The following is a 69,127-nucleotide window of genomic DNA, read 5'->3' on the forward strand; positions in this document are numbered from 1 at the left end:
AATCGAGTTTGGAAGAATAATAGAATCATGTAATTAGATTATTCTCGAGTTTAGGCAGCAAGTACTGGAATATGTTTGAAGGCAATCCAAAGAGAGATAAATGAGTAAAATGACACATTCTAGAGAGAGGTCCTAACATTAACCGGTTTGAAGGGTTTCTGAATGGGTAGAAGAAAACGATATGAACCCAGAGTTGATGATGCTGAAAGTCCAAATTCTGGAACACGGGAGGCTAGGAAAATTTTTCACAGCTCAGGCTACCCAAAGAAGGTTTTCATTAAACTTAATCTGAGTAAGGTCTGTTTCATCATTAACTTCCCCCCTTTTTCCCCCAAACACTAAATATCCTTTCTTTCCTATCAGCCAGTCTTTTTTGTGTGAAGGAGCTGATCTGTATGACAATCAGTAAGCAGCAGCAGCAGCAGCAGCAGCACTTCAGCAAAAGTAAGACCATCCAGAATGCTTATCAGCAAATAAACTTAAAGAATCATTGATTACATTTACGAGAAAAATAACTTTAAATCTTTGCAACTGAAACATAATATATTCGTATTCTAAAGGGGTCAGTACATCAGTTCTTCTTTGTGGGACGTTTAGGAACAATAGATACAGAGTTATTATTTGCAAAGCTTTGAGATGCTCTCAAGTGACATTCAGAAAATTGTATAACAGTGTACATGAATAAATTTCTTGTCATATATCAGTACTCAATTTCTGTGGTTGTGCCATTCTACTTGATTACTCATAACCTTAACTCACAAACTGAACTCCATTATTCATGTTGATTTTGGGCCACTGGTTTTTGAGGGACCTGCTCGCTCTACCATGACATCATAGAGTTGTTTTCCGTTCTGTTCATCACGAAAAAAAAAAAAAAGAATCATATCAACATTTAAATCTAAATTTGATCTGCACAAAGGAAAATTTCTCATTTATTATGACTTGGGCAAAAGGGATTCCTGGGATAAAAATGCAAAGATAACATATGCAGAAAACTGAAAACAAGATCTTCCTGACACTTTTCTTACTTCAGCACACATTTTTTCTAATCAGTCAAAAGACAAAAACCAAGTGAAATTGGAGATTGTTACTTACAAATATTATAGGGAAGAAGTGAATTTGCCCTTCAGGCTTGGTTTGTGTTTCTTTGAAGTACACCAAGATAGGGAAATTAGGCCACCAGAACTCCCAATTTACGAATGAGGAGTACCTGCAACATGTCTCAGTGGTTAACTTGTCAGCTATTGATTTCATTGATTGTTAGTGTAGATGTACTTACTTCCAACGATTCTTTCCGCCCACAAACACATTTTCTCCAGACTCTTGAAGCTCAGAACCCACTTTCACCTCCTACAATCAGGAAAAAGTAGAATATTGATGTTTAATGCACTGTAACAGATGAAGGAGAGAACCACAATATTTTGAGGAGCTAAGTGCAGACTAACCAGAGCTTCATCATCAAAGACAAATCTGACCCTTGTAGCCTGGAATTTGAGGAATTGAACACAGTTAACTGCTGAAGTCAATGTTTATACATTGCAATACAATCTTTCAGAAGAATTAAAAGATTCGATATGCTAGGCTTCCAAATTACACTGACACACTAGGAAGAAATCGATGATCAACAGTGCCTTCATATTCACCTATGAAAGGTAATAATCCTTATAATACCTGAACTAGGAGGAGTAAACCAAGAAGACCAACTGGTACTGCTGCTACTAGATTGTCCGTATAAACTAAAGCACCTGTTGCACCTGTTACCATAGAAGAATCAAAAGCAAAGAAACTCAGAAAACAAATGATGGCAGGCAGAAAATACATGTATAAGTGGTTAGCTAGCAAATGTTTTCGTAGTCTCAATCAAAACAGAAAGAACATGTTATCACAAGAAATTCTAATGCTCCAAATATGATATGCATCAAAGTGTACTAAGGGAAAGGTTATAATGCTACTATAATATTATCAAATGTACAAGTATTTAGTATATAGGAGCACAGACAAAGCAATACATCAATGAAATGCAAGGAAAATGCAAAATAACCCACCAAGTAGAACGATAGGGATCCGATAATCTGGTTCTGGTACCACAGTTTCCCTCTTGGTCTTAGCTTTCACTTTCCTTCCAAACTGCAAAATGTCACCTTATTTTCATTACTTGGCTGATTTATGTATTAGCACAATTGCACAAATTCCATTCCTATAATTGATGCTATTAGTAGGGCCTAAACAAGCACCCGTCAAGTTCCATCCTAAAACCAATTGGCAATAGCAGGAGTCGCCCACTAAACATATACAGATCGAGTTGAATAAAATGATGCATCAAAATATAACAATATGGAAAGACAATAGATTTTGTACCAATGAAGTAATGGAGATACTCTTATTTTTGTAGCTCTGAGTAATTCCTTTGTGAACAAGACTTGGTTTTCTAACCAATTCCCCAAACATTGAACTATTGAATTTACATATAGCTCTTCCACTTACTTCTCTATCTGCATAAAACAACACATAATCAAAACCCCATGTTAAACTCTCAAAATATGGTCAAAAGATTTCCAAATTTGATGTCATTCCAAATTGTCAATTGGGAAATGAAATCAAGCAAAACCAATGTTTTTTTATCCACAATTCAAAGTTTTGATTACATAAAACATTACAGAGTTAATCAAAGATGACATTTTTAAAGCCGTATAAACATCTACCTTACAAAAATTAAAATTATAAAGTAATAACATTAAAGAAATTATGTATTATAAACAGAAAAGAAGGAAAAATGACATACTCTGAGAAGGTAGGAAAAGTGGACTGGCCAAGAAGAGAGCACTGGCCATTTTCTCTCTTCTTTGGCTTCTGATGAAACTGAAGTTTACTCTCTTTGATATTTGTGCCCAAAAAATGAATGGAAGGTTGTTGTTTTGCTGATAAAAAACAGTTAGCTTGAGGGATAGGAATTTACACATTTACCCTCAGTGTTACTTCATAATATCAATAAAGCAAGCTTAAATTTTTCAGATTACTCAAGTTTGATGAGCATTACTGTTTGGGCTAAGTCCATTGTCCTAAGCCCACTGACCTGGAATTACAAAAATACCCCTCCATTATCCAGCCCATCATTAGTCAGAGCAAAGTACGGATTTACCCCTAATCTATCCAACTAAGTATAACTCATGCCACCTGAAAGTACAACTATAAATAGCTCTCCAATCATTAAGGAAAGGGACTTTTCCCTCTCTCTTTCTCTCTACTTTCTCTCTCTAAAAAGAACTTTCGCTGACTTTAGCATCGAAGAGGCGTTCCCGGGTCACACCCCCGGGGCAGCTAACCCTCTTTGTTTTGCAGGCCTAGCTCTCGGACAGCAAGGCATAGCTGAGGGAAATTCGGACACTCATCGGGCAAAGCTCTAGGACATCTTGATCTCATTACCCTAAGACTCCCAGGAGCATCTCTGTTTTCCAAAAACAATTGCTATGGTAAAACTCCATAAACACCCAGGTAAGGTTTTGTCTGTAAAATTTATTGAATTTTATGGTAATTTGTCTTAAAATAAATGAAATTTTACATTAAACCACCTTTTATAACACTTTTTTTTGCAAGAAACCACCTTATAAAAAATTTTTCGCCAAAACACACCTTAATCGTAAATCCTCACTATCCCGTGTCCCCCTAAAACCACTAATCGCCACTAAATACTTAGAAATGCAAGAATTTTTATTTGCTTGTATGATGTAATTATCTGGCAAGTTAATTACATTGAAGACACTAATATAAGTGAAGTAGCATAAGTAGAAAATAAATTTTGGATCAAATCTAAGGGGGGCCAAGCTCAGCCTTGCCCCTTAAAAGATCCGCCACAGTATAGACTTTTTTTTTTACTTTTTTCTAACCCAAAAAGAAAAGAAGTCAAGGGGCTTTTCATGGAGCCCACAAGACCCAAGGAGATTATTTTTGTGCTTGAAATTGTCCAATTTTCCATGCTGCTTCATCTCCATAAGCATAAAGCATTCCATATTCTAAGGTACCTTTTATATACCTTACTATTCTCTTTGTTGTACACCAATGTGATTCTTTTGGCATTTCCATGTATGATCATGTGTATACTGACAAGTCCAACTCCATATACAATGTCAGGCCCTGTGATATTTAAGTACCTTAGGCTTCCAACTAGGCTCTTGTATAAAGTGGGATTATTGATTTTCCTTCTCCAGCTTTGTCATCTTTATTCCTGTTGCGACGGGAGTGCTCACGGGTTTTCATGAGTCCATTTTAACTTTCTTAGGTATTTCTTTTGCAAATTTCTTTTACGAGATGAAAATTCCATCTTCACATTGCTTTACCTCAATGCCTAGAAACATGTTCATTAGCCCACAATAAGTTATCTCAAATTCTTTGAACATAGCTTCTTTGAAATCTTTGAACATTCTTTCGTTGTTCCCGGTGAACAGTAGATCATCAACATATAAGCTGAGTGTAAGAATATCATTACCATTCTTCAGCACGTAGACATCATGTTCGTATGGACACTTGATAAAACCATTCTGGATCAAGTATCCGTCTATATGTGGATAATAGCCTTCAATTTTGGAATTTTTTTGACTTTTTCTCGCTCAAAAATAAAAATTTCCGAGATGTTTATCATGGTCCCAAATATCCTCCGGGAGTCCAATTAGGTGGGTGGAACCATCCAATTTGCCTTAAATTAGCGAATTTACCCGTTCACAACTTGCACCGATTTCATGAACTCAAGCCTACCACAGACATTTATGACAACGTATAATGGTCATATATGGTTCCAAACAACATTATATGACCCTGAGTTGTATCCCATAGAGCCTTAAGACTTTTCACCACGGGGTCCCGTAACCTCCGAAATATCTCAAAAAGCGTGGATAATAGCCTTCAATTTTGGAATTTTTTGACTTTTTTTCGATCAAAAATAAAAATTGCCGAGATTTTTATCATGATCCCAAAGATCCTCCGGGAGTCCAATTAGGTGGGTGGAACCATCCAATTCGCCTTAAAATAGTCAATTTACCCGTTCACAACTTGCACCGATTTCATGAACTCAAGCCTACCACGGACATTTATGACAACGTATAATGGTCATATATGGTTCCAAACAACATTATATGACCCTGAGTTGTATCCCTTAGAGCATCAAGAATTTTCGCCACCGGGCCCCGTAACCTCCGGAATTTCTCACAAAGCATGGATAATAGCCTTCAATTTTGGAACTTTTTGACCTTTCTTCGCCCGGAAATAAAAATTGCCGAGATGTTTACCATGGTCCCTAATACCCTCCTGGAATCCATTTAGGTGGGTGGAACCATCCAATTTGCCTTAAAACAATCAACTTACCCGTTTACATCTTGCACCGATTTCATGAACTCAAGCCTACCACGGACATTTATGACAACGTATAATGGTCATTTGTTATTCCAAACGGCATTATATGACCCAGAGATGTATCCCATAGGGCCTCAAGACTTTTCGCTACCGGGCCCATAACCTCCGAAATTCTTCAAAAAACGTGGATAATAGTCTTCAATTTTTGAATTTTTGACCTTTTTCGCTCCGAAATAAAAATTGCCAAGATGTTTACTATGGTCTCTAATACCATTCAGGAGTTTAATTAGATGGGTGGAACCATCCAAATATCCAATTTTGCCTTAAAACGGTCAATTTACTCGTTCACAACTTGCACCGATTTTGTGAAATCAAGTCTACCACGAACATTTATGACAGCGTATAATGGTCATATATGGTTCCAAATGGCATTATATGACCCTCGAGAATTTCTCCACCGGGCCTCGTAACCTCCGAAATTCCTCAAAAAGCGTGGATAATAACCTTCAATTTTGGAATTTTTCGACCTTTCTTCGCCCGGAAATAAAAATTGCCGAGATGTTTACCATGGTACCCAATATCCTTCAGGAATCCAATAAGGTGGGTGAAACCATCCAATTTGCCTTAAAACGGTCAATTTACGCGTTCACTACTTGCACCAATTTCGTGAACTCAAGCCTACCACGGACATTTATGACAACCTATAATTGTCATAAGTGGTTCCAAATGACATTATATGACCCTAAGTGGCTTCAAGACTTTTTACCACCGGGCCCCGTAACCTCCGAAATTTCTCAAAAAGCGTAGATAAATAGCTTGCAATTTCGGAATTTTTTGACCTTTTTTCGGCCGGAAATAGAAATTGCGGAGATGTTTACCATGGTCCCTAATACTCTTCGGGAGTCCAATAAGGTAGGTGAAACCATCCAATTTGCCTTAAAACAATCAATTTACCTGTTTCACAACTTGCACTGATTTCATGAACTGAATGCTACCACGGACATTTATGCAACTTATAATGGTCATATATTGTTCCAAATGGCATTATATTACCCTGAGATGTATCTCCTAGGGCCTCAAGACTTTTTGCCACCGGGCCTCGTAACCTTCGAAACTTCCTCAAAAAGCATGGATTATAACCTTCAATTTTGGAATTTTTTGACCTTTTTCGCCTGAAAATAAAAATTGTCTAGATTTTTACTATGGTTCCTTATACCCTTCAGGTGTCAAACTAAGTAGGTGGAACCATCCAATTTGCCTTAAAACGGTCAAATTATCTGTTCACAACTTGTATCGATTTCGTGAACTCAAGCCTACAACGGACATTTATGACAACGTATAATAGTCATATATGGTTCCAAACGGCATTATATGACCCTGAGATGTATCCCCTAGGGCCTCAAGACTTTTCGCCATCGGGCCCGTAACCTCTGAAATTCTTCAAAAAGCGTGGATAATTCTTCAATTTTGGAAATTTTTTGACCTTTTTTCGCTCGGAAATAAAAATTGTCGGGAAGTTTACCATGGTCCCTAATACCATTCAGGATTTTAATTAGGTGGGTGGAACCATCCAATTTGCCTTAAAACGGTCAATTTACTCGTTCACAACTTGCACCAATTTCGTGAATTCAAGTTTACCACAGACATTTATGACAACGTATAATGGTCATATATGGTTCCAAATGACATTATATGACCTTGGGATGTATCTCCTAGGGCCTCAAGACTTTTCGCCATCGAGCCCCGTAACCTCCGAAATTCCTCAAAAAGTGTGGATAATAATCTTCAATTTTGGAACTTTTTGACCTTTTTTTGACCGGAAATAAAATTTGTCGAGATGTTTACCATGGTCCCTAATACCCTCCGAGAGTCCAATTAGGTGGGTGGAACCATCCAATTTGCCTTAAAACAATCAATTTACCCGTTCACAACTTGCACGACCGATTTCATGAACTCAAGCCTACCACGGACATTTATGACAACGTATAATGATCATATATGGTTCCAAATGACATTATATGACCCTGTGATGAAGCAACATTATATGGCTAGTGACCGACTAGTAGTTATATGGTTCCAAACAATATTATATGAGCCCGAGATGTCTCCCCTACCATCATTTAAGATGTTGACACTATGTCCTAAAATCTCTGAAAGTGTTTGATTCCATTAATAACCTTCAATTTCTAGGTCTAGAGAACACTTTTGGACTTAATAGGGTTAGGCATTAAGATGCTTCTCGTAACCTTATGCCCTTATTATGTAACATGAGATGTTCAATTTATGATTGAAATTGAACCATGTCTAACAGTCTTGACTATCATAACATAATTCTAAATAACCACATATTTTTCACTAAACTCATTCGCGAGACCTTACAGATCTATTGAAAGGTAGAATTACATTACTATAATATAGTCATATACATATATAAGTCTTATATTACTATAGTACTAATACTATCTAACCTTTTTTTTTATTATTATTTATATTATTATTATTATATTACTATATTGGGTTGGCTGGAGGGAACGACGAGGCCCTCAGACCTGCGGATGTGTTACTTTATTCATGGGATCGTGGTCGCAATGTCTGTGTTGATTTGACAGGGTCTTCTCCTTTGACACAGTCAGGGCTATCTGACTTTACTCCTGGGCGGGTTGTGGCTGATGCTGCTCATCGGAAGCGGGTTAAGTATGAAGCTCGATGTCAGGCGATTGGATATGGTTTCATTCCCTTCTCCTTTTCTTCGCTTGGGGAATTAGAGAAGGAGGCTATTGCGTTACTGAAGCGGATTCAGAGGTTCTCGACGACGCAAGACATTGGGGCTCGTGCTGCAGCTCATATCTTCACTAGGGTAGGATTTGCTATAGCTAGAGGAGTGGGGGCCCAGATTGTATCTCGACTTCCCACTAATTTATTGTAGGTTGTATGACTTTTGTTTTTGAGATATAATAATAATAATAATAATAATAATAATAATAATAAGGTTTAACATAATAATAATAATAATATTATTATTATTATTATTATTATTATTATTATTATTATTATTATTTTTATAGAGAATACTACAAGTCTACAAGTATCTAAGTATCTATCCCCTTTGAAAAGGAAAATTGAGAAAGACAACAAAAAAAAAATAAAAAGGTGAATAACTGAATATCTAGATATTTGAGGTGATCTTGAAATACAGATACTACCTTACCTTATCTTAGCTCCTTTATTTTCCCTCGCAACCACCAAACTAATCTACAATTCTACACTGAACACTCTCTCTTTCTCTCTCTTCTTTCTCTCTCTACAATTCAATGGCGCAATCTCTATGTTTCACTCCCTTAACTGCTGTTAGCAGCAACCCATCAAAACCAGGTTCATAATTCATCTATAAAATATTAAAATTTATTAAAATTGCTGAATTTTGTCATAAAATTGAGTACTTTTTATTAACATTTCTTTTTGTTTTATTACTGTTGTTGCAGGGGTTTTGATTGGCAATTCTAGTATTGTAACGTTTGTTAAAGGACAACCCCAATTGGGTACTGAGAGATTTCAGTCTCTTGAGGTTAAGGTGAGATACCCTCTTCAATAATTTGGAAGTTCACTTCATTTTCAGTCATGGGTCAATTTGAGTATTCGGCATATGGCAAAATCGTGTATATTACGGGTGTATTGTATACAACATGTTCTATTACGCGTATCACTTACATGTTAGTTTGGCAATGGATTGACTTATGTGTGATTAATTAGATTTAACGGGTGTATTGTATACAACAGGCTTTTTTGCCAAATTAATTGAAAGTCAATTTCACATAGGGTTGAATTGTATGTGATTTTGGGTGACATAACTTGTATGTTGTATGCAATATACTAGCTTGTTAATTGGAGATAGTTGTTGTGTATTAAGTTAAAATTAATGTGTTTATAGTATATTAGTTGTTTGTTTAAGAACTTCATTATGCAAGTTTTGCTAATTGTGGAATTGGTAATCAAATTAACACTAATTTGGGTGAAGAGAATGCCAACCGCAAATCCAATGAACAAGAAAACTTCAATTTTGTTTAAAGATTATCTTTTTCCTTAATTTGGGAATTTGAAGCAGTCTTTATCTAATCCTATCCAAAAATCTTGCTAAAATGTGTTAATTATTGCACAATACTCTAAGATGAAGCCATTTATAATGAAAGTCACTTTATGAAATTAATCTACTAATATTTCACTTTTGCCTTATGTTCTGTTCTTTCATTCATCCAAACGAATGTCTTTACTCCTAGGATCAACCAAAAAGTTTGTAATGATTTGAGCAGCTGTCAATTTTTTATTATTTATTTTTTAATTTAAGGATGGCATTTTGTCTAGGAATAATAGAAAAGCTAGGCAGTCTCAACTCTTGAGAATCATATGTATTTTGAGCTTGTAAAGATTGGTAGATCTTAGTTTCTTTTTCGCTTCATAAATACTCCGTATGTAATTATATGCTTAGTATTAACCATTTTTTCTGGGTTGAACAGGCAGCAGATCAAAAGTCTTACAGAGGCAGTGCAGGTACCAAGGTGAATAGCATAGTGTGTGCTGCATGTGATGGAAATGGTATGTTGAATATATTCTTACTAACCGGACTTATTTTGCTGTTTTTATTCATCTTCAAATTTTAGCATTGTGTAGCATCCACCCTTTGTGATTATCATTTGGCTACTCTTATATCCCATATTAGGAACCCATATTATTTGCTAAAGATTAATTGCTGAATTATTTGTACCAGCCTATCTCGGAATTTATTCTTTTTGTTTTTTGGCCGGAGAAAAGATAGAAACAAGGCTTATACTCCCTTCTTGGCAATATTAGCATCCTCTCCTGTGTTTTAAGTTCTGCTCTAAAAATTGGCTGTAACCTGTTTTGCTAATTCCATTGAGGGAATGCTAAATATGATCCCTAACGGAGACATTGTAGGCAGTCAAATCCGAAAATCTGTGTTGCTCTAGTCCTGAACTGAGAGGATATAGAGTGTTCATTTGGTGGGGGAGAAAGGCTGATAAACCATTGCTCATTGTGATGTTGAACATTTGTGGATAGCTATCAAAACTACAGCTTTTTTGTTACCTGCTTCTATTCAATGCATGTCCTTTGAAATGATGGGACTAATAACCTTCTAACATCAACCATTTTTCTTTAAACTGCCAGGTGCTAAGGTATGTTCACAGTGCGAAGGAGCTGGTGTGAACTCCCAAGATCATTTTAATGGACAGTTCAAGGCTGGTGGATTATGCTGGCTTTGCAGGTATGCTATCAACCCATATTACAATGTGTAGACATGATTATGCATTGGAGTAATTGCCAATACTTTTCACCCAAAAACTTAAGCAAATCTTTCCTCATTTCCAGAGGTAAAAAGGAGATTCTGTGTGGAGACTGCAATGGAGCTGGCTTTATCGGTGGATTCATGAGTACCTTCGACGAAGGAGGTCTTTGAAAGGATTAAGCCTACACATTTGAAGCAGGGGTATAGAATCACTACAGATCCCTAGATAGTATTTTCATCGTATATCTTTTGATAGTTGCTTGATCTTTCTTTACTAAGTTAGTATTCCGTTGTAACTCTGTATGTTGTAGCAAAGTACAACAGTTTTGCAAATTGTTAGCACGTTATTAATTAATGTTTTTTCACTATACTAGTGTCGCGCTTTAATGCAAAGTACAAATGTTTAGCTTGTTAATGCAAGAACATTAAAGTTCATTTGATCAATGATCATAAACGTTACTTGGTTTGGCAAAAAATTAATTAAAATTTACGCGTCAGGTAGGGGTCGAACCTACGACCTTCTGCTTAGGAAACAGACGCTCTATCCACTGAGCTACAGACGCTGATGTTGGTTATATAATCAGAAGAAATTATACTGATCTAGAATAAAAAAAAATGATTAAAAAAAGCAGTAAAATTTTCATAAAAATAAATATATTTTTTTAATCGCGTCAGGTAGGGGTCGAACCTACGACCTTCTGCTTAGGAAACAGACGCTCTATCCACTGAGCTACAGACGCTTATGTTGAGAGAAATGAACAACTGAAAAATGTAATACCAAACAATGAAAATCTATGGATATCATTTACTCCACTGAAGGTAATCCTCAATGTTAAGTTAACTAACCTTTGGAATTGTACAATCATTGAAGGGCCATTTTTCATGAGTTTTGAGAAAGGTCGCGAGTCACCACGTTATTTTCGCGATAGTACTGCTATAGAACTTACCAGTATCTCATTCTTTATAGTTAGTGGTGATATTTGTCACCTTCAAATTTACATCAACATTGTCAATGTGTAGTTTAAGATAGCGGATCAAGTTTTCATTTTGAGCTATGATTTGTCGTCAAATAGTAGCATCCTCGTGTTTCAATTGGTATCCGAAAAGGTTCGAAATTGCTAGATGTTTGAGTCTAGTAAATTTAGTCCACACATTGTTTGGTTCAGTGAGGATTAGCCAGGCTAATTTTGCTACACTTGGTAGATATTAACACAGAGTACCCATTATACATGTTCAACAAGTACAAAATACATAAGCTCCAAAAATAACCTTCTCCAAGACACATCTTAGAATTATTTACAAAGTTTTATAGCAGCAAAGTAGACAAATATAGAAAGAACAAGGTGTCAAAATCTAGAGTAGAACCACTTGTAACCTAGTAGGCTGAAAGGAAAAAATAAATACAAAGCACAAACCACATTATCCTATTTTGTGGTTTAATTACTAGCAGCATAAGGCAATAAAAGAACGCCCTTCTGCTCTAATACTCAATTCTAAAGTTTCAAAACAAGCACCATTCGAGCACGAAAAACAGCAGGGCTACAATGATCATGATAAGGGTGCTTAACTGAGGTTTATTATACCCTCGAGAGGATGATCCTGCAGTCACCAAGAATAATAGTGGGTCAGATCATGTAAAACTATAGCTCAAATTATGGTGACTGTAAGCTAAGCTGAATGTGGGATTACTGGATTCATGAAGGACATAATAAACGAGCATAACCAAACCTCATTGGCCTGGCTCATATTATCCGAGTGCCTTGATTTTCAGAGCATCAAATGTTTAAGCGCTCAGCCAAGAGGTTTGGCTGTACTCTCTTCTGAAGACCTATACTCTGATGTTATCAAATCAGAACATATATATTCCAACATGGTAAATATAGGAAAATGACTAAAATGCGGTAGCTAATGTGCTTCATTATGAGGCAATCCTGAATCCAGTAACTGAAATCTGTTGCCTGTCTCATGGGGATGGGATCATAACCAATGTTCCTCTTACATTATACAGAAATTTACTTACCTATCTAACAAGCTAAGAGAGGAAATCCTCTTTCCTCTCGCTATTCAATAATTTGCCCCGAAATTTCCTTGAAAAGGAAGGTGAGAGCATAAAAACAATTGAGAAATAAAATGACAAGAATGCTCTCTTCCTTAAACCCTTCCATTTCAATGGGGTAGTAGGGACAAGATAGTAGGGAAGGAAATGGTAAGATGCTCTCTTTCTTGCTCCTATTTGGATATTTTGGCCAGTTAAAGACAGGTGAAACCTAAATCTCAAGTGATAACATGATACGAGGGATCAGAAACATGGGCCACTGTCTTTGTTGCCTCTCTACTCTCCTCTTCCTTAATGCTCAATTTTCTCTATATGCAAACAAAACCATAGCTTCTCGAGGAATTTGAAGTTTGGGTCTTTCCGCAGAGGCCAGCCATGCCAATTCAAAGGCTTTCTTTGTGGGGCACCATAGTTCATTCTAACAACGAATTGTGCTAAGTAACCACACGTTGCACCTCAGAGACCAAATCTCTACAACCTACCTCTCGACTAACCAGAAACAGAATTTTGAAACCTTAGCAATGCAAGTTGATGAGACAAGATTTACTTTTTTTTTTTTTCGCACTCCAGAAGAAAAGAGATCATAACACCAAAACACTAGGGAGAAAAATAATTTCTCATGCAATTCCTACACATTATCTTTTGTCCAAATACCTCACAGCTCAAAAGAATAGGACCATAATGAATCCGTATAACAGCACAGATAACAATAGATGCTTATAGGCAATACTAAAAGGTATGGTCTAAAGCAAAGCAGAATACAGAAGCTATCAATTACTGTAACAAAGATCAGATAAGAAGCTTAAAAAAGAAGCTAAGTTGGACATCACGTATCACAGGAAAAGTAATCAAACTAAATCTAGCATGAACCAACACCATTTAGCACGAGTATATACAACAAAACTACAAGTCATCTAATAAAGTCTAATTTTACCACAAGTATAAGCTTTGTGTGGTAGAGTCGACATAGAGATAAGAAGTCCGTGGCATCAGTACTACAAATTATGCTAGCTAGGCATGAATACAGAAGAGTCGCTGATCAATATGTAAACAAACAAATAAAAAACAAATCCAAGATGAAATCTCAATCTGAGCATATCACAATATAAAAATCTTAAGAGCAGCATTATGTTCACTGATCAAAGGTGCAGAATAATAATCTCAAATACACAACTGTCAAAAAACATAATAGTACTAGAAAGATAATTAAGCAAGATTTTGATTTTATTGTATATCATGACAGCTCAATTACTCATCATCTCTGGATCTACATTAACGAAGAGGCAGACGCACCATTGCAATAGTTGAACCCGAACCAAACATCGTTTGGTATCCATGTGTTGTATTTGAAAGTCACAGTCCTTATGTAAGGGCTGGAAATTTGCACATTCTGTACCTTCCAGCCATCACGTCCCCTCCGGTATAAGTACACATAGCATACATCATATGTACATGGTCCACTTACATCATATGTATCCGTGGAGCACGCCTCGAAAGCACGAGCCGATGGATTATCAATCCTCGGCACATACACCTATTATTTTACCAGAATGTACCAATCAGTAATACATATAGTATACCCACTAACCACATTTCAATGTTTCTGTCATGGGTTTATCTGATTTCGTCAGTTTTCATCTTATTCTACTTATCTACTCCAAATTTTCTCAAATTTAAGGTATTCCTTATTCATTCGTCATCAATCAATTATACTAAAATCTGCAAAATACCCACTAAACAAAATCTGATTTTCTCCTCTTTCCAATTGCAGGGTATCAATCTAATTATTACCAAATACCAATCACTAATGAAGTCAACAACTAAAAGGGCAAAACCCCATTATCCCAAATTTGACTTTGCATAATTAGGTGGGCATTTAATCCAAAAAAACAAATAAAAATCAACAATTTATCATAAAAATTGAACAAATGTAACATAAAAAATTAGAGTAAAATACCTGATTTCCATAAGCATCACCAAAAGAAAGACTAATTTGATCTCTTGTGTATGATACAGAACTGCAGCTTGTTGTAATTCGAACTCTAAAAGTGCAGGTTGAAGCAGTAGTCTAAAATTCAGATAATAAAGAACGATTAAATAATTAATCACAAAAATAATGCACCCAAAAAAGCTAAAATCTTGTAAAAGTGATTAGATCATACTTTAATCAAAAAAATTAAAATTAAAAAATAAACATTATTAAATATAGTAATTCATCACCTGATTAGGCTTAATCCTGAGAGAAAAAAGAGGGAGGGTTGATTCAGTAGCAGGAATGGGTGAAGATGATGAAGCGTGGATGAAGATGATGGAAAAAATGGCCAAGAAAATGTGAAGTCTGACCATTTTTTCTAGGGAAAAAAAAAAAAGGAATATACTTTTTTTTGGTAAATTTTTCAGGAAATTCGTGGGAGAAAACTGGGATTTTATTGTGAATTAAAAGCAGGAAGACAGTTCTTATTTATACAGACGCATAACAGATGTTAGCAGTCAGCTTCAGCTACACGTTTTTGTGATAAATCCCACATAAATCCTGAGTCAAGTACCATTTTTATTTTATTTTTTTATTATTAATCAAGGTTTCAAGGGGTGAATTATTATATAACTACAAAAAATTCAAAAAAAATGGCATATACTTGTATTCTTTCTAAGATCATTCAGGGTACGTTCTCTTTAGCTTAATTTCATTCAGTTTTATTCGGTTTAGTTCAGTTCAGCTCCTAATTTCCTTCTCTCATAAAATATTCAGTTCAGCTCTATTCAATTCATTTTAGTTCAGCTCTATTCAGTTTTAGTTCAGTTCAGTTCAGTTTAGTTCAACTTCAATCAGTTCAGTTCAGTTCAGTTCAGCTCAACAATCAGAACAGGCCCTTAAAATGACTAAATGTCTAATGAGCAAACTTTTCATAAGTCATAGGGAGTTGGTTGTAATAATTGATATAATAGACAATTTTATTCATTATAATTCGAAGTAATCACGTGAATGTTACGGAGTATTATTTTTGTAATACGGAGCACCAACTTAATATGTTAAGAGATACGTAGTATGAGATTTAATTAATCTCGAAATTATATAGTACATAATAATATGATCCTTATATTAAAATAAAATAATGATCATAATTTATTACAAATATTATTCTAACATTTGAACTAGAATTTTATTACGAATTGTTCACAAATGTATCGACTCATTGACATCCTAACCGCAATAACTAGTACAGTAGTTGGGTAAACCTTTTGTTGGAGCTCGTTTGTTCACTCTACTAGCCTACAGGATACTCACTTGTTAGCACATCATAAAAGCTCGTGTTGCGCGTGGCACTCCAGGGATTTCACATGAGGTTACTTAAAATAACATTTTTATTCCCTCTTCCACTGAGTAACACGAGGAAAAATGTCTTTCATCAATCCCAAAGATTTATCACCAACTTTTTTAAACAGCTTGTCATTTAGTTTTTTGTACTAATATATTAAACAAAACCTTTCATCAAAAAAAAAAAAAAATATTAACCAAACAACCTAAACACGTAAATCTGCTGATATTAAGTTCAGAGCGTCAGAAACTCACAAGTCACAACTAAGAGACATTACTGCATTACCCTATATATCAATAACAAACTAAATTCATAATTATTATATTAAAGAGAGCGAAACAAAATCAAAAATCCAAAACTCATAAAGAAAATAATTAAAATACGGAGTACTATAAATCTGAATCTATTGATCACGATGATAATAACAGCAATACAATAATCTAATTTAAACTTTTTTTTGGGTGTGTTTCTGTGACAAAGGCGATGAATAACAAAATCAACAAGACAATAAGCATACAAAGACACTAACGAAGGTGAAACAGTTTTGAACCCTATATGAAGATAGGCCAACTCTATTGATCTAACAACAATAAAATCTGAGTACAGCCATAAGCCTTCCCGCCGGTCATGCCGCGAGCGCCATGAAAAACACCAGAATTATTCCTTGTATTAACATTGAAAACTATCAATGTTCCGGAACTAGTAGTAATAATAATCTTTCCTTCCTCCTTAGCCCACACTTGTTTATTCGTAGCAGAACACAACTTAATTCGATACAACACTTTCCATGACTTATCCACACCATACTCTTCCATTCTCCAAACCATCACATTATTTTCATTCCCTGGTAACTCAACCACGGCAAGAGAATCACCAATTACGGCCAGTTCCAATATCGGATCAACCTCCTCACTGGGAAATTTAAATTTTATCTCCCCGAAACAATCACTTTTCGGATCAAATGTCATAATCCAAGCACCAACATCAAACTCGCCTCCAAAAACAATCCAATGTATCATACCATTCACAAAGCAACATTCTGAAATTCTGCTAAGACCAAAGGGAGGAAACTCAGGTAGCAAAACCTTATTCCACCCTAAATTCACTCCTTCCCCTACTCGATTCACAGAATAAACATGAGCGCAAGGCGGAGGCATCGGCATCGGAACTGAAAATAAACCCATTTTATGATAATTGATCACAACCAGTTTATAATTATCCTGTAAAGAATTGGTCCAACGACATACTCATCTGTATACATAATAGGTTTAGGTTCAATACATCGGATTTTGTTGATTGATGGGTTCCAAAGCATAAGGCCGCCCATGCTATCAGACAAACAAACTAATCCATCGTACGAGGCGACGACGTCTTTGAATTCTTCCGGAGGGTTTCGGAGTTTGGTGCGGCGTGGGAATGGGTTATCGTAGCGGTATAAATAGTATGTTAAGGATGTTCTAAGGAGGAGCAAATGGTTGTTTGGATGGAGAGATTTGTGATGATGGAGATGTGAAGCGATAAATTTCGGGTTTTTGATTTGAGAGTACCATGATTTTGAGACGGTCAGGAATTTTAAGAGGGATTTTGAAGGGAGTTTTTCGAGGATTAATGGGTGAAGATCAGATGGTATGTCTTTGCTTTCTGCCATTGATGAATAAAACAAATTTAAGAAAATTGAGGGGTGATGACTGAATGAATCGATATATCAGGTATATATAAAACATAAATTTTTATTTCCTAATCCTAATGGGAATCTAAGTACATATAAGATAGTAAAAAGATACATTTTAAACTTCCTAATCCTAATGGGAATCGAACAAGTAATATTACAGCTAAAACACAAGTTTACAGCTTGGACAAAAGGATAATATTTACGGCTGATATTTGTGCAAGCTTGTATGCAAAGCCAATGTTACACCGATGGTTAGCTAGCTTTCACAGTAGAACTCAATGCCGAGACTTGAGAGTATAGGCAAAAACCTCAACCAGACCAAACCAACTAAACATATTGAAACAGCTTTGTGAAACCTGAATATTGATATATGCACGTGTGAACCTGAGTTTTCATAACAGAATGTAGGGAAAACAGATTGAACAAACAAAACATATGTTGAGTGATATAAACAATTGATGACGTGTTTGCACTAATGAAGGACCTACGAGAAAACCCAGCGATGAGGCAGCTTCACGTTCTATGTGAATATGAGACGCAGGATTTGCCCTGAGTACATGAACGACTTCTCAGTTTCTTCTAAACAATGATTCTTTTCTTCTCTTGTCCAGCTCTGCAAAACCAACCAACACGAATTTAATAGAGCTTTCTATATTCAGGTTGTTGAAGTTTCATATCAACTCTTTTTCTCCAAAAGGGAGTTAATTACGAGTAATACACTAAACATCCCAGCAGGAGGGGTTAACTAGATTAATACTCAACAAACTAGCAAGGTAGGATTATCCCAAAAGTTGCCCAAATCGTTGTACATGTTATTTAGAAGAAAGGAAAAAAAAAAAAAAAAAAAAAAAAAAACTGAAATAATTGAGAGCAAAGTTAACCAAATATGGAGGGTAAGAAAACGAGACATACTTCAGCAACTTTATTTAGCTTCACCCTCACATTCTGGAGCAACTGAGAAAGGTCACCATCCCACTTGTAGAATTCCAAGTCCTTTTTGTTCAGTATCTTCTCCAAAACCTAATACAAAAAGGGATGATAAACAAATGGAACTGCGATCCTCAAAAATGGAGACACCTCATCTTATGATGTCTTGTCCAGAATTTTTGATGACGACTACCATCAAAATATTAGGTAGCAAAATGAATTGCATCAACTGTGTGATCTCTCTTGTGTTCCAGTTGAAAATTCATTATTTGAATAAAGGATCAATAAAACTAAAACACACAAGTGTTGCTCATTGTTCAACCAGTCATCTCCTAAGGATAGCAACATCATCGATATTCACTTATTAGTCTCGCTATTACAACCCATGGGTGCAACAGCATTCAGACAACAACTTCTTCATTTCACAGATTAAACAAACAATAGTATAAAGCATGAGAAATGTATCACATGAAAAGTAGAAAAAACAATGAATATCTGAAGACAATTGCATAAGTAACGTTCCTAGTCATATGATAAGTCACAGTTGGTTGATAATCAGAAATTGGTGCACGAGTAAAATTTTCTAGTACCGAAGAACCATAGGCACGGATTTTGGACGACCTAGAACAGAAACTATGACACCAGGTCCATGATGGAGGAGGTATCTTTTTTGCAGATCAGGGTATGAGCAATGAAGAGGATTCCAAACCACATAGGCACAAAGATATCAGACTGCTTACATTTAAACAAGAGCAACAAAAACTATGCTAGTGAGAGTCTTCACATCACCTCAGATCAAGCATAGGTATCAGAAAATCATATAGACGAAAACAGGAAAACTGAGACATGAAGAAGAGCTGTTAGGTCCAAAAATTAAATCTAGCAGCACAAAATCTTAAGTTCTTAACAGATTCAAAAATCAGTATTTGAAACTTACATATAACTTCATGATAGATATGTAATGCAGAGCTTAGACTACTAAACACGTAATAACATACCTTCCTTCCGATCATGCGGCCCCCAGCAGAGTGGGCAAAATATACATTATAGAAATGGCAAATGAATGCTTGAGGATCCTTCTTAGCTAATTCTTCAAGATAATTAGCATATGTAACACCGGGCTCGGAAGGCTCAGGAATTGAATGGCCTTGTTCTTTGAACCACTCCAGATCTTTAGCCAAACTCTGTGATCGTTCCAATCCTGTGTTCTTAAACTCGGCATCTGAAAATTAGAAGTTTCAGGTCAAAAATAACAGGCAAGCTCAGCCAGAGTCCAATGACAAAGTTACAACTAGACTGCAATTCTATAATCACCAGCCTCCAAAGACATGAAGTGGGGCAGGCTTGTCCAGAAGGCTAGAGCATCATGTAAGAAATTCCAAAAAATTATACCATCTCACTTGTCGAACTAGAGGAAAACAGAATGCACTTGAGCATGTATTCAAAGCAAAACCAATCTAAAAGCACACCTCTTTTCCCCTATAGTTGGCAACAGAATCACATAGCATTTAGCTGAAATTTGCGGATTACAAACCAATTATCTGAATAACAAGAATCAAACTGACGATGACGTGGTCCATGAGATGAGAGGAACTTTGTAATAATGAAAATTAACAATCTCAAAGTGTCTTAAAATTGACATGGTCCAGTCTTAACGAGTGAAAAGCTGCTATTTAGATTCGTGCCCCAGGCACAGCAATCAAAATAGCTACTCCAATGTGTAAAAGACAAATTTCTAGAAACCAACTGTAACATACAGCAAAAAATAATGGCCAAAGGACCTTACTTTCCCCAAGATTATGCCAATATAGTGCTGGGAGGGTGATAAATTACTGCTCAACATAGTCAGGATGGGCATCAAGGTCCAAACTCTAAAGACTTAGAGCCCAAGTTAACTTTTTGATGTTACATGACTGCTCAACATGACTTCAATTAACACAGAGATTTATGGTGACGAAAAACTGAATATTGCAGCTCTAACTTCCTAAAGGCCAAACAAGATCAAATGGCAACCAACAAATAAGATTATCACGTTGATATGACTACAATATGGATGACTCTAAAGGATTGCTCTTATTCTTGAGACTATCAACCTAATAATTTAAAGGAGTTGAAAACACACGGCAAAGGTAAAGTATATTAACTGGAATGACCTACTTAGCATTTAGCAACCTATAATATAATTTAGATCATACAGAAAATTTAGCCCCAATCTAACAGCTAAAAAGTGACCAGTCTCAAAATCTTAAAAGGCAATGTGACCTTAGACCAAAGTCACCAAACTCCATAGACTTATCTCAAACACCTGATCTACTCTACAAGTGTTCCCACACAACATCAGGAATATTCAATGAATGTAATCCTACAATGCAAAGTAGCACGCTACTCAGAGAACCGGTAACACTAAAAGTATGAATCGGGTACTGATCTCAAATTAGTGATCTATTCTATAACACTTTGTTTGGATAGAAAGAAATGGAAGGAAAAGAAGAGAAGAGAAAGGGAAGGAGGGAGACAATTTCTCTTGTTTGTGTAAAAGATTGGAGGAAGGAAGGGGAAGGAGAGGGAGGGATCCATTTTCCCTTTCTCTTTAATAAGCATAATCCCTCCAAATTTGGAGAGATTTGGAGGGAAAATGGAGCTTACCTCCCCCTCCCTTTCTTTTCCCTTCCCTTCATCCTTTTTCCCTCCCCTTCCTTTCCTTCCTTCTTTGCTATCCAAACAAAGCGTAAGTGATCTTACACACAACAGCAGGTATATTTAATAATTTTAACCCTATATTGGATTCTTAGCATATTACTCTAAGACTGGATAACATGATAGGTACGGAACAGGTACCGATACAAGGGCCTCAACCAGCTACACCTAAACAGAGTTGCAACAGATTGGAATCATTGAACATAAGCGATTTGGTTAAGCATGATTACTTCAAAGAATACTCATTCATCAAGTAAGCACACATCCTCACACCTCCTCAAGTCCTCATATAAGTACACAATATGCTTATTATACTTTAACCAAAATTAAAAAGTATCTCATCATTAAATACAGTAACAAATTCTTTCAACTAAGGCCTCATCTCTTCATACTTTTGGGCCCCTACTTATAAACTTGTCAATTAAATTCCAAAATCAACAAATAAAGGAAAATGATTACTGAAACTAAAAACGGAAATATTAGAATAATTAACCATTAATTACACCGATCAATACGGGTATTTCTCATGAATCCCTAAACTTATACCAATATTCACTACCCCACAAAAGCAAATCAAGTCATCATTAAAATTCAATAATAATCAACAATTGTTATCTAAATAAAAGAGAGAAAATCTTACAATAAGAAACAGGAGCCTCATCAACAATCCTCTCCAAGGTATCATAAACCAATTTACTATCAACAAGAAACTTCAAATACCCTTCAACAGTTGGGTCCCACTTAGCAGGAGACCTTTCTTCAGGACCCTTTGCCACCTTCTCCCCTTCCCTAGGAGCTTGCTCTTTAGTATGCAACTTCATTGCCACAGTTCTCATTTCATCCACAAAACTCTTCTTCACCTCAGCATCAGCTGCAGTTACAGCAACAGCTCTCAGGGGCATTTTGGTAATTTTTTCCAATGATCCAAAGTTATGATTTGGGGTTCTTCTGATGAAGGAAATTGATGAAAACTTATGAATTGGGTTGATTTTCTTGAGATTAAAATTGGGGTTTTTGGAAAATAATTGGGTTTGAGGAATTGATGCTAAGGAAGCCATTGAAACTCAGAATTTATAAGAAAATAGTATTTAGATTATGAAAAGGAAAGTTGACTAGGAAAGATTAAAGAAATGAAAAAACTAAAATTGAGGTTGCTTGCAAGGAACTATAAAAGGGGGCTAATTATTTGTATTGAAAAGTTTTTTTTTCTGATTTTCTTAATTATTTGAAATAGGGTTGCTAGATTAAAGAATTATAATAAAAAACCTAAAAAGAAGGATTGAGTCTATTATAAAGCAAATTGTAAAAGGGATTTAGGATTAAAGGAGAATAATTTAGGAGACTAAAAGAATTAGTCTCAATTATTAAAACAATTATTAGTGGGAAGAAGAGTTGGATTTAAGATGGAAAGTTTTGATTTTGAGTATAAAGATGGAAGCTTTAATTAGTGGGAAGAAGAGATGAATAATTGGTGTGAATATGGAGGTGTAAAAAAATGTTTGGAAGGTATAGTATGGTGTTGTTCAGTTCTGTGTTTCTGCTTTTAATTTAAATGGGATTTTTATTTGTTTTTCTTTTTCTGTGCTAATGGATGAAGATGATGGGTGAATAAGGCGAAAAGTTGGGAAAATGAACACGGTGTCTCTTCGACCCAAAATCTAGTGGCTTGGATCTGGTGTTTTTTCATTCAATAAGTTTTGCGTGAGGTGGGTATACGTTAATTTCTTTTGAGGTGGGTATACGTTAATTTCTTTTTTTTTTTTTTTTTTTTGAAGGCAGTATACGTTAATTTTATCGTAAGACAATTTTGGGTAACTTTAGTTTTTATGACAACATTAAGGATCTGTTCACATTTACTTAATTTCAGTTCAGTTCAGTTTAGTTTTAATTAGTTCAGTTCAGTTCCAATCAATTCAGTTCAGCTCCAATCAGTTCAGTTCAATTCAGCACCTAATTTCCTTCTCTCATAAAATATTAATTTCAGCTCAATTCAGTTCAGTGCAGCTCCAATTAGTTCAGTTCAGCTCCAATCAATTCAGTTTAGTTCAGTTCAGTTCAGTAAATGTGAACCGGCCTTAACTCTTTAAAATCTTTTATTATAATTTGTTGTTGGTTTAAATTTTATTTTAATGCATAATTTTTTATAGATTCATGATTACATACTATAAGAACTAATATGATAAAAATTCATTGTGCGAAAAAAATAGTAGTAATATTTTAGTATAAATGGTAACTTTAAATACCTTTAAGATAACTTTAACTTGTCTTGCAATAAATTAACGTATACTCGCTTTTTTGGAGAATTTGTGCTTTTTTTTTCTCCTTACAAGAGTTTTTTTTTTTTTTTTTTTTAATTTTAGATTTTCTTGTTCGGATAATATTTTTTGGTTTCCTTTATGATTTCCTCTTAGGAGAATTTTTTAATGGTTCCCGTTATAATTTCTCGTTTAGAAGGTTTTTTCTGGCCTATATTGCTAGGTTTATTTTTAACTTTTTAAAAAAGTTTTCCTTTACTTTTCTACATTTGCTCTCATTCTCCTTCATCTATTTTCTTCTTGATCTCAATTGTGAATCTGTAGGGACTTTCATTGGTATCTGTATCTTTGAGATAGTGGTTATTTTAATGTGCCAAATTTCTTTGTAAATGATTTTATTTATATAATTATTGGAAGGTTAGTGAGGGTAAATTGTTATTGAGGAGGTTAGTGGGTAATTTAGCATTAGAGTTTTTGAGCAACATGATTAATACTGGAGTTGAAGTAGAACCCAATCGCTGGCCTGAATATAGATAAATTCTTGTTCTAGTTATTGCCAACATGCCATGTTTTCTATTCTGACTTCACATACTTCTCCCCTTCCTCTTTATTATTCAATTCAATCAGCATTTCTGTAACATTTTTTTAAACTTATAAAAGAGACTAAATAGAGTAATAATAAACTCTTCAATATTTAATACTACCTTCGATTTTTATTAGTTGCAACTTTGAGAAATTATTTGTAAGATATAAAATATTCTAAAGTTGCAACTAATAAAAATCGAAGATATGTACTTAACATTGTTTGTACTTCATATTATGGTCCAAATTTTAGATATTTTCTACTTCGTATTAATTTAATACCAAATGGCATAGAGCCATGGACATAGTTGGGTCATAAACTTTGAAAGTAACAATAGTTGTGTATTACAATACTAATACATGGCCCGTTTTTTATATGGGCTCGTTCATATTACGAGGTGAGGTGGTCCTGAACTTGGGCTTGCGTAGCAATTTGAGCATATCTTGGAATGGTCCAAGAATCTATACACATGGACCTCATCTTTATGTGAACTTCCACGATCCGCATCAACTTGTTGCTTACTCTTAAAGACTTAAACCATACAAAGGCTCACATCAACTTGTTGCTTCACCAACAAAAGTTGGCTCAAGTGGTAAGCAACTTGATCTCGCTTAAGGGGGGTTTCGGTTTTGAGCCTCGCCGTATGCAGAAACTCTTGTTGGGGTGTGCTACCCGAGTTGGATACGGATGTAGTCGGAGCTAAACTCAACTAAACTCGATCTGGTGAATCGGGTGGACATCCTAAAAAAAAAAAAAGGATGTCTAGCTAGCAATGTCCGGATAGGTTAAGGGGATGGAAAGGATGTATTCAGAGGTCATATAATGTTGTTTAGAACCAACCATATATGTCCAACAACCCGTCGGATAGAATTACGTGTGTAGTGGACTTGAGTTTCCCTATGTAAGAGAGGTGTGTAAGTAAACAACTAAATTAACGATTTAAAAGCACATTGGATGGTTCAACCACCTAATTTATCTTTCGAGATATCATGGGGTACATGGAAAGAACATCAACTTCTTTCGCTATAATAATATACTGAGTGAGTATACAGTCGATGTGTAAAGTCTTTAAGGTTGAGTTTGATTCATATATGTGACTATTTCGCTATTATATATGTTGCATTAGTCTGTAATAGAGAGGTGCAAGTGATGGTTATTCAATAAATCCTACTCCCAAAATTATAATATACTTTCACTTATTAATAATTAAAGATTAACATGATAATGTAGCTTACTTAGTTTTTGTTGGTATATAGTCGATGGGTAATGACTTTAGAAGGTTAAAGAAGAAAAAAGACAATTTTTAGGACAGGCCAAAATTTTGAAACTTCATCATCTTTTATGAACGAAGGGAGTAAAATATACATGGTTGAGTGAATATCCCGAGTTGTTTAGAGCCACTCAAAACGAGAATCAAAATGACATGTGAACACGGTAGCTAGATAAGATAACCATACATTCCCCGTCTTGGCTGCAAATCCTCTCTCTATGTAAGCTAATAGAGCTTCCAATGAAGTATCGTGGCAACATCTTTAACCTATCAATAATTAAGGAAAAAAAAAAGAGCAAATGCAATGAAGTGAATGAAGTTATCTAGCTAATCATTACCTCAATTCAAACAACAATTGATGACATTATAAACATATATGTTGAGATTGAACCAAAGAAGCCGTTTAACATATATGTTGAGATTGAACCAAAGAAGCCGTTTAATTATCTCCATATATATATATTCATTAACATTCACAAACTTATTATTTGCTCGAACAAGGTGAGTAGTACATACAACATGATACAAAGAAAATAGAAAGATCATAAAGAAAGAGGAGGTAAAGGGATGGATGCATTAGCATGCAGTCAAATGGTTGGTTGTTCATACAGATTGGGAAGGAGAGATGCCGTATTCGAGTCCCCATAGCTCGAATGATCCTTTGATAAAGTCATAGTAACCACCCTTCAAAGCTAGAGTCTTCTTCACCAAACCATCTCTTACAAAGGGGTATGTCAACAAGTTTCCTAGTGATACATTCACAGCTTCCTGAAAATGGTACATATAATAAGTCAAATAAGCATCAATACACGTACATACAATGCACGATTAGTTTAAGACTCGAAATATTTTAGGTAAGCTAAGGATTAAAACTAGTTATCTCACAAACTTAATGTACAATAATATGTCATTGTATGTGTGTTACTTATCAATTATCATCATGACTGAATTGATTGGACTATAAATGAACATGTTATATACTTTGTATTCAAAATGTGTACGTGGTATATATATAATATATAAAAGTAATATTCACTTCAACTAAAATACGAGTTCATTTAGAACAACATGTGTGTGGTGGTTGATAAGTGTTTGACGTGTATAAATATTCGAGAATGGAGGAAGTATAGTGAAGGAGGAGGCGTAACCTTTTCACAATGGTAGCATTGTTCAGCGAAAGGTGCGGAAGCATTCTCGGCTAACACCTTGTGCTTGGCAGGCAAGCAGATTTTGACCCAATCCTCAATGAAGTCACTAGGCAATCAAAGTCATAACATCATTATTAGTCTAACATAAATTGAATCACATAAATATATTTATATGTACATACTCATTAAGTCATTAGTTACTTTAATCAATTATTTATGTAAGCTTCAAAAATAGATAAAATTGACAAAATTAATTAGTAGTATAATCAACTTACGTTGAGGTTGGTCCTTCATCAGGGAAAGACATAAGCCCCTTGATTCCACCACAAGCACTGTGTCCAATCACAACAATGTTCTCAACCTTAAGGTGCAAAACTGCGTATTCTATAGCCGCGCCAACTCCGGCATATTTGCTCTATACAAAGATAAAATCATAATTAAGGAACTTTTATGAATGTCTCAATTCTATGGTAGTCATCTTTAAAAAGACTACGATACCATTATACTCAATTTAAATTGACTTTTGTTTTATACCTTGTCAAATGCTGGGACCATGTTAGCGATGTTGCGAACCATAAAAGCCTCACCAGGCTGAAAATCAAGAACGTGCGAGGGACACACACGGGAGTCTGAGCATGCGAACACCATAAACTACACACCATTTTCGCAATTTTATCAGTTTTTTTTTTTTAACATAATATCAATTTAGACTTCTTAGTTCTTACGAGTATTAATTTTACATAAAATATAACATAAGATTAATAATAATAATTAGTTGAAAGTGAAAATTACCTTGGGGCTTTGGCCCTTAGCTAGTTCACCGTAGAGTGCAGGATTTGTCCTACAATAAATAGATGCAAAAATTTCTTGATTAATTAATTTTAACGAATATATATCTTTAACACGGATTTTAAACATAAGAATAAACCATAACTTACTCGTATTTCTCCTTCTTGAATTTGATAAACCCTTCCTTAATTCTCTCAACTGGGTAATCCGATGATGGTTTACCATCAACGGTTTTTAACTCAGCTGTTATCTGCGCCACTTTTGATGCGGCCTCATTTTCAAGCTCCCCATTCTCACTATAGTCAATTAACATGTCACATCAAAACATTGCATCGATCCATAAACCCCTTTCATACGAAAGTTATTAGATGGTCCATGCATGACCACAACATCATCATCCATGAATGTAACCATACATAAACCGACATGCACAATATTTTTAACCATATGGATCACAAATCGACATATGCTACATAGCTCCTTTAACACTTTTTACTACATTTTCCATGGATCCATTAAACCCTTTTATCAAACTTTTAATCTATTACGACGTAGATTATACATATCCTTTTTGTTCCCTCATGTATGTCCAATAAAATGGGAGATTTTGAATATCTTATCCAATTAATAAAATTTGAATAGAAATTTCTAGGTCAATTCAATTCAATATTCAACTCTACTTATGTTTTTGGTGCAAATCCAATGTACAATATGTGGTAGACCTTGTTCCTTTATTCTTTATTTGTTTGAATTTAGACCACCCCTTTTCAAAATTTATTAATTTCGTCCCTACCCATGCACAACCTAAACACCGCCACTTTATTGCAATCGTTGAAGAAAATAACATGATCCTTCAAAATACCGACTTTATTAGATTAATACAACAAAATATTAACATATAAATCAATAAATTATCATGATTAATCTTAAATAGTACAAAAACAAGAAGATTTACATACATTAGGAGCTTCTTAAGGGCGGCAATGGCTTCTTCGTATGCCATATCTTCCTTCTGCTCAAACAAATTTTCACAACGTTATTGTTTTGTAGAATTTGGGTTAATCATGAAAATGATTGTGTAAAATGTAATACTTCGTATTTGTTAGATTGTATTAGTAGAAGTTTATCTCATATGACGAAGAAAATGGCCTACTTTTTCTGTTAGCTTAGCAAACATATTGTTTGTCCTAAAGAAGTAAAGAAAATGAATGTACAACAATGAAGTATATTATGGAAACAAACTATGCTAAAAGTTTCTAAAATGTAGTATTCTTACTCATATCACTTTAATTAGCTAAGTATTTTAGTTTAACTACTTGTAGTACATTCTAGAAGTTTTAGTTGTACATATTTCATTCCCAAAAAATGTAACCTCTTATCTATAGAACGACATGTAAAATACCATCCCAAATATTGTATTACTTGTAGACAATAATACGTGTTAATGATGAATGTCGATCAACTATATATTTGATAAAATGTCACAGGACCTAGCTTACTTATCCATACATGACTGTCTAACACGAGAACTACAGTACTGAAAGGAAAATACATATGATAAAACATAATTTACGTACCAAAGTAGGGGTGATGATAGGGGCGGGGGCAGCAAAAACGGGTTGGTTCCGAATAAGGGCAGGGGGAACGGAAGAAGAAGGGTTGAGCCTATTGTTAGCATAGAAAGTAGGCCTTGAAGTGGGTGTGTTCTTCAATTGAGAACGAGCCGGGGAGGTGAGGCACCACCCATTAATAGAAGAAGCAGCGGTCGACATTTACGTGTGTTAGTTAAGAGAGAATAGAAGAGCTCTCTATACAAGTAAGCTAGAACTTTATTACAATATAATGTTATAAATGTTAGTTGTACATTTATTTTGTAAGGGGTGCAAGATTATATTGGTTTATAAATGTATGAGAACCTACATTTCCACCCTTCAATTTAAGGGATTTTATCTAAAATTTATCAATTTTAAACAATCACCACTAAAATGGGTCCTAGGGTAGATAATGAAAAAGACATCTAGCTAAATGAGAGCTTCTTATAATTTTTAGAGGTTATGCCTTAGAATTTTATTGGTATTTACATACTCATCTTGATAATGTTGGACCTTAATTTTGTGTTTGTTATATTGAAAATAAATAAATAAATAAATAAATAATTCAAATTTTGTATTGGCATGTTATATATTATTCATGGATGATGGATTCATCAACCTCATATATTGGATAATTAGATAATTGATCTATATATGCATGGAGTTGTAATGCTTGAAATTAAGAGTTATGGAAGGTTGTGTGTTTTCAATGGATTTTTGAAATTTAAATATTTTTTTGGTATATTTCAAAAAAAACAAAATGTGTTTTGTTTTTGTCCTTTTGTTTTCTGTGATCATGGTCATGGATGAAGATGATGGATAATACATGAAAAGGCTAAGGTGTACGTATGGTCTATGGACGTTCGCCCCCAAAATCTAGTGGCATGAAAATGTAGATTGAGTTGAGGCCAACAAATGACACGTATACTTGAAACATAGGACATAATATGATTTACGTCTATTTTTTATTATAGATTGTGATCAAATCGAAATGATTTGTTACTCCGTAAAATTGTATCAAATTTCTATTTTGTTGCAAATAATAAGAAATAAATGTAGTTATTATACAACCTGTTTTATATATTTTGTTTCCTCTGTATTTGCTTTTAGAGTGTTTCTTTGAGATTGCTTTGTTACTTCATTTGGTAAATTTTTCAACCTGCAACTCCACTTACTCTCACTCTATTTCCTCATCATTCTTTATCTATACAATTTTGCCTTGTTTGTTAGAAAAAAGAAAACTATTTTCATAAAGACAGCACAAGAAGAGCTAAAGGGATCGGAGTATATAATGATACTACATATCCACATTTGATTATTTGAACATTAATCAATATAGTTAGTATTATCTTCTTTTTATATAAATCACAACAGCTTGAATTTTATACTATTTACGGAGTATTTTTTTTTTTTTTTTTTTTTTTTTTTTGGTGCAAACTTTTATACTCCGTACTATTTATAACTTTATATACTATGTGGTGGAGTACTTATTTTGACTATATAAAAAATAAGGCTGTAGAACATCAACTAGGAATTGGATATCCTTAACTTTTTGGGCTGATTGGTCTTTTACTTGGGCTTGAGCTCCACTAGGATATCATGGACCAGATCCATCTACCATTATGGCCTTATTGGGCGGCAAATCAGCAAAGAACGCACTACGTTGCTTTTTATTTTTGACACAAACCGGAAGCTTTAACTTTTATTAAGTCAACAAGTTTGCAAGATCAATACAAATTGCTGGATACACTTCTAACCAAATACGATACTCATTGCTACCTCTTTCTTTTAAGCTGCAGTAACAAAAATCTAATGTACATAATGTAATACTTCCTTTGTGTTTTGATACTTACAACATTTTACGATTCATGTAAGTATACAAAAGTTCATTCTAATAGTATTCTAAACTACTAAGATAGGACTTATTCTGATTGACTGATATGAATTGAACTAAACTGAATATATGAGAGGAGGATATTAGGAACTGAATTGAACTGAACTTAAGCTGAAGAGAACAAGCCCATACTCCGTCCCTTTATTTTTGTTTAGCTTTCGACTTTGAAATGCAAAGGAGATTAAGAAAAAAAATTAACGGGAAAATTACACATAAATAAATAAGTTCAGTTAAATTAGATAATAAGAGTACAAATTAAATAAGTTAATGAATCAAAAGAAACCTATGTTTAAGTAAAATAAAATACACCGTGATATTACAATTTATCGGTACGACATGTATAACATTACAATTTATTGGTACAACTTGTGTAACATTACAATTTATCATTTGATAAAGTCACAATCACACAATTGATTTATGTGTTGAGAATAACCAAACTTACATTCAGTTAAACTTTGAACACACCTTTCTAATCTCACCATCAGAACCAGTTTTAACATCAATGGTACTCATCTTAATCATAGCTTTAGGGAAATCAAAATTGAACCTAACACCAAACAATCCTCTAATATTTCCTGCATAATTTTGCACAATTGCACGAGTTGCATCATCGCCCCATAAACGTTGATCGGATTCGAGCACAGCATTGCCATCCCTAATGTTCTTAAAGAAATTAACATCAAATCTAGTCCAACTATCTTTGTCCAATGCCACCTTGGTTAAACCATTGCCATTTTTGGGACACAAGGCTTGAAGTTGGGCAAGATTTGGTGAGTTGATTGAAGGATCAGAGTTGCCTGTTGGTGTGAAATTGTAGAGCCTATATTGAAAGAATCTGCAATCGGTTTGCCCAATTGTATGTGCACCTAGAGAGGACACAAAATGAGATCATAAACTATATGTTACAAGGAAATTAAGTTATTTCAAATTTTTTTTAAAAAAATGTATGCATAATTTTTGTTAGGAAAACTATAGAGTCGATCTAAATGGGCTTAGTTTTATTATGTATGATGTTGAACAAAGTTCATTCTTTGACAAAAACAAAAAAAAAAAAAAAAACAAAAACAAAAAAAAACAATGTTCATCGAGATGATAATTTAAGGTGTTATTATTTCCACAACCACATACGAGCTGAGGTTGTGCATAGGTTGCATTAGTAGCACTAAGTATACGAAAAGGAGGCGTTGGAGCCCTAAGAGGAGTTCATGTGGTTAGGAGCGTTCCCAAACCCTGGGTTAGACAATTGTATACTAATAATTCGTCTTGGAAGGGCCCAACCCTATACCTTCCATAGATTAGGGTCAATACTAATTTAAAATAGTACGTTGTATTATAAATAAATAAATCAAGTTGTCACGTCCAAAGTATTAGGTAAAATCAATGTAAATCTAATGTGAAAATCTACTAGAGCTCCCTATTTGTAAAGGGATGTGAAAGAGTTAAATCAATATGTGATGCATCCGTTATACTAGAAAAAGAGTCAAAGGCGAGGGCATACCAACAAGTGTAACAAGATCATGATCATTGAGACCTTTATCAGCAAATTTTTGTCTATGGACAGCAATAGATTCCAGAGGAGATGGCAAGTTTAAGGCATCGGATGCTACAGATCTCTTGCCATCCAATCTCCCTAGTGGAACTCCCCAATTTGGACCTCCAGTCTGTCCATTAAAATTCATGTCAAACAAAATTAATTGTAGTAAGGAAGAAAATAAACGTGTAAAGATATATAACATGAGACACATGTATCCACTAATCCACATGTTAAATATATAATCATGCATGTTCGTATTTGTACTAGCTTAACAAGATTAATTACCAAAGCAACAGAATCACGAGCAGCTAAAGCTAAAATATCAGCACAAGAAACAACTCCTGGGCACAATGACTCGAGTTGTGATTTTGCATCATCAATCACATCAAAGCCATTCAATCCGATGTTTGTAAAGGCAGTTCTTTCTGATGAAGGCCCCGAAATCAACACTGAAGCATCACATCCCTACATTATCATAACATATAAAACTTGTTTCACAAACAAAAACAAATTAAATCATCTACAAGCTATAAAAACTAAAGGACCACTTGTATTTAAATAGTCTTAGCGTCCTTAAATCGGAGTAAAACAGGAGTTAACTACTGACTATTTCAATTATATCCAGGTAGTCAACTCATGTTTCGCTCTTGATAAAAATTTCTGGTTTCGCCACTGATCTTAATTACTTACTAAAGAAATACACAACAAACCTGAACAAAACAATCGTGAAAATGCATTCGTAGCAAGCCGGGAGCAATAGTAGAATCAGAATTGAAGTGAGATTGTACAGTTGATCTTACTACACCTTCTACTTGTGGACAACTTGAAACATAATAGTTAGTACTTAACTGAGATTTAGCAGAATTAACCAACTTACTTAGGACTAATAAGAAGCATAAAACTTTGAAACCTTCCATTTTTTGTTATATGTTAACAAATGAACAAAAAAAACCAAGAGATTTATAGTCTCAATTCAAGCAAGTTGGGTACAAAAATTTGTAAAACGTGGTGTGTTTCACTAGCTACTCAGCTTCCACTACAAATTATGCACTATAGCTGGTGTTTACTTATAAATATGGTGCATGGATATGATATGGTTTGTTATTGATGTGACTGCTTGCATATAATTCATCTAAAAAAAAATTTAATCGTGGTTTATTTAGTTTATTACACGATAAAAGTGTCTAATCTTACTGATTATGGAATGAGCAAGAATGATTTTAAAATGAACAAATTATTGGTTTTACATTTTTTAGCTATTATATGGGGCTAACTCGTAATTTAATGTTTAATTTATATATGTTGTATTATAGAATATCTCTAAATAATCATCACCAAAACACTTGGAGAATAGTAAACTAAGGGCCTGTTCTCATTGACTGAATTCAGCTGAACTGAATTGAACTGAAATGAAATGAATATTTTATAAGAGAAGGAAATTAGGAGCTGAACTGAACTGAATTTCAACGTATGAGAACAGGCCCGTAAACATTAAATTTAATTATGGAGTAACTATCTATAAGTAATTTCTTCAAAGGGCACCATATTTTCATTGTCGTAATGGTCAATCGTCTTTATAAAATGTAACTTTTCCTAAAATTTAGAGCAGAGCCACTATATATATCTAAGGTAAATAAAGTGTCGGCCGACATTCTATCAAAAAACCTATTTATTATGATTATATCTTTATAGAGTAAGACGTTTTAAAAATCTTGTCTCCGTCACTTATACCTTTAATTATTTATTTTTTTTATCATTTATATATTACAAGTACAAGATTATGGAATTAATCATGCCTAAACTTTTAGGAATAGAAGACGCGTAGGGCCATTGATATAGTAGTGGTGGATTATGTCTTTTTATTGACTTTTTTATTTTTAATTTTAAGTTTGCTTAAAAACAGCAAATGGATTTTTGGGTGCAATGCAAACTTTTAGCTGGCCTAATGTGACTGATATTGTGCATGTAATGCGTAATTGGAAAGGGAGAATATAAATATATAGTGAGTGGCCGAGTGGGAGACGTAATATACTATAGCCAATTAGGCAGCCCATCTTCTTTGATTCTATTTTAAACTCTTTGTATATAACGCGTTTACGAAAATATCACATCATTTCATCCTTTTGATCATCCCTTTGTTCTTTTTGTTCCTTTGTGTACCATATCTATAATCTATGTTCACATGAACTCTTTATGTCTTACTTAGTTTCATCGCCTTTCCTTCTTATTTGTGAGTTCATGTTCGCAACAAATGTATGTATGAATCACTACAATGCATAAGGTTTCGACCTAGATATAATGACCATCGATTGATAAGTTATGGTCACTAATGGCAGAGTTAGGACATTGAAGATGAGATGTCATTAAATATAAATACTTCATACAAGTATAAATAATAGAGGATTTATCATAATTTTTACGGAGTAGTTCTCTTCTAACTGTGTGTCAACTGACACCCCATGCACCTTAGTGGCTTCACCATGTTTATATACTGTATAAAGAAGATATTTTGAAATTACCCTTTATTCACTATCCAAGCCCTTAATTTTCTTTAACCTCTAACCCTCTTTAAGCATATCAATTAAATTTCATTAAACGTTTATAATTTGTAATTTCCCTTTCGTCTTTCCTTCTCTCTCCCCTTTTCTAATTTCTATCCATCCAATCGTCTTTCTTCCCTTTACAATAGAATTTCATTTAAATTGTTTTGCTAGTGGGTATGTTTTCCCATTGATCCAAATGACTCACAATGTTTATAGATAATAGACAGCGATTATACTGAGACTCTCAATAATTTACTAAGTAAACACCTAACATGTTTAAGAAGCGTGGGTTCATACTTCATACTCAAAGGTGTTTCGAGTTTTGACTTGTTAGATGTTGACATGTAGTCATGGATGGTGTATGAAGCCGGAGTTTAGACATACAAACATTACAGATGGATGAACAAGTAATTTCTTCTGAAACTTGTACATTGTGCGTAACATAATCCTTATCATACAGCGCATAATTCATGCTCTTAGTATACTTGATAGACAAACCTTATCATACAGTGCATAATTCATGCTCTTAGTATACCTGGCTACCTGCTACTGGTAGTTGAAGTAAGTTGTAGTATTACATTTTGTGTTAGTATCTACGAAGACATAAGAGATCGAGGGACAAAAAAAATACAGTAAAAAAATACACGAAGGAGACAAGAGTAGCGTCTCTTCCCTAGTCCCCTCTAGAAGCAAGTGCTGCCTACTTGGCTACTTGTTCAAGAATAGGTATCTTCTTCCACGTCTCCTCTGCACCAGCGAGTTGTAAGGGAGGCAGTGAAAACATGCTCACAGTCGAGCTTTTGCTTCTGATTTCTTTCAAGGCTCTCAATGCTGAGATAGTGCTCTTCATATAAAGGCTCTCCATGTACTCGATCTCTGCAAGTTCCTTTGGACATTTAAGCAAACCGTTATTATTGCTGGTGGAGCTGGTTGTAGGGTCGCACCTCTCATCAACATCAGCTGAATAGGCCGTGGTTGGCTCATCATCAGTGGGAAAGAGAAGGTCGAGCATTCTTTCACATTCTTTGACGAGCTTGTAAATTAAGTCGGTTGTGAAGAAAGGCTGCTGCAAGACCCTCTGAATAAATGGTAAGCGAATGAGTGCACCAGTTCTTTTGTCGTACTTCTTGAGAATTTTCACCAAACCTGCAATTGAAAGTCCAGATTTGATTGAGAAATATGCTAAATAAGAAATTAAAAGGGGGTATGTAAAGCTTAAGAAGGTAGAAGCAAGTTTATATCTTGTAATTGACAAACATATTAAGCCAGAAGGCAAAGACCACCCACACATAAAGTCATAAACATCCAGGACTTTGTATGATCAACGCTTAATACTTTAAAGTCTTTAGAATATCACAATTCAAGGGATCTATTTGCTCAGCTTCCATGTAATTTGGAGCATCTAGAGTCTAGGGAATCTACAGTAGCACAGAAACAACCAAAAGGCGCTGAGCCGACCACTATAAAACAGACACACAGAGAACTATCAAGAAGACACTATAAAACAGACACACAGAGAACTACCAAGAAGACAGACCCATTATGTATGTATTTATGTTAGCTACGAAAGTATGGAGTACACTGAGATTTGCATTATAGACATAAACATGACACAGAAATCTTACTGTATCAAAAATATGGTGATTAATAAGAAATTTCATCAACTCATGTGTTACATAAAACCGGTGAGCAAACAAGGTTGTTATTCATGTGTCAGACATATTCAGCAGCGAACTAGGTAAATTGTCCTGTGCCAAGAACAGCTCAAGGTATTTGGAAATATAAAGAGAACAGCAAACTCATAAGGCCAATAGCTTCAAACAAGTTCACTTGAAAAGGCATTTGTTCTAGAATTTATAGTCTTTGGACTATTAACCCTGAAACTCTCTTGATCTCCAATATTTGTGTTAAGGAAGCAGAAGTGCAGACTAGAAACCAGATGACTTTACACTAACCTTGCTATGAAACATTTACCAGTCCAACTCATACATTGTATCTCGATACATAAGGTAAAATGGTCCAAGCTCAAATTATTAAAATCTAATTGTTCACAACAATATTAAGCTACATGCTATAAAAGGGAAAAAGAAAAGTATTCGGAACTTTTATTTTCTTGAAGATTTAGCGAAGAATAAAGTAAATTTTGTACATTAATTTATTTATTTCTTAAGATTCCCCTCTTTTATTCTATCACTTGAATTGCACATCAAGACAGGTTGTGATGCAGCTGAGAGGTCTGATCATGATCTAGTCCAACAATAGCAAATTGCCAAATTAGCAACCACAGTTCTTGTGCATTCTTAAATAATGTCTTTCCCAACATATTTGGGACTGTGGCTGTTATTGAACATTGCCTTTATCTTATTCACATCATTTGTGAATTGTGATATTATTTTTTTTTCAAATATGTTGTATAGGCATGATCATCAAAAGATATACTAATGTTATAAGTAGATGCTACCCTCCATTCCATCTTCACCCTCTCACTATTCCCATCATATTTGCTTTAAAGATATACTATTAACCTAGTCTACAAGAATTATAACTGGGGTTTTTTTAAAAAAAATCATACACACAGCAGGGACCACCATATCCTATTGAGTGCCTAGTCAGACTAGTAACAATTTTAAACACAATATCAGTGAAATTTCTTTTATTTTTCAAATACTTTTATGTTGTATAAGCATGAGCATCAAACCTAATGGTATAAGTAGTGGCTACACTCCGTTCCATCTTCACTCTCTCACTATTCCCATCATTTTTGCTTAAAAGATGCTCCCTCCGTCCCTTAATACAAAGCCTCTTTTGAGCATTTATTCCTCACATAATAAAGAGAAAGAGGCATTGTATTAAGGGACGGAGGGAGTATACTATTAACCTAGTCTACAAGAATAGTACTTAGAAAATTTAAATAATTCATACATACAGGTACAGCAGGGACCACCATATCCTATTGAGTGTCTGGTCTGACCAGCATCAATTTAAACACAACACCAGTAAATAGACAAGTTCAAATCGAATTACAAAATATTACAACGATCCTTATCTACACAGTACACATGTGTTTTTATATTAATTTTAAAACTCAAATAAGATACATATGAAAATTATGATTATACTATATTATAAAGATCAGTTAATTAAAACGATTATAATATGCATGATTCAATAATAATACATGCTTAGGTTTTTCTATTTATATTTTATATTGGAAGACTCGTCAACCAAATAAGCATAGTCAACAGACAGCAGCACACCTAAAAACATAATGAGTTTTTCTCTCCTATAGTTGACTCATTGACAAGTGATAGTGTGACACAATATTACCCATAATGAAATATTCTCACTCCAAAAACAATATAATTTGCCTTAAATCATCATTGATTCACAGAGAGACAAGATTCAACCCATTCCCATCTTTCGTTTAGTGTCTACTTAGTACAAGTATTTACCTAGTAAAATGTAAAAGAAATCCTATTGTGACTTTGTGAGACCCACTAAAGGACTCCTTTGAGTCAACCCATAGAGAACATATTCAAAGGACTATATTCCATATGCTAATGGAATATCCAACTTAGAAAGCGACAACCTCAAGGTCCTCAACTATCATTTCACATCTCTAATTAAGCAACCTTACCAATTTTCTTCATTATTAACTTCTAGAGTGGAATATTATCCCAAAATAAAGCATCTATCAATTATCATGCACCTTCCTTAACTAGTGTTACACTACTTCTGTGCAATCTAGTATTCTTTCCATTACATATTAATTGCAACATTAAAGATTAAGTAAGAATTACAACGTCATTAGCATAAAAGTCAGACATGGTAACCCTACCTGTATAATTGAGGGCACTGTAATTTTCCAACAAAACCATCTCCCCATGAAAATCAACAATTTCCTTCCTAACTTTGAGCATCTCTTCATAATTAAAAACCTTTGCCTTTGTAACTCTGTCTTGCAATTCCTACACTCAAACCAACACAAACAAAAACCAATCAACATCCAAGTAACAGCTTCAATATCATTTCACAAACTTCTAGCTTATCAGTAATCATACTAATTATGAATTAATCCTAATTAAGCATTTTTAGTTCCATCATTAATCAAACCAACCAAGATTAGCTACAGAACACCAATAGTTGATTAACAAATGGCAAGTTTTGAAGCCATTAAAGTATGGATATTGATCGCATAACTGGCATAACCGTCCACTTTCAGTGGGACCTACTATTTGGCATCAACTAAGAGTTACTAAAATTGCAAAACGACATTAACCAGCACTTGAAACGACATATATATTGCAAGGAAAAAATTAACTACTCAACTTAATTAAGCAATAAACACAATTAGATCTTCATATTAAGCAAAGAATCAGACTTAGGCAGGTTTATCCAGAATCAAATAGTAAAACGACGTAGTTTAAAGCCAAAATTCCAGCTAAACGCTTCGTTTTCCTCCATTTTTACAGCTTAACAGAGCACCTAATCAGAAAATTAACAACTCAAAACCTAAAATTCATCTGAATTTCACTCAATTCATCAAACAGAAAAGATTTAAAATATAATCAAAATTAATGCTAAAATCATTGATTTATACCTTTAATCTGATGATATATTCTTCCTCTTTCTCAACGAAAAAAGTATTGAATTTCTCAAGTTCATCTTCCAATAATCTGAGAAAATCAACCTCTTCCTTCGTCATACTTTCCTCACCGTCGATCCTCTGCTTCTTCATCGGACGGTCATTACAGCTCTCATCACCACCTCCGCCACCTCCGCCGCCATTGTTACCACCATTATTCTTCGGAACGATCAACTTCAACCTTTTCTTCAAATCTTTATACGACAAAAACTTATCTCGCCATTCTGGCAACGTTTCTTCGATCTGATTGCTCAAACTCTTCCCAAACTTCATCTGATCAACAATCAATTAATCAGTAATCAAAAATCAATCGGAAAATTGCAAAATCGTCGCCGAAAAACGTCGGAAAATCACGAATTTGAAAATTTAGGGTTTATTGGAGGAGAGAGAAAATAGAAAGTGAAGATGAAGGTAGTAGAAGAGAGAGAAAAAATGGAGGAGGTAAGAGTCATATAAACGGTATGAAGAGAAAAGAAAGGAGGGAAGAAAGAGTAGAATATTCGAAATTGTTACGTGCGAATATCCTTTATTTTTTTATTTCATGCTTTTGTGTTATAAGTATATTTCTTGGTTTTATTCCTTTCTATTTTCAATTTAAATTAAAATATAAATTGGTTGGCATAAAATTAATAATATTAAAATTAAATTTAATGATATTAATAAAAAGATAAGAAGAATGGCTTTTGTGAGGTGGCTTAAGGTAAGGTGTAGTTTGGCTTGAGTTTTTGAAATGGGGTTAGTTTAGTTAGTTGGAATAGTGGTGTGATATAATTTTTGTGTGTTACAAGAAGTTTCCATGTGGAATATGCTTTTGGTGTTTATGGTATCTTCTTCTCTTCATGATTTAAAAAAATGTTATGATTTGCTTAATTTGGGGGTGCTTGTCTTCAAATCTTAGCAAAGGTGTATTATAATGGAAAAGTAATGTGAGAATATGGGTTTGTGATCTGTTGTTGTTTCAGTGTAAGTAGTATGTCTGGACGTTTCAGTATAGTGATGAGAATATCCTTTGAAATGTGTACCGTATGATATTATTTTAATAAGAGGATGTAACGTATATTCGCGCTGTATACATGCAATTGTTCTCGTAACGTATACTTTTTTTTTAGCTAGGACTATTAAAATATGCAATTCTTAGTGTTCTTTTGTGGACTTCTTTTGAAAAAGCAAACATCTCATGGATGGATGGGCACTTTCTTTGTGTCCTTAGTTTATGGGTAGTTTCACTAGTAAATAGGACTATAATTTAATATAATTATTCTAGCTAGGTATGTCCCATGTTATAATATGTTGTTAGCATATTAGTAGAATATTCTATCTGGCGTTGAAAAAGTTATATAGGTATGACTCCAAAAGACTTGTACTTTTCGTATGATGACAATATATTATAGATAAAAATAGATTAAATATATAATATGAGTACATGTTAAATTACACAATAAGGCATATTCAATGTCATGTCCAACCAGGTTTTTATACCCGAAAATAAAAGGATCTCGCATGGACTTAAATGACATCACTTATTAAAAAAAAAAAAAGAACATATTTTCTTAATACCAATATTGCCTATTAATCTATTATATTTATTCACAGCTCAATAAGTACATTATTTCTTGATATAGTCTTTTATTACATTTAGTCATTTAGGGCTATTGATAAGATTTTAACAAAGAACTTAATCCAAAACCTACATATAGTTGTTAAAAAAAAAACCTACATATGGCTGTTTTGAGTCCTTTTTAATTTAACTATAATTTTCAAAAAGGAGAACTCAATGGTCCACATTTTGGATGAGGTTTAAATGTTACGAGTAAATGGGTGATATTGAAAATAAAATAAAATCAAAAACTTATGAAACTCTAATGACAAAAGGACAATTTGAATAAAGAACAGCATGAATTTCAAATTTCGACCCAGATTCCCCCACAAGAGAACTTATACATAATGCATGTATAATGCATATAAATTATAAATGAAAGTTTACCTTTTGAAACATTGATTTAAAATAGGAAAAATTGCCCGGAATAGTCCCACTTTTGGCCCGTCCGCTAAAAATAATCCCACCTTTGGATTATTTTTAAATAATCCCACCTTTATACCCACTCCGCTATAAATGGTCCTGTGTTTTTGAGCTTCTGGGCAGAGCAGAGCAGATTTCAGCAGAGCAGAGCAGATTGAAGCAGAGTAGAGCAGAGCCGAGCAGAGTAGAGCAGATTTCATTATTATTATTATTATTATCATTATTATTATTATTATTACTACTAATATTATTATTATTACTTTTATTATTATTACTTTTATTATTATTACTATTACTATTATTATTATTATTACAATTATTATTACTACTACTACTACTAATACTATAATAATAATAGTAATGATTTATTATTTTTATTAAATATTAAATATTATTATTATTATTATTACTACTACAACAACTACTACTACTATTACTATTATTATAATCATTAAATTTTATTATTAAATATTAATTATTAATAATAATATTAATATTATTAAATATTATTATTATTAATATTATTATTATTAAATATTAATTATATATTATTATGATTAAATATTAATTATATATTATTATTATTAAATATTTATTATTATTAAATATTATTTATTTATTATTATTATTAAATATTAAGTATTATTATCATTAAGTATTAATTATTTATTATTATTATTAAATATACATTATTATTATAATAATTCAATATTAAGTATTAATTTTAAGCAGAGCAGAGCAAAGCAGGGAGAGCAGAGCAGATTGAAGCAGAGCATAGCAGATTTCAGCATAGCAGAGCAGCTCTAAAGAACGGGGCCTAAGTGAAGAAATGTTGCAACTAAAATAAAGCCAAGATTCCCAATAAATTATAAATTACATTTTAAAAAGGGCATTTTAGATGTTCTAGATCAACACTAAAATTTGTAAAAATTAGCTAATAGAGTAGAGTTATCAACTTATCACAGTAAGTGAATATTAATTTTAAACAAAAAAAGTGTCGTTTCGATTGAATTCAGCAATGTTAAAGCTGACTTGAGTCAAAATATGACTTTCAATATCACAACAACTTCCATTAAGTACTCATATTACTCATTCGTACGGATAAACATAAAAGTTGAACGTAATTACGCTCCCTTAATATTTCTATACACAGAGTATTTTAATACTTATTTTGAATCAATATCACTATCATAATATATTTCAAGCCCTCAAACAACATATACGAAGTTATTTATCCTTAAGTAATTATACCTAGTATTCAATATACTAGATTTTAATTATTCTAAATATATGCCAAAATTAAATAAAATGCATTATTCGCGTAACCGCGCCAACACGCCATATTAATCCTTCGCTTGAAGCCGAAGCTACACTGAAAATAAGCCTCATAATAACGTGACTAAAAGTCTTTTGAGCAACTCATTTGTACAGAACTCTAGCTTAGCAGCTGATATAACTTCCAGCTTTCAGAACTCAACATTGAATACAAAGAATTTGTAAAGGTATTGTCAAATCCAAGCAATACTTCAAAAAGTTGTACAAAAAATAACATTGAAATCATATTTTTTTTGTCATTTATTGAGAGGAAAATATGTTTAGGTTACTTGAACTAGAATAAAATCAATAAACGCCAAGAAACTCAGCTTAGCTTGTACAAACCGGCTCGAGCCGCGCGGAGCCGAGCCAATTACACCGTCCTTTGCTCATTAAACAAGTATGGTATAATTCTAAGGGCATAAGAATATGCTGACTTCGTCCCCACCAACTAATAAAAAGAATTTTATTTAATTAATAAAATAAAAAAAGAAAATCGGCATTTATTCAAAGGAAGTGACATCTTCAACGAAGAAAAAAATATTTAAATTTAAAAAATAAAAAGAAAAATTCAAATGCTGAAAATTTGAAGAGCATATTATTTAGGCACGAAAGTTTATACTTTACTCAACGAGCATATTATTAAGGGACATTTTTACTTTACCCAAGAAGGTCCGGATATTTGCTTGGTATATTCTTGGATCAACTAAGGAATCTTTATTATTGAGCTCTTAACCCACATTTTTTTTTTCAAAATTTGGCTTTTTGGCCCTTTTTATTTTTCTAGATCTAAGTTTGAACTTTGATTGTCTCTATGATTAAGGAAGAGAAGGTTTTGAGAGTGGTTGAATGATAGATTTGTTCAAAATTCGATTTGATATGTCGTGGCAGCAGATGTTGACTTTATGAGAGTGTTCAGCTTAAGCATAAGTATAAGACTGCTGTTTTCATAATTTTATAATGTTTTAAGGATATTTCTTCCCAAGATTTGGTATGTGACATCAATAATTGAAAGTGGAGGGTTATATTATTTTTAAGTATGAATGTGTGCCGTACGAGGATTCTGTGTGTCATGCAGATCTACGTTCTGAATTGAATTTATATTTATTTATTTGACGAGGAATATGCTTTGATTTTGAGCTTTTTTTTGCAAGAATGTTTCAAAGTTTTTCAGTAAAATGAAATGAATTGTTCTAATAGTTGATGAAATCAATGTTTCGCCATCATTAGATTACATGACTATATATATAAGATGGAGTTTTAAAGTTGGAATAAATCACACCATACTTTTATATGCTTAAAATATTGATTAATGGAACTTATATTGTTTTGTTAGAGCAATATAGTGCAGGTATTGTGTTCCACTTGCAAAATTATAGCATGGAGGCATTATTACTTTGAAATTGCATAATATTTTCCAACTTGTAATTTAAGATTGTGCCATGATGAGACAGGTGAGGATGAACTACTCAGTATAATATTACTTCAATAATATCATTCACACCAAAAATAACAATAACATGAAATAATGATTATTGGCCCAATAGTAAAAAAAAAATTAAATAGATAGTGACCATATTGCTATTGAAATTCAGGGTTAAGTCTGTTATTGTTTTTGGGTCAAGTTAATTAAATCACAGTACTCGTATGTATTACTCGTATATTATAAGTTTTTTTTTTTTTTTTCATATTTGAATTGTACTTAAAATCAATACTAGATGTTAGATGTAATTTGGTATTGATTTGGAATGTGCCTTATACTATTTTATCAACAAAATTTGCATCTAGATTGTCTTGATTAATTTTACAAGGACATAAATTCTCTATGACAAAAGATGGAATAGATTGTTAGGAAGGTAGGTCAATGAATTGGATGATTCCACGAAATAGGTATAATTATTGTATATCATGAACTGTACACCATTAATCGATCTAACCAAATTATTTATGTTACAAATGACGCATCTTTCCTTTTGACTTCTTGAGCATTATTATATGTTTGAAGGGGTAGGAATTTATCTTTTTGTTGATACATATTATCGGGGATCCTTAAAACTATAGTCTTTATTCATAAGTTTTATTTATTAGCGAGTACTCTACTCAACTATTCAATCAAGTTATTAATAGACTAAACTAGATATAATTCAATGTAGCATAAAATTTAACTTATCTTCTATGCACGATCAATCTGTAATTACCCCACTACATGATTAGTATAATTTGTTCGGTTTTAATTGTTATAAATTAGTGACAACATCATCACCTATCAACCTATCATAGTAGTTATAAAAGCTGGCATGGAGTTGTGACTCAAATTCTATTTTTTTTTTTATTGCTAATACGAGAGTGAATCTTTGTTTTTCACACGACGTTTTAGTTATATATATTTATTATTTTTAACATTTTTTTTCTACTTGTGTAATACTATAAAGTTTTATCTTATATACAATCAATATGTATTTCAATTTCCTTCAAAAAAATAATTATGTATTTCAATTGTATATGAAGTAATTACATCCAAATTATCCCTTTTCTTTTTGGTGTACAAATTGTACAAAGATGTAGGTTGCCATGTCACAAACCTTATTACACCTTGATCTACCCCTTCCCCAAATACCCCAATAAAGATAAATATATAAAATAAATAATTTCAACATCAAAGCCCCAATTAAAGAACCAGATAAGACCAAAGGATATAATAAAGTAAAAAAAATAAATTAAATTAAAAAGATAACATATAATTTTTTTGAGCATATACGGAAGCATATCCAAATATCCATTATATCCAACCCCACATGGGCCAGGCCCCACAGTCCACAAGCCCACAGCTTGGGAAAATGCTGGTGATTTGTTAAAAATAATAATAATAGAGTAGGTATAAGTAAATCTTCTGTTAATCAAAATTTTAAGTAGTCTTTTGACTCGTACAATACACAAGCGGAAGTTGAATTCAAATAGAAAAAATTAAGGGTTCGTTTAGCATTGTTGTGTTTTTCAATTTTTTGGTTTTTTGCATTTTAAAATTATATGATATATGTCATATAATGAATCAAAAATTAGTCAAACTTATTAAAATCATGAAAATTTTGAAAACTGACAACAGAAAAGTGGAAACACCTTTTTCTTGTTTCCTGTTTTTGGTTTTTTGTTCTAAAAAAAAAAACTAAAAACTGAAAACAAAAAACAATGCCAAACAAGCCCAGCAATTTTTTTTTTTTTTAAAAAAAAAAATTATACTCCGTATCATATATTGTATTAGCTAAAGAGATAAATGAAAAAGTAGAAAGAGTAATTGAAAGGAAGGATAAACGCTCACAAGACACACTGTTAAACTATACTCATAATTTCATAAACGATATTAATCATGAGAGTGGAAATTAAAATCAACATTATTAGATTAATATAAAGAAAGATAGAAGATAAATGAGACAAATAGCGCTAATGGTTTGAGTTTTATTACAGGTTTCAATTTCATTCTAATACTGGTCTTTCCAATGAATAATCAATGACGGTTATACACGTCATTAGCTATGAAGTACCAACTATGCTATAGAAAAAACATTATTTCTAGCGTTACAACATTCAAGATTATCCCGCTTACGTATAAGATATAACAAAATCAGAAGTCAAAGATAATAAACTTTAGCCTAACTCTGTTTAAAAAAACATATACTTGTAGATAAATGAGGACATACTCTTAATTAGAATAGTAGAATACTTCTTCTGTTTCAAAATGATTAATCACAATTCCATAACCTCGAAATTAAGTATGGTCGGTATAAGTTTTTTTTTATTTTTTTATTTTATTTTAATTTTGTCAACACTATTTTGAATAAAAGTTGTCAACTACTATACTTAGGAACCAAAAACAACAAACATTGGCCTACACTTGGGCTCTGATATATTTATTTAGTAGTCTATACTCTATATATTGGGCCTGGTGGCCTTTTGTAACAAGTGCCCAAGCAAGCATTATTTCCACGTGAGCCTGATTTAATGAAGTTTTGTACTCCACATTTAATTATTTATTCAAGTTGGCCAATTCTCCATGCGCGGAGTTTTAGGAGAAATTGGAGAAAGTATTAATATGGAGATAGTGGAGTTAGTGGAAGGTATAATAGAGGATAGAGAATATAAAAGTAATAAATTGGGTCCCATTAGTTGAGATAAATGAATTAAATATTATAAAATCTTTCCAAATAAGGAAATGAAGCAAGTATTTAAAAACGGCCGCAAAAGAAAAATAGAACAAGTATTTTAAAAAAAAGGGAGTACTAATCCTATTTTAGCTCTTTATTTATAGCCTTAAGGATTGTATGTACTCCATTTTCTTGTGGTGAATGATTAATTAAGAGAGCATAAAATCATCAATTTGGATCTTGATCAAACTTCTACCCTTATAAATTTTGACGGTCCATTATTTTAAATTAATATACGTTGTATAAAATTTTTTGATACTAGTTGCATTGAGTTAGGAAGGATTTGAAATAATGAACAAATGTTAAAATAAAATTAGTCAAATACTCATAGAATTCTTATAATTTCAAAAGAGAGTAAAAATGACGACATGCTTAAGAGTACAATCCAATTATAATCTCATTGACATAGGAATTATAAGATCCAAATGCAGGTCATCCTATCAAAATCCGTTGAAATCATAGCAAAATATATTACTTAACATGAGCACATATAATTTTAATGATTCACATAAGATGAAGACACAATAATAGATTTATCATTTTATAAAACCTATAAGCTTAATTAAATTGGTCATGATAAAATTAAAATGGAGTAACGACATACTTAAGAATTTGAACAACTTTTAATTTCATTACATATTTACATATATATAATCCAAATCTTGTCATTTCATTAGCTCGCTTATGATTAGCAAATCATTCATGTTTAATTAACCTTTAATAGCACACAATAATTAGTGGTTCATAGCAAATCATAACCGGCTCTTTGTATGGTTGAAGGGGTATCCTTATAACCTTATGCAGAAAGTATTTATTTAAACTTGTAATAAATTTGCAACAAAAAACTTAGAAATAAGATATTATTGATTTTGTCACTTATTATCAAGCAAATTAAATGAGCTAGGGGTCACCAATTCATCACCATTGACATTGGTGTGTTTGCGGTGCATGATGTTATATTATTTCATGTTTGGACAGTCAATGTAATTTGTTAACAATAATGTTTTATATAATCAAGGATTGTTTTAAAAACGCAATGTGGTTCACTTTCATGAAACGATGAATTTGGTGGTTATAAGTTAATATTTTATCCTATGTATATGTTTTATATATGTATCATAAGATTGATTAATAAAAAAAAAAGATACATTATTGAATAAATGTGTATGAGACTTGAAGTAAAAGCTATTGAGGTAAATCATATAAGGTAACGTGATCGGTAAAATATTCCGGTGTATTGTGTTTATGTACAAGGTTTGCTCGTGGTTAAGACATATACTTCGTAATTACATATACTACTGTACCAAGTAGGTAGAATGCTTGATGGATGTAATAAGTTGCTTGTAACATTGAGGTCACAAATTCAAATCCACGAGGATCCCTTTTCCCCCTTAATACATAACAGTAAAATTTGTAATAATAGAAGTCTAGTCCATATGGCTTGCATTGTAGATTGTGGATCTTTTTTTGTATTTCTAAGGCTATAAATTATATTGGGCCTCGAATTTAATACAAGGCCTTTAACTAAATTTGGATAATCGTGTTTCTACAAACCCAGCAGCACAATTTCCTTAACTAGATCAACATGTATATCTCATAATTTTATGCATGTTTGCTTTACATTCTTGTGTAGGTATATATTGTAGGGGTTGTGATGAACTAACTTAGTTTAATTTGTACCGATTGTTTGATAAGTCGATAGCTTCCCCCAAAGTTTAACCACTTTGGCAGATCTTGATCTTTCTTAGTAAATTCCCTAAAAAACGGACATTTCTATGCACGATCCATATAATTCACGGATACCATGATCCAAGAATAGGCACATGGTCTACTAGCTACCGAATGTACAATGAAAATTGTGAAATATACTCTTCTTGCAATCTTGGTATGATGCTTTAAGGTAAATTCATATGAGTAAATAACCTTGATGGTCATTGCAATATTAATGATGTGATATTAAGTCATATAACCAATTAGCATAAATCCTTCAAATCTCATGACATCCAAATAACTAACAAACACCCAAATTAAAGGCATGCTAATTATTCATCTTCCTTTTTATCGGATACACATACATACACCCTTCTTTTTTTTTTTGAAGAAGTTTTATCGGATACACCTAGAAATAGAGTTAATGGAATGAGGTGAAACCTTATAGTTTAGAGGATAAGAGCATGCAATTACTACTCAAACACAATATCACGTCAAATTTTGTTCATCAATTTATCTCATTTTGATATAAAGTATGTCTATGAACACTAATAAGTTAATGATGAGATAATCTTTAATTTCTTAAAATAATTTAATGTAAACTACTAAACTTTACTGTAACAAAAGTAATGATTGGTACAATAATAGAAGTAAAAGGTAAATGTTGTGAAGTTGTGGGAGTAGAAACTATTGTATTCGCTCATAAAATAAGTTAAAATAAAAGTCATTTACTAACCAATAGTCCAAAATCATGTAAATTTGTACTCTGTAATTATTTATTACTCCGGGTATGTTACTTCCTAGTACATGCCATTTTGATAAAGACCAATCGATCTTAAACTTGCCTTATTTATGCAAGTGAGTACAATAATTGTACCCCTAGCTCCAATTTTCGTTTTTTCTTTTTCATTTTCATTGTTTTTTTGCATTCCTAGTCCTTCAATTTATAGTCATGTAAGATGTTCACACTTAGCAAGTACTTTCTTGCATATTTTTATCTTAGCTTCATATATTACTATGATTTATATCTTGAGTAATATAACAAGCTAATTAAACAACAACCAAAAGACCCAAACCTAATTACATTTAAGGCTAGCTAGCTTAATTAATTAGAGCAATAATTTATATTAAGAAGCTCCTCTATCATTTGCAATGCAACTTTTTCCTCTTCATCCAACACATGAACATGATCATGATCATTAATTCTACCAAATAATGTACCAATACTAGGAGAAGCTTCTCTTTCTTCTTGACCCTCTTGTTCTTTGTTACATTCATCATGATCAATATCATCGCCAACCTTGATATTTTTATTATCCTCAAATGTGACCGTTTTGACCCATTTTGAATTAGGGCTTGGACCAGCTCGCTTTTGCCAAACACCAATGTGAGAGTTCTCAGTGTCGAGCCTTAGGCAGGTTAGAGACGAGGATGGTACCTTGTTGGACTTGCAAAGCTTGGCATGGAGTGCTTGGGATAACTTCTCATGTGTATAAGAAGATGATTTTAGGGAGTTATTAGGGTTACTACCCTTGTAGTTGATTAGCTTATTATTATTATTGTAATTGAGCTCTTCTAATTCATTTGTATTTTGAGAGAGTGGAAAATTGGTCTTGGCATTTCTTCCACACATTAAAATTGCTGCTTGGTCATACGCTTTTGCTGCTGCTTCTGCTGTGTCAAATGTGCCAAGCCACACCCTCTTCTTGCTTGATCATTATATTGACACATGCAAGAAAAAAAATGATTATATGATGACAACTAGATTATGTAACAAAATTTAATTAAGACGCAAATTAAAGTACATATCGACTGGTTAACAAATCGTATTAAATATTGCATGTTATTGATGAAAGATAGCTTTTAATCTAGAGGTACCATAGTTGGCAAAGTCAATGTGTTTAGTCTTTTACATTGAAAAGGTTCAACCATAACAATAGGTATGTATACCTACCTAAAAGACCGACAACAAAATCTCTAATTTTCTTATTTTTATAAGTTAAGATATCTAATTTTCTTCTTTTTATAAGTTAAGATACAATCTTAAGAGAAGACAATTCTAACTTTATTTGTATACTTATATCACTCCAAAAATGTAACCTACCTAGCTAATTAAAGGAAACATATCCAATTACAAAGGAATTAATATTAGAGATGGAGGATCATTAACTAGCTAGCATTTTAGCAATATTGCACAAATTAAGAATGTATGTGCATGCGATAGTATATAGTTCAATATTTCATGATGAATGAGCTACGTCACAGTAAATATATTACATAGTACTTGTATATAATAGTAGTTAGCTTGTACTCCGAAGTAAAAAAGTATGATATAATTACGTGAGAAGGATATCCTAATATTTTACGAGTATGCTTAAAACAAAATTAGGCTTACAGTAAAGGATGACGAATCTCAGATACCCAAGATCCCCATTGTCGTTGCCTAACGCCTCGGAATTTCTTGGAATGCACCATTACTTTCGATCACTTCTTTTCTGTACTTTGATGGAGAAATTTGATAGAAAAATACATAAAGAAGAGAGAGTGAGAAAGAAATGTAAAGATAATGTTATAGACATGTTTTAATTTTCGTGCTATATATATAATATATGAGGTGTGTCAAATAAATAAATAAATAAAAAAAATATGAGGCGTATAAAGTATGCAAATATATAGTCACTATGGACCGTCCCATTGTGACTTGGAGAGGGCCTAAACATAATAAGTTGAATAGTACGTACGAAGTTTATTTCCAGCTCAAAATTCATTATTTCATTATGATGAACGATTGTAGTAGTGGTAGCACAGTTGTAATATGAAATTAAAGGGAGATAGACACTCAAACATCCTTAAAAGAAATCTTATGTTATTATATATACGACAAAATAATACGTGTACCGTGTACGTACATTTATATTTTAGTCTTTAAATAATTGTAGCACGTGTTTTTGTAAAGTGTTCAGATATTAAGATGATTATAAGATTTGTAACAAACTCAATAATGTTGGCAATAAATTAACCTTAATTCGCAATTATAGGCTTGAAAAAGGGGTCATCGTCTCATTGATCTTGTGTACGAGCTGAGTGTCCAGTCTTATACTCCTTACACCATGGTGAACACCAAGAATCACTAAAAAATTACCCATTTGTGGCCACTAGAATTGTATTTTATTTTATTTGTGCAATACGAGCTCGATCTTGTCCTTTTTACTCCCGTTTACATACACTAATTTATTTACATCTTATTCATTGATATTTAAAAGCATACATGTCAAGCAACAACAACTACATTTCAAATACTTTGAGATTAAGCGAGTAACAATCATGAATTAGAAATAATTTATACGCCATATTACTTCATCGAAGTATTATACGAATATATACTCTCAATTATGAAATATAGTGCCAATTAATTTGTTGATGTTGGCAAAACTTATACCGTAGAGATTCCATAGAATGATATAAGCCAATTTGTTACATTACAACCAGACATATTATAGGTGCAAACTTTATGGATGAATTTGAGCAAATGTCCCATCTTGGTACTTATTAGCATTGTTAGGGCAAATGGTCCTCTATCTAAAGCATTGATGTCAGTGTACAATTACATGAAACAAATTTATTGTTGAAGAAAAAGATAGTTTTGTGTTAAAATATATAGTGATTGGATCATAATTGTTCATATGGCAGTATATATAGACCGTTTTTCAATTTAAGTCATATATTCTTGTCTCACCACAAAAGATGGTTGTGAAAATTCATATGTGTCGTGTCCACCAATATAATTATTGTTGGTAAATCTCATGTGAATGCCAAAATATGAAATAAATTTCGCAATCAAACTGGATATAATATATAAATCATAAATATTCTGATTTATATCCACATCTTATATAGTAGAATTTGTTATATACACCCGGGTGTGCCATATACCCAACTAACCCAAGGTTAGTTTTTACTTTTCATTTGATGATTAAATTATAAATAATCATCAAAATGAGAACAAAACACTTATGGGTGTACGGTACACCCGGGTGTATATAATAAGCTCTCCTTATATAGAGGGTGGAGTAAGAATCAACAATAATTAAAGATGATGTGTATTTATGTGTGCATTATTCATTTATTTCTTCATGAATTGGTACATGAAATTTTTCGTAAAATTACATAATACGAGTAAGTAGGTAAATCTTTGATACTATCAGTAAATATTGTTCTTATATGTATATAGTACTTGGGCTTATAGGCTTATAGCACATACAGTCACCATTCACCAAGTACAACAATCTGATGTAGTTAAAAAGTAGGTGATCTGCACAAAATCTCTTCAAGAAAGGCAAAAGCATATGCAAATCTATCCCAACTCCTTTTGTTTGAGAGAGATGATAGGGCTCCTTAAATCACAAATTGAATGTGGCATATTAATTCTATACTTGTATTAGTTTTATCAGTTATTATTTCTTCCATGCGTTTAGAATTATACGAAGTATTTATAACAGAATACGAATGTTCAAAGTCTTAGATTAAATCTCGTTTACATCATATACGTAGTTTTCTAATAACGCTCTCTACAAAAAATAATTTTTTTTAAAAAAAAAGCAATATAATTTGTGATTTACTTTTACGAAGTATATTGAAAATTTATCTATTTCCTCCTACCATTCAACGATAAGTATAACAGAAAAACCTACCTTTCTTCATAGAGCCACAGGATCAAGAAACCAAGTCATGGATTGCAAAAAAATCCCAAGAACCCATCTTTCTCTCTCCTCTTTCATGCCCACAAACTCCTTTTTCAGACCATGCTTAGAAAAAAGCTTAATCTCTCCGAGTCACCTCTTAATGTGTCATCAGACCATCCTGGAACCTTAAGGTCCGAACCCGGGTTAGAATTGGGTGAGGAGCTCGAAATATTGCACCCTCTTGGGTCCGGATGGTCCAATGAAGGTTCAATTGAACCAATTGAAGAGGAATGGGAAGTGGTTAGGGTTCCAACCCGGGTCCCTAAAGATGGGTTTTGTCCTAATTTGAGGAATTTTGGGGAAGAGGATGAAAAAAGGTCTGATCTTGAGTATGAGGTAAGGAAATGACAATTAGGGTTTTCTGAATTTTTTTTTTTGTAGAATTGAAGGATTCTTGCTTTAATTTGTTGTTTAAATTGTTATGAAGGGTTGGTTTAGTTGTTATTCAATGAGTGATTTTTATAATCGCTTTTGGTTTATGTAGCCGACTCTACTTATGGGATTAAGACTTTGATTGATTGATTGAATGAGCGGAATTACAAATTAGATTTTTTAAATGAGGAGAGGCGAAGGCCCGGGAGATTTGAACCTATGAATTATCGTACATGGGCGTTTTAACACTAGGCCAAGACATCATTGATATTCTATCATGTATTGTTTGATAAAGGGGATTTCAGGTGTAATGAAATGAACATGTAACCGGGAGCATGACGTGCAACCGGGTGTAGGATCTTAATTGTGAATTTGTGATCTTGATTGGTTTTGTTACATTTGAGTAATGTTGAAGGCTTACTTAAATTTGTAATTGGAATCTCAAATGGGTTGGTTTTGGGTTTTGATTGATGTATAATTGATTTGGTTGATTGAGGTTTTTGCTGTGTTTGATGGATAGTTGATTCAAGAGGAGATTAATTTGGAAAAATTGCAAAGGATTGCTAGTACTGGGATACCAAATGGTGGAAGTCTTCGTGCAACTACTTGGAAGGTTAGAGTTTTAGAAAAGCTAATAGGTTTTTTTGTTTGTTGTTGCTTACTACTGAGTGCTCGCACGATAGGCTAATCTGTTTGAGCTTAAATCGAATAAGTTCTCATTTTAATGGTAGATATAACTTCTAAGTATGTCGTTTGCTGCTTGAGCAGCTCCATATTTTGGTTGTTCTTGTTTAAGCAATAAGCATTGGTAGTTCGAACTCACTTACCTCTCTATCAAATAGTGTCATGGAAGATGAGCATGCATTTAGTAAGAGAAAATCACGGGATGTGCTTTTGCTAATATTCTAATAATAGTTTTGAAGACATAGATACCTACTTATCAATCACTAGACATAACTCGAATTTACCTTTTCATGTTACTTACGTAGTATAACTTATGACTTCTTAATTGGCAAATTTAGGGGTTTGGTTGTATACATGTAACATTTTGAACTCCATAGGCTCTTGTTAAGGGCATCATACATGGTGGATTGCTGCTGTAATTAAACTAAGTTTTGGCACTGGACTGGATAATTTCAAACTATCTTAAAGTATGTTCATTACATCTGCTACAAGCCAACAAGGATATTTCTGAATAGTGTTTTTTGGTGTCGATTGGTTGGATCTTCAATAAGTTTGAATAAATTATTACTGACAAATTGTGGAGTTTCTTGTTAAAACTTCTTTACCATTTTATTTTTTTTTTTTTTTTTTTTGGGTCTAAACTGAGTTTCTAATATTTTAAATATTTGGTAATGAGCTGTTTTTTTGTATTTTTGGTAATTCTTGTGATGTAAGTGTCAAAATCCCTCATACTGTTATCTGTTGCTAGCAGCTTCTCTTGGGTTATCTACCTCCTTCCAGAGATTCGTGGCAGAAAGTGTTGAATGAGAATCGTGTAAAATATTCAAAGCTCAAAGAAGAATATTTGCTAAGTCCTGTAAGATCAGAGTTTTAACTTTGTTGAAAGTTCAAATATTGCAAGATTATATCAATAAGTTTAATTTTGCGGCATTAATGTAATAATCTAACAATTTTGTTTTATGTAGGCAGTTACAACTTTCAAGTGGAGAAGAAACTTCAAGTTCAGGTGAGCATGGTGATGGGCCACTTAGACGGCATGATGTATCTGATGAAGATCATCCACTTAGCCTTGGTGAAACTAGCGCCTGGCAAAAATATTTTGAGGTATCTTTCCTTCTTAAATTTGACTATTATACTTATTCTTGGCTGTATGCCTGTATTGCTTTATAATTTCAACAACTTGTATGCTTTCAGTTCACAGAGATTGCAGAGCAAATTGACCGAGATCTGCAACGTACACACCCAGATTTGAAGTTTTTTACATCACCAGGCCAGAAAAAGAAGGTATGAGCCACGTCCTCCTCTTTTCTTTATGATTTTAGAAAACCCTGTCATGAACCATGATTGCAAGTACCACATATGTTCGGGTGTATATGTGCCAATAATACTTCTTTTTTGCTGATTTGTTTATATTAATTCAGGTATCAATGAGGAATATACTTCTTTTATTCGCTAAGCTCAATCCTACAACTCTTTATGTCCAAGGGATGAATGAGATTTTGGCACCAATATACTATGTATTTAGTACTGATCCTGTCGAGGAAAATGCTGTAAGAACATGCTTACTTTTCTTTTCAATTTAGATTTGCTGTTAACATTCTTTGATGCAAAATGGAGACCCTATCATTAGCTTTGATGCAAATACCATGCTTGGAAGATTCTTACCATGCTTGTGCAAAGGCTTATGTAAAATATTTTACCAGTGAAAGCGTCCATACTTAAAACATTGGAATCCAGGATGCAATATCAAATAGTAGGATAATATTTGGCCGACTAGTGTCAGCCAGCTTTATGGCCTTGATGGTAAAATGTGGACAATTCAGGATGTGGTGTTTTTGGTACTCCAATTAGTCAACTAGGGTCTGTTATCGTGTAGATTTTGTTGTCTAATTCTTGATAAAATGAGTGTGATAATTATTTTGTTGCCCCATAGTACTGGGATTAGCCGACTAGGATCAGTTATTGTGTAGGTTTTGCTGTCTAATTCTTGATACGAATGTGACAATTATTTTGTAGCCCCATGGTATTTGGATTAGTAGACTAGGATCTGTTATTGTGTAGGTTTGTTGCCTAAGTCTTGATATGAGTGTGGCCAATTATTTTGTATCCCCATGCCCCCATCCTTATAATCCGCCTTGTTAGTAATTTTCATTTCTAGCTCTATTACTTGATATTAATCAACTACTACTATTTGTTGAAACTTGAATGTCTAAAGAGTGAGTCACTAGACTTGTATCAGTTAGAAGGGGTTCGGTAGAGTTGCTACTCTGTTGAGATTGGCTAAGATAGGGTTAAAACTCTCTTTGCCATAAGAGGTTAAAAAGACCATATAAGTATATAGATTTTAGTACAGATATACATCTATTAGGGACATTTTGAGTTCTTAATATGAATGAATGACTAATTGAATGGTTGATGTGGTTTTCCCTTTTACCTCTTGATTGTCTTTCTGTTTTTCCGGTGAAGCTCAAATTTTTCTGAATTGATATCATATTGTGCAGGCCAATGCAGAAGCTGATAGTTTCAGTTGCTTTGTTCGACTATTGAGTGATTCAGTAGATCACTTTTGCCAACAGTTAGACAATAATAGCTCTGTGGGAATCCACTCGACCCTATCGAGACTCCAAGAGATGCTAAAAGTCAACGATGAAGAGCTCTGGCAGCATCTTGAATTTACAACCAAGGTAAGTTATTCTGATAGATAACAAAAAGAAGTAATAAAGAAGCTGCAAAAATTTGCTTTCTAGAGGAAATCTAGAGCTTTACTTCAATCCAATTGGGTGTGTATTTGAGTCGAATAACCAACATGGCATCTTAGACTGAATTTTAGCTGTTGATTGTTCAGGTTAATCCACAATTTTATGCATTCAGATGGATCACATTGCTATTGACTCAGGAATTTCAATTCAATACCATTTTGAGAATATGGGACTCACTTTTAAGCCATCCTTCCGGTGTTCAGGTGTGTAGTCTCTCTGTTTAATTACATTCTCAAGGACTGTAGTATGACACGCCAAATTTGAACTTTCATCCCAGTATCCCTTGGCTGGAGATATTTTCTCTTCCTTTGCACATCAATACACCTAAAAGGAGAAAGATTGTTCTTGAAAATCATTGTATCTACACTAGAGGTGTTAGTTCTGCGACCGAAGGAAATTTAGAGAAAGGTTTAGGGGCATATAAAAGGGGAGGTGTGTGTGTCAGTGCGTGGGTGCTGTGTGTGAGAGGGGGTGGGGGTGTTTGATATGGGTTTACACTTCCTGTCCCAATACCACGAACAACCCTACTTAACTAGAATGTTGCTTCCTTTTCACCCAGGACATGCTTTTACGCATATACTGTGCAATGCTAATACACATGAAGAGTATATTGCTTAAGGGCGATTTTGCAGCCAACTTGTATCTTCTACAACACTATCCCAAAGTTGACATCGAACTTCTTCTTCAGAAAGCACAAGACATCATTCCTGACACCTCTACCCACCGTGTTTCTGTAGATTAATTACCTTGTACACAAGGTAAACAGCTTCACCTGCTGCTTGAATTCCTTTTTCGATCAGAGTATCAGACAGACATCAGCTGAGCACCATTTTTACAAGACAGCAGTGATTTCTCCTGCATGATAAGCTTTCATTTTCTTTCATCTTTTTATATGTTGTGGACTTGTGGATTGTATGTAAATATGTAATAGGGGCAGACTTAGAGATATTAGTCATTTTATTAATTCTGAGTTAGCTTGAGTTCATTTCTTCAAGCCCGTCACTCGTTAACTAATCTACATAAGTTCATAAAGAAATAGGTGGACCATTATAGTGGCCTGTTTAATGCATACACCACTACACGAGTAATATTGATCCGTAACCTGCCTAGCCTAGCTGCATCGTGGTTCGGTCCCCCATCTCCAACCACCATCCTCACCTGCCTGTGTGACCTGGCTCAACCCATCTAGACCAGCCTAGTGGCCTTTACAGCTTGTCTTTCTTTATGTTAAATGCACAAGTCAGTGAGTCCAATAATGAAGTTTTCTCAACCAATTCTTCCTAATTCTCTGCATAGGTGCAAAGAAATACATCCAAATGCAAAGTACTGCAAGTTTGCAACTGCCCTAGTGACATATACCAAATATTAAAAAAAAATTACTTGATGGGATTCAAATGTGTACGTGTGAGAATCTTAAGTGATGGGATTAATTTTATTTTTTCTTAGTGGTTACTTGATGCAATGCTCACTCATTGATTGATTGGTTCATCATCTGTCATGACGATCAAATATACGATCAGAAAATTGATACAGAGTATTTAAAATGGAAACATTAAGTCAAATCAAAATACAAAATAAATAATTAAACTAATCAATGTATGATTTATTTTATCATACATTTTTAAATTGATATGAAGTACTTTATTCGAGTAATATAGAATATGCTTCAAATGATTCATATGTTACTTGGTACTTTGGGCCTATTCTCATTGACTGAAATGAGCTGAACTGAACTGAACTAAACTTATTAGAGCTGAACTGAACTGAACTGAAATGAATATTTTATAAGATAAGGAAATTAGGAGCGAAAGTGAACTGAAAATAATAATCGTACGAGAACAGACCCTTGGTATAGAATGAAGGTGTTATAAGTAACTTGATTCACACAAAAATTAAGAGCCATAGGATTCCTAAACATCCTTGGTTGTTTTAATAAAAATCTGTTACGTCTTAATTGTATGGTTGAAAATCTAGATTGAGTCAACATACTCTTTCACTTTGAGCACGTTTGCTTTGTTTATTCCTTAAGTGTGGATTGGTGGGTCCACTATCGTTTTATTTTTCATTTTTGTTTTTGTTTTTACTACCATTTTATTTATGTCACTTTGTTGGACGTAATTACTACACGAGTACTTTCAATAGATAAATGATTACTTCATTACCATCATATTAATGTACCAATTAATATGGAGTAGTAAATAGTACATTAAATCATCGCCTATTCATTATCTATTATGCTGTACATAATCTATTAAAAGTATATTTCAATGTTTGATTGCGTTCTATTCACCTAACACCTTACATAAGGCTAAATAAAGTCCAATAAGGAAAATTTTAATGATATTGTATCACCAACTTTAACATGTGGTCGACAACACAGATTACTTCGTTAGTGTTATAACTTAAAAGGGTTATCCGGTCAGTGTTGTAGGAGTTATTTTGTTAGTATTATAGGGGTTACTTAGTCAATATTACAAGAGTTATTCGGTCATACTTTGTTATTTTACAAACCACGCTAATACTGTATTTGTAATCCGTACAAAAATAAAGATGATTAGTTTAGATAGAAGAAGAAAGTATAAGGGATGATTAGTTTAAAAGAAAATTCAAGACAAATAAGATAAAATAGGTGAAATTAAGGTAAGTAGAACCTACATTCCTCTCTTGTGTTCCCTTTTCTTCATTCTTCATTTCTTTCATAGTTGTATGAAGAATAATATGCTTTTCTTCTAGAACTAATCTTGTAATCTTTATACTTTTTCATCTTTAGACTATCTAGAATATTAACATGAACTTTATTCAAAATAGTATAACTATGATTTCCCAAATGTCATTAAAGAGCAAATTATCATTACATCAAAGAAAAAAAAAAGAAAACCTAAAAAATGAGGTTAAATATCTTTTTCACGAATGGTGGGTCCAAAGTGTTTCCACGCGTTCAACGTTGATGGGGCATTTATCATCCAGAAGCATATCCCATAAACTATACAGTCAATCAACCAATCAAATCATTACATATAATAAATCCCAATAATATAATTCAATCAATTAATTCAATCCTAATTTTGAAAATTCCAAAAATAAAAAAACATTAGATATCCAAGTTGATACTATTATAATCTTCTTCTATACTCCCTAATCTCCAAATCCCTGCAATACCTTTTCTTTTATTAAGAAAAAAATGCATACTTTATAAATTACTATCAACTTTCATTTTATTAATATATTCAGTCTTTTTCATTAACATTCTGAAGCTCAGAAATCTTTCTTGCAATTCTGTTCATTTTTCAGAAGTTCAGATATCACTATTGGTTTGTTTCAGGTAAAATCATATAGTACATAATTCATTTGATAAATTTGGTACAAAATGTTGTTATTATTGCTTAATTATTATGATGGATTCTTATTTCATTCAATTAATTATGGTTTAGGTTGATTGAGATAATATGGCGAAGATACTATTACATGGTGTTCTTCATGTTACCATTTACGAGGCGACTCGATTGTTTGGTGGTGGTGGTGGCAGATTTCTCCACAAGGTATGTACATACCTTGAATCTGCATATATATCATTATTTGAGTTATTAGTGCTAATCACGTTTAATTATAAAAGTAGTTCTTGAAAAAATGGAAGTTGGAATTTTATCAGATTAAACTCAGCTGATTTTTAGCAGGTCTGTTGTTATTTTGTGGCTCATATTTGGACTGTTGCTGTCTTTTCTTTGCTTGATCTAAAAGATTTGTCGGTGACATACAAAATAATTCATATTTTGATGATGTAAACATATATAGTCAAAGTTATGTACAGTTTATGTTATTTTCTGAGGATCATTCATAATATGATTGATATTCTGTTAAGTGTGCGAAATTCGAATCGGGTTCATCTGATCTGAATTGTGGAAGAGAGAATTTAAAGAGTTCATTTGTTACAGAAATGTAGATTTTTAAAAATGATGAGGGATATGATCAGATTAATAATTTCTTAACTTAATTTGTGAATTCTGGATCATCTGAACTAATCATAGCTTGTTGCATATATATAATGAATCATAATTTCTCAGAAATATGATGCAGAAACTGGTTTTTACTGTTGGAATATTGTAGTTTGCATCCTTCATGTGAGGTGATCAAGCAAATTTCTAGCAGCAGGCAGTGGCATTTCGCCGCTAGAATTATAGTTGTATGATGAGATGAGTCTCACAACTTATTTTTGCTGCGATCAGCTGGTCTTGGGGCGACTTTTTATATTGTTGAGAGATGACTAATGAGATAGAGATACTCCATGTTTATTTTTTGAGACTTATTATGTCATATACTGTAAACGTGACTTGAGTTGACTTGTTGCGCGTCTCACCCATAGACTCCATCAAGATTAGTTAATCTGGAGACTGTTTGAATCTCTAAAATGGCTCAGAAGTCACATTTAGCTCTTAAAACAGAACTTTTTTCCTCTATAATCTTAGTATCTTTATATGTGACTGGTCCTTTTCTGTTCTATGTTGTTTTTTTGGTGAGATTCTATTAATTCTAAACAATGTTGTGTGTGAATTGTTTGTTGTAGGTGGTAGAAGGCCTTGAAAATGTGATAGGAAAAGGTTCAGGAAGACTTTATGCCACAGTCGATGTAGAAGGAGCAAGAGTTGGCCGAACAAGGCTTATAGAAAACGATCCAAACCCCAGATGGTACGAACAATTCCACATCTACTGTGGCCATATGGCTTCAGATGTTGTCTTTACTTTGAAAGAAGACGAAGCTATTGGAGCAACCCTTCTTGGAAGAGCTTATCTCCCTGTTACCGACATCTTAGGTGGAGATGAGGTCGATGTATGGCTTGATATCCTTGACAAGAATCGCAAACCCATACACAAAGGGGCTAAAGTCCATGTCAAGGTTCAATTCTTTGATGTCACTAGAGATTTGAATTGGAATAAAGGGATTAAAACACCCAAATTCCCTGGGGTACCCTACACTTATTTTACTCAAAGGAACCAATGCAAGGTTACCCTGTATCAGGATGCCCATGTTCCTGACAATTTTGTCCCTAGGATCCCTCTCGCGGGTGGGAACTACTATGAGCCACACCGTTGTTGGGAAGACATCTTTGATGCTATTACTAATGCCAGGCATTTAATTTACATAGCAGGGTGGTCAGTTTACACTTCGATTACCTTAATAAGGGATACTAGGAGGCCAAAACCTGGTGGAGATATGACCTTAGGCGAGCTCCTTAAGAAGAAAGCAATGGAAGGGGTGAGAGTTTTGATGCTCGTTTGGGATGATAGGACTTCAGTAAAAGGGTTGAATGAAGATGGATTGATGGCCACCCACGATCAAGAGACAGCAAACTTTTTCTCAGGTACTGAAGTGCATTGTGTGTTATGCCCTCGGAACCCTGATAATGGGAGGAGTTTTATTCAGAACATAGAGATTGGCACCATGTTCACCCATCACCAAAAGATTGTTGCTGTTGATACTGCATTGCCTAGTGGAAACCCTGATAAGAGAAGAATCATGAGCTTTGTTGGAGGTATAGATCTTTGTGATGGGCGCTATGACACTCAATTTCATTCCCTCTTTAGGACTCTTGCCACTGCACACCATGATGATTTCCATCAGGCCAACTTCAAAGGTGCCTCGATCAATAAAGGTGGGCCTCGAGAGCCATGGCATGACATTCACTGCAAGCTAGAGGGGCCTGCTGCTTGGGATGTCCTCTACAATTTTGAGCAAAGATGGAGGAAGCAAGGTACTAAGGATCTTCTACTTGATCTCCGAGGAATGAGCTCAACATTCATTCCTCCATCTCCTGTAACATACCCTAATGATCCAGAAACTTGGAATGTTCAAGTCTTTCGTTCCATAGATGGTGGGGCTGCCTTTGGCTTCCCTGATAAACCTGAAGACGCTGCAAAAGCAGGGCTTATAAGTGGAAAAGACAACATCATTGATCGAAGCATTCAGGATGCTTATATCAATGCTATACGAAGGGCAAAGAGGTTTATATACGTCGAAAATCAGTACTTCCTAGGGAGTTCATTTGGTTGGAAAGCTACAGATATAACGCCTGCTGCTATCGAAGCCCTGAATCTCATCCCTAAAGAACTGTCCTTAAAGATTATTAGTAAGATTGAAAAGGGGGAAAGATTTACTGTTTACGTTGTTTTGCCTATGTGGCCTGAAGGTTTTCCTGAGAGTGGTTCTGTTCAGGCTATACTCGACTGGCAGAGGAGAACTATGGAAATGATGTATACTGATGTAATTCAGGCACTTCGAGCTCACGGGGTTCAAGCTGACCCCCGGGAGTACCTGACATTCTTTTGTCTAGGTAATCGCGAGGTGAAGAAGCCTGGGGAATACGAGCCTTCAGAGAGTCCGGAACCTGATACTGATTATAGCCGAGCACAGGCTGCTCGAAGGTTCATGATCTATGTTCATGCTAAGATGATGATAGGTAACTCCTTACTCCAATATAACAGTCTCAAATATATAAGTTTTACACTAACCAAGCTCCTAAAAAGTCACTCTTAGACTGAATTTATACTAAATTGAAGATAATTACATGATTATAATGTTATTACAATTTGTCAAGAGACCTTAGCTTTAATTTATATACTTCGTATTTAGTACAAGTTAGTATGATGTATATGATAACTATTGATGATGTTATTGTTCTTGTGTTAGTTGATGACGAGTACATAATCGTTGGTTCTGCCAACATAAACGAGAGGTCAATGAATGGAGCCAGGGACTCAGAGATAGCTATGGGAGCATACCAACCACACCATATTGCCAGCAGAAATCAGCCAGCTAGAGGTCAAGTTCATGGCTTCCGGATGTCATTGTGGTACGAGCATTTAGGCAAGCTCGATGATGTATTCCTCGAGCCAGAGAGTGTAGAATGTGTACGGAAGGTGAACCAGACCGCGGATAAGTACTGGGATCTATACACTTCCGAGACTTTGGAGCATGATCTTCCTGGACATCTGCTTAGGTATCCTATCGCAATAACCGAAGAAGGAGAGGTTGTTGAGCTTCCTGGATGGCAGTGTTTCCCTGATACAAAAGCTAAAGTTCTTGGGGCTAAAGGTGAGCTTCCGCCGATCCTCACCACTTAAGCAAGAGGCTTATGAAGTTATGATGATACCAAGTATGTTTTACTTGTTTCTTACAGTATACTATTGTTGCAATGTAAAGTTTAGACAAGGGTTTATTTGTGGATATTTCATGAGAATTTTAATAAGGTAAGAAAAAGTAAAACATTAATGATCTCTTCTCACGAGGAGAATTCGATGAGAATAGTGTAGTGTTGTGTTGTGTAAAATTATATTGGCTTTTGTATCTCCTATATGTTGTTATAAATAAATATTTCGTATGTGGCATACACCATAGAGGTAATTTACAATTTGAGATTTTTTATTTTTTATTTTTTATTTTTTTTTTTTTTTATTTTTTTTTTATGGCGTATCAGAATGTCAATTCAAAATGATACAAGTAATAGCTAAGTTTGATTAGATGCAAAAAAAAATGCTCAAATTCTTTGATGAAATTATCATTACAATTAGATAGAAATCGAGTCTAAATCTACAAATAAGATAAAATGCCATTAAAAGGAAAAAAAAAAAACTCCGTAAATAACAACACGTATAACATTAAACCAATATTAATACGATTTTTTTTTTCTTTTAAAAAAAGGTTCAACAAATTCTCCGATACTCATAAAATACAAGTATTGTACCCATATTTGATACAAGATCAAGATGGCAATAAAGTGAATTACCCATACATCATAAAATTGGGACCAACAAGATTGGGCTTTGAATTGGTCTTCCTTTGATGTCTAAAAATGACTAATGAGAACTGAATTTCTAGCACTTTTGAATTGACTTTAAAATACCTTAACATCAACACTAACCAATAATACCCTTATCAAGTTCCCATACTTGAAAGTCAAATTTGCACCAAAAAAATAAGAAATACTTGAAAGTCAAATAAACACCCACTTATAGAAGCTATACTTTTCCAAAACTAATTTAATTGACTTCTACCCATCCTTAAAAAGAGATGGACTAAACGAGGAATATAAAAAAGAGTATGAATTGTAAGGATTGCTGCCATTTATAACTTAAAGATATGGGTGGATCTTGATAAAATGTGTATCTGGCTTGCCCCAATTACCTATGTGATGTACTTACGTGTTGCTTCAAAAGTCGTCTTCAATTATTTGCGTTGGAATGAAACTTATTTACGATTAGTCGATTACACTTTAAGCATATGTCTAAGGGGATTCGAACCCAAGACTAACTCTTTGATTCTTGTATACAATCTAAGCCAATATGCAATGCATGTATATAAGTGTGTGCAATACAACACGGAGCGTTGGAGCACAAGCTACTCAGAGATACAAGTAGCAATTCGCCAAAAACTATAAGTTACTGCGTAATTAAAATCACTACTACTTCTCGTGGAGATTTTTGTATTAAAGAGAAAAAAGACAAATTTACATATGTTATGTATGTAAAAGGAATAATCCCGATAAAAAGTTTCTTTCCATTAGAAATCCGCCAATAAAGTTAATTATATAGCACCATTCAAGAAAAAATAATTGACATACTAACATGTATGATGGTACACTTCCAGCAACACTCAAGCTTTGAAGTCCCTAGTACTATTTAAGTATGATTGACCTAGATAACTACATGAGCTAGGGCAAAGAAGCAAATTAACTCCGAATATTGGGGAAGTAGCTTAACACATGAGTTAGTTGATCATTTGGTGAGTTACCCACTTGGAGCTATTGAGTAAGATCATGAGTTGGGCTGGTATGCAGCTCAAAAGCAGTCGTTTAGGCCAACAAATCTAAGCTTACAAAATCAGGTCAGACCAGATGAGACAATTAAACGAACTTAAAATTAATATAACTTGAAATTGCACTTCATGTCAAAGAATTTTGCCTAATCAAGCCAAAATTGGGTCATGCCACTACTGATCAATACTAAATTTAATATTCTTTGTGAATGTTAGTTGGTTAGCGTTAAATTTTAAGTGATGATAGTGTTGTAATAGGTAAGATTTGAGATTGAATCTCGGCTATATCATCGCCCTAATGACTCTCCCCTCCAATACACCAAAATGAACCTCTCTAATCTCCAATACAACAAAATGAAATTTAATACTTGTAAAACTTGTGGGTTGTAGTACCCAACTTGTACGTAAGAGTTTTCTGGAGTTTATGTAATTAGAAAAATAAAAATTTGCTTTCAGTGGGTAATGACGTTGCAATTAGAACATCATTTTAAATTTATCATATGATATCAGCATGAATGCATGATTTATATCAAGTAACCTATTTATTATTTAGGGTGAATATTATAATTTATTTACAAGAACATAATTTTGGAGAGAAAAAGACGTACTATTAGGTCTATTCTACAATAGTACCCTAGTATACTACTATGTCTACGTGCATAACGACAACTATTATCAAATTTTAACGGCAATAATTATGGTTAAGATACTACTCCATGATAACCAGGCAAATAACGGAATATAACGGCAAATATTTTTCATCAATACCACTTATTTTACGGGTAGTGACTAGTGACATACTAACGACATTCATGGGCCATTACACCATCAATTATTGTTATTCAAGATCAAATTTTTTAACTTTTGCCGCCCCCTATCTACAAGGAGTCAAGGACTACAACAATGATCGAATCTCTCGTAAATTGTACGGACTACGGAGTATTAAAAAATGACATAAAAGAAGTTATACAGATATATCGTTTCGCAAATACAACAATTTATGATATACTGTAATAATTTTTTAGTTGATCCGTTTGGATGTAATTTTAAATTCTATCGTAGTTTGATTTTTATACCGTGTTAATAAATTGGTTTAATTTTATAATATAATTAATTTTAATTTTAAAATACATTTCATATAGGAGTGGATATAGGGGGTGTCCAATTATAGGACCAATATTGCCCTTTTGGTTTGACTAGTTAAATTTGCCTAAACAATGCAGCAAAGGCCAATTGCAAACAATTAGCTTTTGGCTTAACAATTATTATTATTCATATTATTGGCCTTCCTATATGAGATTTACGTTCCACCGTTAATATTGAAATATTTTAATTTTGAACCTCGATAAATTTTAGAGTGTTATCATACTTCTTTTCAAATTTCATTATCAACATGATTATTAACTCACAACAAAGATCGTAACTCCAGCCTATCCTAAAAATCCTAACGTTTCGAAAATGAGGCCTATCGGCCATTGTCATTTGAAACGTCGTAGTTGAGCGTTCTTGCCTTGCATAGCCAAAAGTTGAGAAAATACTTGCTCTTTTCGCATCCAACTCAACAAATATTCCCCTTTCACAAACCACCACTTCTCACCAATCAACAATCAATGGAGTCATCTACTCGTACGAGTATTACTTTTTCATGTGGCTTTCACATTCAATTTATCACCTAGCTAGTGTTGCTACTCTCCTACTTACAAAGTATTAAAGTCCTTTTTTTTTACTCTTTCCATTAAGAGAAACATTTAGTTGCAATTGTGATGGTGAGTTTCGAATATTCTTACTAGTACAAATTAACGTTACGTCAACTTTATTATTGGTTTACTTTTTATATATAGTGCAAATACGAAGTATATTTCAACGACTTTTTACAACATAAAGGTTTCGTATTTTCAAAGTGAGTACAAAGCTAAACTACTCCGTATTTTATTACTCTATAAACCAGCCGAACGGGGCGTGTAAAACATATTAACATATCCTTTATCTCTAAAACTATCACTTTACAATTACCCTAATATACATCTCAACTAAAATCATGTACACGCGTCTAGTTTTATGATTGAAATAAAGAAGTGTTATACGTACAACAATATTATATTACTACATGCAATTGTATGTATACAATTGAAAATAGGGGGTTATTTTATATATAGCCCTTAGGGCTACATATTAGCATTAAATATACTCTTGAAAATTGTATAAAATAGGAATTCATGACAAAAACACGCGCAAATCAGTGTGTTTTTGTTATGATTTTTTTTCTAGAGTATTTTTAATGTTTATGTATAACCCTTAGGGCTATGTATAACATTTTGCATAAAAATAATACAATAAGCAAAATAGGGGGTTATGTTATATATAGCCCTTAGGGCTACATATTAGCATTAAATATACTCTTGAAAATTGTATAAAATAAGAATTCATGACAAAAACACGCGCAAATCAGTGTGTTTTTGTTATGATTTCCAAAATTTAAACAATTTTCTAGAGTATTTTTAATGTTTATGTATAACCCTTAGGGCTATGTATAACATTTTGCATAAAAATAATACAATAAGCAAAACATGCAATATTAAATTTGCATGCATGGCATGCCTAGTGATGGAATTCCTCGCTAGAAGTAGTTAGCAGCAAAGATATATCAATTTATGCATATCTAATTTTCTATCACTAATTAGGTAGAAACTTTTAGAATATGACCAAAAAAAAGTCAAGCATAATTTCATCGTCAAACTAGAATTCACATGTACATTGCATATTCTATGTATTACGCAACTGCCATATACTACATTACTACGGAGTACTATATACCTTGTACATACAATACACAACTAGTCAATTAATTATGTCGATTTAGCTTATTGCAAAGAAAGTAGAGGAAAGCACTCAAATCAATAAAGAAAATTAAGGTTGATAATACTTTTAATTTTATTTTGTTTTTTTTTTATTAG

The 69,127-nt window shown here is 33.4% G+C and overlaps 11 protein-coding genes and 2 non-coding genes across 13 annotated transcripts; 3 read left to right on the plus strand and 10 right to left on the minus strand.

Annotated features, from left to right (window-relative positions):
- Positions 1 to 512: 512 nt before the first annotated feature.
- On the minus strand, positions 513 to 2,900 carry LOC145612020 (uncharacterized). The gene is made up of 8 exons (XM_081667397.1): positions 2,783 to 2,900; positions 2,359 to 2,492; positions 2,046 to 2,127; positions 1,672 to 1,754; positions 1,446 to 1,484; positions 1,280 to 1,350; positions 1,096 to 1,210; positions 513 to 851 (listed from the first exon to the last, which is right to left on the minus strand). The coding sequence occupies exons 1-8, from the start codon at positions 2,829 to 2,831 to the stop codon at positions 777 to 779; spliced, it is 648 nt and encodes a 215-aa protein (XP_081523523.1). The 5' UTR covers positions 2,832 to 2,900; the 3' UTR covers positions 513 to 776.
- A 5,657-nt stretch (positions 2,901 to 8,557) lies between these two features.
- LOC145611751 (protein BUNDLE SHEATH DEFECTIVE 2, chloroplastic-like) lies at positions 8,558 to 11,010 on the plus strand. Its single transcript, XM_081667114.1, has 5 exons — positions 8,558 to 8,715; positions 8,826 to 8,914; positions 9,855 to 9,933; positions 10,525 to 10,621; positions 10,726 to 11,010. The coding sequence occupies exons 1-5, from the start codon at positions 8,655 to 8,657 to the stop codon at positions 10,811 to 10,813; spliced, it is 414 nt and encodes a 137-aa protein (XP_081523240.1). The 5' UTR covers positions 8,558 to 8,654; the 3' UTR covers positions 10,814 to 11,010.
- Positions 11,011 to 11,132: 122 nt separating this feature from the next.
- On the minus strand, positions 11,133 to 11,205 carry TRNAR-CCU (transfer RNA arginine (anticodon CCU)). Its single transcript has one exon. It is a non-coding gene; the product is annotated as a tRNA-Arg (tRNA).
- A 104-nt stretch (positions 11,206 to 11,309) lies between these two features.
- Positions 11,310 to 11,382, minus strand: TRNAR-CCU (transfer RNA arginine (anticodon CCU)). The gene has a single exon. It is a non-coding gene; the product is annotated as a tRNA-Arg (tRNA).
- A 490-nt stretch (positions 11,383 to 11,872) lies between these two features.
- Positions 11,873 to 15,191, minus strand: LOC145611156 (embryo-specific protein ATS3A-like). Its single transcript, XM_081666436.1, has 4 exons — positions 14,919 to 15,191; positions 14,656 to 14,766; positions 13,992 to 14,232; positions 11,873 to 12,241 (listed from the first exon to the last, which is right to left on the minus strand). Exons 1-4 carry the CDS (start codon positions 15,042 to 15,044, stop codon positions 12,144 to 12,146), a joined length of 576 nt encoding a protein of 191 aa, XP_081522562.1. The 5' UTR covers positions 15,045 to 15,191; the 3' UTR covers positions 11,873 to 12,143.
- Positions 15,192 to 16,587: 1,396 nt separating this feature from the next.
- LOC145610409 (F-box protein At5g18160-like) lies at positions 16,588 to 17,663 on the minus strand. The gene is made up of 2 exons (XM_081665755.1): positions 17,297 to 17,663; positions 16,588 to 17,183 (listed from the first exon to the last, which is right to left on the minus strand). Exons 1-2 carry the CDS (start codon positions 17,661 to 17,663, stop codon positions 16,588 to 16,590), a joined length of 963 nt encoding a protein of 320 aa, XP_081521881.1.
- A 66-nt stretch (positions 17,664 to 17,729) lies between these two features.
- LOC145612350 (heme oxygenase 1, chloroplastic-like) lies at positions 17,730 to 22,995 on the minus strand. The gene is made up of 4 exons (XM_081667722.1): positions 21,952 to 22,995; positions 19,613 to 19,836; positions 18,600 to 18,707; positions 17,730 to 18,300 (listed from the first exon to the last, which is right to left on the minus strand). Exons 1-4 carry the CDS (start codon positions 22,367 to 22,369, stop codon positions 18,208 to 18,210), a joined length of 843 nt encoding a protein of 280 aa, XP_081523848.1. The 5' UTR covers positions 22,370 to 22,995; the 3' UTR covers positions 17,730 to 18,207.
- Positions 22,996 to 25,468: 2,473 nt separating this feature from the next.
- Positions 25,469 to 29,280, minus strand: LOC145612349 (carbonic anhydrase, chloroplastic-like). The gene is made up of 9 exons (XM_081667721.1): positions 28,934 to 29,280; positions 28,316 to 28,368; positions 27,506 to 27,652; positions 27,360 to 27,408; positions 27,102 to 27,218; positions 26,843 to 26,982; positions 26,568 to 26,673; positions 26,029 to 26,187; positions 25,469 to 25,686 (listed from the first exon to the last, which is right to left on the minus strand). The coding sequence occupies exons 1-9, from the start codon at positions 29,126 to 29,128 to the stop codon at positions 25,645 to 25,647; spliced, it is 1,008 nt and encodes a 335-aa protein (XP_081523847.1). The 5' UTR covers positions 29,129 to 29,280; the 3' UTR covers positions 25,469 to 25,644.
- A 1,856-nt stretch (positions 29,281 to 31,136) lies between these two features.
- Positions 31,137 to 33,296, minus strand: LOC145612233 (peroxidase 25-like). The gene is made up of 4 exons (XM_081667611.1): positions 33,090 to 33,296; positions 32,665 to 32,844; positions 32,344 to 32,506; positions 31,137 to 31,711 (listed from the first exon to the last, which is right to left on the minus strand). The coding sequence occupies exons 1-4, from the start codon at positions 33,294 to 33,296 to the stop codon at positions 31,290 to 31,292; spliced, it is 972 nt and encodes a 323-aa protein (XP_081523737.1). The 3' UTR covers positions 31,137 to 31,289.
- Positions 33,297 to 35,321: 2,025 nt separating this feature from the next.
- On the minus strand, positions 35,322 to 40,089 carry LOC145612139 (SPX domain-containing protein 1-like). The gene is made up of 3 exons (XM_081667511.1): positions 39,523 to 40,089; positions 38,761 to 38,890; positions 35,322 to 36,068 (listed from the first exon to the last, which is right to left on the minus strand). The coding sequence occupies exons 1-3, from the start codon at positions 39,838 to 39,840 to the stop codon at positions 35,623 to 35,625; spliced, it is 894 nt and encodes a 297-aa protein (XP_081523637.1). The 5' UTR covers positions 39,841 to 40,089; the 3' UTR covers positions 35,322 to 35,622.
- Positions 40,090 to 49,813: 9,724 nt separating this feature from the next.
- LOC145611891 (ethylene-responsive transcription factor WIN1-like) lies at positions 49,814 to 51,366 on the minus strand. Its single transcript, XM_081667274.1, has 2 exons — positions 51,206 to 51,366; positions 49,814 to 50,519 (listed from the first exon to the last, which is right to left on the minus strand). The coding sequence occupies exons 1-2, from the start codon at positions 51,283 to 51,285 to the stop codon at positions 49,916 to 49,918; spliced, it is 684 nt and encodes a 227-aa protein (XP_081523400.1). The 5' UTR covers positions 51,286 to 51,366; the 3' UTR covers positions 49,814 to 49,915.
- A 1,635-nt stretch (positions 51,367 to 53,001) lies between these two features.
- Positions 53,002 to 58,416, plus strand: LOC145611716 (uncharacterized). The gene is made up of 9 exons (XM_081667069.1): positions 53,002 to 53,888; positions 54,445 to 54,537; positions 55,360 to 55,464; positions 55,578 to 55,712; positions 55,803 to 55,892; positions 56,030 to 56,158; positions 57,110 to 57,292; positions 57,454 to 57,570; positions 57,927 to 58,416. The coding sequence occupies exons 1-9, from the start codon at positions 53,613 to 53,615 to the stop codon at positions 58,107 to 58,109; spliced, it is 1,311 nt and encodes a 436-aa protein (XP_081523195.1). The 5' UTR covers positions 53,002 to 53,612; the 3' UTR covers positions 58,110 to 58,416.
- Positions 58,417 to 60,420: 2,004 nt separating this feature from the next.
- Positions 60,421 to 64,763, plus strand: LOC145610073 (phospholipase D alpha 1-like). The gene is made up of 4 exons (XM_081665333.1): positions 60,421 to 60,689; positions 60,799 to 60,906; positions 61,929 to 63,819; positions 64,050 to 64,763. Exons 2-4 carry the CDS (start codon positions 60,814 to 60,816, stop codon positions 64,481 to 64,483), a joined length of 2,418 nt encoding a protein of 805 aa, XP_081521459.1. The 5' UTR covers positions 60,421 to 60,689; positions 60,799 to 60,813; the 3' UTR covers positions 64,484 to 64,763.
- The last annotated feature ends 4,364 nt before the right edge of the window (positions 64,764 to 69,127 follow it).

The sequence above is a fragment of the Chenopodium album genome, chromosome 24 (genome assembly GCF_948465745.1).
Source record: "Chenopodium album chromosome 24, dcCheAlbu1.1, whole genome shotgun sequence".
NCBI lineage: Eukaryota > Viridiplantae > Streptophyta > Magnoliopsida > Caryophyllales > Amaranthaceae > Chenopodium > Chenopodium album.

Excerpts from the sequence above, each read along its gene's own strand:
- LOC145612020 (XM_081667397.1), bottom strand. The coding sequence starts at position 2,831 with ATGGCCAGTGCTCTCTTCTTGGCCAGTCCACTTTTCCTACCTTCTCAG. Across the intron at positions 1,351-1,445 it reads TCTTTGATGATGAAGCTCTG|GAGGTGAAAGTGGGTTCTGA; the intron begins GTTAGTCTGCAC and ends TCCTGATTGTAG. Across the intron at positions 1,211-1,279 it reads GGCGGAAAGAATCGTTGGAA|GTACTCCTCATTCGTAAATT; the intron begins GTAAGTACATCT and ends GACATGTTGCAG.
- LOC145611751 (XM_081667114.1), top strand. The coding sequence starts at position 8,655 with ATGGCGCAATCTCTATGTTTCACTCCCTTAACTGCTGTTAGCAGCAAC. Across the intron at positions 8,716-8,825 it reads CAGCAACCCATCAAAACCAG|GGGTTTTGATTGGCAATTCT; the intron begins GTTCATAATTCA and ends CTGTTGTTGCAG. Across the intron at positions 9,934-10,524 it reads TGCTGCATGTGATGGAAATG|GTGCTAAGGTATGTTCACAG; the intron begins GTATGTTGAATA and ends TTAAACTGCCAG.
- LOC145611156 (XM_081666436.1), bottom strand. The coding sequence starts at position 15,044 with ATGGTCAGACTTCACATTTTCTTGGCCATTTTTTCCATCATCTTCATC. Across the intron at positions 14,233-14,655 it reads GTGATGCTTATGGAAATCAG|GTGTATGTGCCGAGGATTGA; the intron begins GTATTTTACTCT and ends GTAAAATAATAG. Across the intron at positions 12,242-13,991 it reads CGGGTTCAACTATTGCAATG|GATCATCCTCTCGAGGGTAT; the intron begins GTGCGTCTGCCT and ends TGGTGACTGCAG.
- LOC145610409 (XM_081665755.1), bottom strand. The coding sequence starts at position 17,663 with ATGGCAGAAAGCAAAGACATACCATCTGATCTTCACCCATTAATCCTC. Across the intron at positions 17,184-17,296 it reads ATCAATCAACAAAATCCGAT|TTCCGATGCCGATGCCTCCG; the intron begins GTATTGAACCTA and ends GTTTATTTTCAG.
- LOC145612350 (XM_081667722.1), bottom strand. The coding sequence starts at position 22,369 with ATGGCTTCCTTAGCATCAATTCCTCAAACCCAATTATTTTCCAAAAAC. Across the intron at positions 19,837-21,951 it reads TGAGGCTCCTGTTTCTTATT|ATGCCGAGTTTAAGAACACA; the intron begins GTAAGATTTTCT and ends TCTAATTTTCAG. Across the intron at positions 18,708-19,612 it reads GCCGCATGATCGGAAGGAAG|GTTTTGGAGAAGATACTGAA; the intron begins GTATGTTATTAC and ends TTTTTGTATTAG.
- LOC145612349 (XM_081667721.1), bottom strand. The coding sequence starts at position 29,128 with ATGTCGACCGCTGCTTCTTCTATTAATGGGTGGTGCCTCACCTCCCCG. Across the intron at positions 27,653-28,315 it reads GCCCTTAAGAAGCTCCTAAT|TGAGAATGGGGAGCTTGAAA; the intron begins GTATGTAAATCT and ends AATTGACTATAG. Across the intron at positions 27,219-27,359 it reads CTAAGGGCCAAAGCCCCAAG|TTTATGGTGTTCGCATGCTC; the intron begins GTAATTTTCACT and ends AATGGTGTGTAG.
- LOC145612233 (XM_081667611.1), bottom strand. The coding sequence starts at position 33,296 with ATGGAAGGTTTCAAAGTTTTATGCTTCTTATTAGTCCTAAGTAAGTTG. Across the intron at positions 32,845-33,089 it reads TTCACGATTGTTTTGTTCAG|GGATGTGATGCTTCAGTGTT; the intron begins GTTTGTTGTGTA and ends ATGATAATGTAG. Across the intron at positions 31,712-32,343 it reads TGATCTTGTTACACTTGTTG|GTGCACATACAATTGGGCAA; the intron begins GTATGCCCTCGC and ends TGTCCTCTCTAG.
- LOC145612139 (XM_081667511.1), bottom strand. The coding sequence starts at position 39,840 with ATGAAGTTTGGGAAGAGTTTGAGCAATCAGATCGAAGAAACGTTGCCA. Across the intron at positions 38,891-39,522 it reads AATATATCATCAGATTAAAG|GAATTGCAAGACAGAGTTAC; the intron begins GTATAAATCAAT and ends GTTTGAGTGTAG. Across the intron at positions 36,069-38,760 it reads CAGTGCCCTCAATTATACAG|GTTTGGTGAAAATTCTCAAG; the intron begins GTAGGGTTACCA and ends TTTCAATTGCAG.
- LOC145611891 (XM_081667274.1), bottom strand. The coding sequence starts at position 51,285 with ATGGTGCATTCCAAGAAATTCCGAGGCGTTAGGCAACGACAATGGGGA. Across the intron at positions 50,520-51,205 it reads GAGATTCGTCATCCTTTACT|CAAGAAGAGGGTGTGGCTTG; the intron begins GTAAGCCTAATT and ends ATAATGATCAAG.
- LOC145611716 (XM_081667069.1), top strand. The coding sequence starts at position 53,613 with ATGCTTAGAAAAAAGCTTAATCTCTCCGAGTCACCTCTTAATGTGTCA. Across the intron at positions 54,538-55,359 it reads TTCGTGCAACTACTTGGAAG|CTTCTCTTGGGTTATCTACC; the intron begins GTTAGAGTTTTA and ends TGTTGCTAGCAG. Across the intron at positions 57,571-57,926 it reads GCCATCCTTCCGGTGTTCAG|GACATGCTTTTACGCATATA; the intron begins GTGTGTAGTCTC and ends CTTTTCACCCAG.
- LOC145610073 (XM_081665333.1), top strand. The coding sequence starts at position 60,814 with ATGGCGAAGATACTATTACATGGTGTTCTTCATGTTACCATTTACGAG. Across the intron at positions 60,907-61,928 it reads GTGGCAGATTTCTCCACAAG|GTGGTAGAAGGCCTTGAAAA; the intron begins GTATGTACATAC and ends TGTTTGTTGTAG. Across the intron at positions 63,820-64,049 it reads TCATGCTAAGATGATGATAG|TTGATGACGAGTACATAATC; the intron begins GTAACTCCTTAC and ends TTCTTGTGTTAG.